Source organism: Dipodomys spectabilis, unplaced genomic scaffold, assembly GCF_019054845.1.
Source record: "Dipodomys spectabilis isolate Male_0828 unplaced genomic scaffold, ASM1905484v1 ptg000464l, whole genome shotgun sequence".
Taxonomy (NCBI): Eukaryota; Metazoa; Chordata; class Mammalia; order Rodentia; family Heteromyidae; genus Dipodomys; species Dipodomys spectabilis.
The window spans coordinates 611,415-683,503 of NW_024871141.1; the positions used below are offsets into that span (position 1 = coordinate 611,415).

Consider the following 72,089-nt stretch of genomic DNA (forward strand, 5'->3'; position numbering starts at 1 on the left):
CAGAGCACGGGCCTTGAAGTCAAGCCCTACTACTAAGATGCACTCATGCACACATTGGCATGCACGTGTGTGTGCATGCACACACACACACACACATACACACACACACACACACACACACACACACACAAACACTGAGGAAGGTAGTAATGATAAGCTGAGCTAGAACTAGGGGCAGTCCTGAGGCATAATCAAAGTAAACTCTCAAGCTACATCAGTAGTTTCTCCTTAAGTCCTTCTTGGGCTGAGGAGTCTGGCCTATGGCAGGAAGTTCCATGGAACCTGCCCCTCCATTCCAGCACGGGGCCATAGAACCAAGGGAAGAACACTATAGATGCTCCTTTGTAGTTATCCCATGATAGCAGACCTTCATCTGCCAATGAGCAATGTTGAGTTAAGCAGGGCTCTGAACCCTGGGACTCCTGGGATATAGTGACTGCTACAAGCAGCAGCCAGCCTGCTTTGGATTCCTCAGCCTACAAGTCTCTCATGAGCCCAACTCAAAACCTGTCCAAGGTGTGCCTGACACATTCATATTCTTGTGATTCCCTTGTGAGTCGGCATTAACTGGTCTACCCCATCTGACGCAGAACCGTGGTCTGAGACATCGATTTAGTGCTCAGATCCACACTGCACTCATGACAGATGCCCTTCTGATGACCCGGCCGATGACCTCCATGCCACAAGACTTGATCCTTATCTTGTATTGTGTCCCGCTCTTTAGGCAAAAGCTTTCAAGGAGGCTGCTTTCAAGACTTGTACGACACATAGGCATTGGAAGACCATCAGGAGCCCAGTGGAAAGTAGTCTGCCTAGAGCCACAGCATGAGGTCAAAGTAGGCCAGGTTTTCGTCATGGGGCTCTAAGTCTGAGCCTGGGCACCATCTCTCAGCTCTTCAGCTTAGCACTTCAGCTACATCACCACTTCTGGTTTTCTGGTGGATCACTGGAGATCAGAGTCTCCCTGACATTCCTGCCAAGGCTGGATTTGCACGGCAATCCTCACATGTCCGCCTGAGGAGCTAGGAGGACCAGCATAAGCCACCCTTGCCTGGCTGATGTGGCCTATCACCACAGTGGACTAGGAGCTCCTGAAAGCTTTTCTTTATTTTTTAGGTGCCAATTCTGGGGGCCTGAACTCAGGTTCTGACCTGTAGTCTCTTAACGTTTTTTCTCAATGTGGACATTCTACCACTTGAGCCACAGCTCCATTTCTGGCTTTTGTTAGTTCATGGGCAAGAAAGTTTCACTAACTTTCCTCCTCTGAGATGGCTTTGACCCACGATCTCTGATCTCAGTCTCCTGAGGAGCTAGGGTTTACAGGGGCTGAGCCACTGGTGTGATTGAGCTAGAAACTTTTCTTAAGCAAGAGTTCTTCCCTGCATTTGCCCTGACTCCTCCATGCAAAGATTGCCTGAGGGTCAGGAGCTGTGAAAAATAGGCTTCCAGCCACAGAAATTGTCTGGGGTCTTTGGTGAAGAGTCAAGCTAATCTTTCTCTGGGCCTCAATCTGGGACTCCACCCTCTGCCCTACCTGTGACTCAAGTACAAAACTTGACCCAACCTTCAGTGTTCGGCCAGACTTGTCTGAAGCCACAGAACCTTCATTCCATCCACACCACATGCTCTATCCCACAAATCAATACCTTTGCCCATGCTGTACCTTGTGCCTGAGGCTATCTGTCCTGTTCCACATCTTAGAACTCCTGTGGAATTTTGGCACTGATTATATCACCTCCTAGAGCAAGATTTTCCTCCCTTCTCCCTCTTTTTTTTTTAAATATTGAGTTTCTGAGGTTGAAATAGTGCAGGCTGACTGTCAAATTCTCTATCTTGGTGTGTATGTGTGTGTGTGCGTGTGTGTGTGTGTGTGTGTGTGCCAGTCCTGGGGTTTGAATTCAGGGCCTGGACGCTATCCCTGATCTTTTGTGCTCACGACTAGCACTCTACTACTTCAACCACAGCTGTACTTCTGGCTTTTTGGGAGTTTAATTGGAGAAAAGAGTATCATATAGACTTTCCGGCTTGTATTTGGGATCCTCAAATCTCAGCCTCATGAGTACCTAAGGTTAATGGGGTGAGACAACAGCACCTGCCCTCTACCTGTTACCCATAACCTCGGCCCTCTTCTAAGTCCCAGTGGAAAAATGTCTCACCATGCTCACCTTTGTTTTGTTTTTTTGTTTTTGTTTTTGTTTTTGGCCAGTCTTGGAGCTTGACCTCAGGGTCTGGGCATGTTCCTTAGCTTCTTTTGCTCAAGGTTAGCACTTTTATTGCTTAAGCCACAGTGTCACTTTTGGCTTTTTCTATTTCCGTGTTAGGGAGGAATCAAACTCATGGCTTCATGTGTGCTAGGTAAGCACTCTATCAGTAAGCCACATTTGAAGCCGAAAGGTTACTTCTAACAGGAGTTATGACGGTGAGATTTATTGGATTACCCCTTTTGGCACAGAAATTGCTGCCTATTTTCTATCTTCCCAGGATTTGGGACCAGCCTGAGACTCGGCAATGAGGAATGATGAATGAGTGATGGCCAGCAGGCCCCAGAGACCTAGGCTCACATCCTACAGAGGGATAGAGGATATGGAGCCACAACTTTCGACAATTCCTACAGCCTAAGTATTGTGGTTTCACTTGATAAGTGCCAGGACATAATTCACCTGTTGTACACTCCAGTTGTACACAACAGCCCAGGCAAATGTTTCCTGGCTTCAGTTCTTAAACTGCACTGAAGGATGTTTGTTCAAGCTGCCTGCTCAGACTTAGTACTCTCTGAGGGCTTGTTCCAGTTTGCCAAGGTTGAGGGACTGGGCATGGCAACCTGCTGAATGCCCATCATCCAGGCCATGTCCCTGAGCCCTTTTGCTCAAGGGTAGTGCTATGCAACTTGAGCCACAGGGCCACTCAGGGTTTTATTTGTTGTTATTTTGTTTTCATTTCCTGTGATCTCTTAAGAACTATGAATATCGCAGTCTTTCCTACCCAGCTGAATTCAAATTGTCATTTCAGCCCCCTGAGGGGCTAGGATTACAGGCAAGAGCCACTGACACCTGGCTTCCTTTTCTTCTTGTTGTTCTTTTTTTTGTGACAATCTAAATTCTTCACGGTATCATACCAATGGTTTGTATTCGAAGTAAACTTCCCAGGCCTGGAATTCGAATGCTAGGATGGCCACATACAAATAATGGGAGATCCTGACTAACTCATTCCTATTCATGTGAATGCTAATGGAATGTTATAAAAGTAATAATTAAATTTGCAGTTAATTCATGACTTTATTTTTGAATGCCACACAAAAATTATTGAATTTATATCTTCCATTCTAGCACCATGGTATGATTAAGGATATTGACTGATTTTTTATTAATATTTTATAAGTATTAGATGATGATACTTCATTAAATGGATGCATAATTTAATAACACATAATTTGTAAAAATATATAAATTTAATAGTATCTTCACATTCCCTCTGTCAGTATACTATATATATATATATATATATATATATATATATATACACATATATATACACATACACACACACACACACACACACACACACACACACACACACATATATATATATGGCACTACTGTGGCTTGATCACAAGTACTCAGAACTTCCGGGCTAAGACTGTGACCCCATTTGTGGACTGGGCATTGTAGGCTGTGAATTGAAATCACAGCATGGCCAATAATGTATTCATGGAGTAAGAAGCCAATTTTCACACATTTTTTTCCTTCTCTGTGAAAGTCCTGGATCTCAGTATATGTGATATGATGTAATAAATTAAATGTTTTATGTGTAATTATAATAAATAAATAAGGGTAATAAATGTCATGTGGAATAAACCCATGTATGTAAATAGATCTCATATATGAGTATTATTTTTTCCAGTACTCGGATTTCAATTCAGGCCCTTGGAACTTTTCTGAAGTTCTTGTCTTCAAGGACGGTGATCTTCTCCTTCACCCACAGTGCCACAGAGTTACCCAAACCCTGATTTTAAATGCCAGGCCTGCCAGTAAAATGGTGCAAATTCCAAGCCAGGGCCTTATCATCATCATCATCATTATTATTATTGTTATTGTCATCATTATAATTATTATTTGTTTTTAGTCCAAGCACCAGGCTTGAACTCAAATCTTGGCATTTCTTCCAAAGTTGATCCTGGAATCCTAGGTCCTGAGTTCAAATCTCAGGGCTGGCAAAAAAAGTAAAAAGGAAAAGGATAAAACTGAGAAGTTCACTCAGATGGTTTTACTTTTTTTCCTTTGTATAGTACCATCCTGGGTCTAAATAACAATGCCTAGACAATGTACATGACCTTACATTGCTGATGTTTGGCGGGCTATTAGGGAAGCCAAGCCGAAATCAGCAACTTAAGCCTGAAGGTTGAATCCGGGGATTCCCCCTAATGAATGTCTGGCGGGAGATTCTAAGAAACGCTTTCCAGGGTTGGGAAGGTGGCTCAGTGGTAGAGCACTTGCCTTGAATGCTAGAGGCCCTGGGTTTCAATTCCTCAGCACCACATAAGCAAAAAGAAAAAAGCCACAAGTGGCGCTGTGGCTCATGTGATAGAGTGCTAGCCTTGAGCTGAAGAGCTGAGAGACAGCGACAAGGCCCAGAGTTCAGGCCCCACAACCGAACCCAAAAAAAAACAAATTAAAAAAATTAAAATTAAAATTAAAGAAGAAACACTTTCCAATAGATATCTGTAAAAATAGAACGTTGTAAAAGTAACAATTACATTAGTAGTTAGTGTACGATTATATTATAAAATTATACACAACAATTATACTACATTGACTAATTTTCAATTAATACATTATTATGCATTCAATCATGATATTTAAAAAGGAAGGAATAATTTAATTGTCAATATTTATATCCAATTTCATAATTTACAGACATCTCTCGTTAAATATATCTACATCTATCTATCTATCTATCTGTCTGTTTATCTACCAATCTACACATTTATCTGTTTATACACTTGTCACTACTGAGGCTCAGTGGTAGAGTGCTCGCCTAGTAAATACGAAGCCCTTGGTTCGATTCCTCACTACCATTTGCATAGAAAAATCCACAAGCTGTGCTGTAGTTCAAACATTCGAGCACTAGCTTTGAGCATAAAGGCTTAGGGACTGTGTCTAGATCCTTACTCAAGACCCAGGACTGGCACCAAACCACAAAAAAGGAAAAGATAGAATGAACTGACAGCAGCTATATAAGGATAGGGCTGCAAATACCTCATCAGAGAGCAAGCTGGGAGTCTAGTGCTGACATTTACCATCTAACATGAATTAGCCAGAGGTAAACCGCTGGAACCCAGTTCCAGGGACTAGATGCTGCTGGCTTGCTCACCCTGTCATCCAAGATACTCAGGAGCTGATATCTGACACTGGTGGGTTTAAAACCCAGCCCTAACAGGAAGTGTGCGAAACTCTGAGCTGTGGCTTAAAGTGGTAGAGTTCTAGTCTGATCAAAAGACCTTAGTACAGTACCCCCAACATTTCAGTGCAATCCCCGTGGCTGACTCCCCCCCCCCCAAAAACCTCACCACTCTAAAATCTAAATTTGGATTGTATGTGACGTGTTTCTGAAAGAATGGTGATACTGATGAAAGCACCCTAATTCTAATGACATTATGTGGGTTACAGCTATGTGATGAGTCTTTCATGAGTTGTTGTGTGCTGAGTCCTTCATGGGGTGCATTTTTTCATTTTTTCATCTGGTTCTTCTAAGAGCTTCACAAGTAAGATGATTGTGCAGATGAGAAACTTGTGGCTCAGATATGTCCTCATGTCAGGGCCAAAATTATGTATGTACCTAACTCTAGTGAGTTGTGTCCTGCAGACAATTGTTTTGGTTTTTGTTTCTTGATCATGAACCTTGAACTCAGGACCTAGCTACTGACACTTACCAGTGGGGATCATGGGTAGCGCTCTACCACATGGAGCCAAGGACCCCCTTTCAACAGACTTTTACAGTCTAGGCGTGTAGTAGCTGAGGTCTGTCATCCTGCCTACTCACGAAACTGAGATCTGACGATCTAGGTTCAAAAATATCCCAGACAGAAAAGGTCCCATGAGACTACGATCTCCTATTCACCACATAGAAACTTGAAGTGGAAGCTAGTCGCTGCTGACTTGTGCCTGTCATCCTAGGTACTCAGGACACTGAGAGATGAGGATCACGGTCCAAGGTCCAAAGCCAGCCTGGGCAGGAAATTGCTTGAGACGCTTCTCTCCAGTGACCCACCAAGAATCTCAAGGGGTGCTGTTGCTCAAGTGGTTGGCTTTAGCTAAAGAACTCAAGGACAACACCTAGGCCTAGACTTAAATTCCTCCAACTTCCAACAAATGAAAGAAAGAAACCTAAAGTAGAGTGCTGGGAATGTGTCTTAGAAGTACAGTGCTTTGCATGTATGAATCCCTGGGTTGGATTCCTTAGTACTACATAACTAGAAAAAAGCCTGGAGTGGCTGTGTGCCTCAAGTGGTAGATTGCTATCCTTGTACAGGAGAAACTCAGGTATAGTGTTCAGGTCCTGAGTTGAAGCTCCAGGACAAGTATATGAACACACATACATGCACAAACACATACACACACAGATACCAGAAGTGAAGCTGTGACACCAAATGATAAAGAACTGAACTTCTGCTCTCAGCTCATGGTCAGTACCCAGGTCCTGTGTTCAACCCTGAAACACAGCTACCCAGGGCCCAACTAGGAGAGGTCAAAATTTCAAAATCTGTTGAGTCTCACCAGCCCTAGATGACAGGAAGCATAGTGATATTACACATGTGCTTTGATTTAGCAAGCTTTTGGAGACCCAGGGAGGCATCATTGCCAATAATGAATCATTTCATTAGGTTCAGCTCCCTAGTTGTCTGCCACAACGACCCTTGAATTAATTGTAGCAGGTTATTTCAACACTGGAACATAGTCTAACAAAGACAGGATAAGTGCAGGGAACTTGGCCACGGGAGCTGCACAAATGAAGTCTTCCTGGCACAACAGAGCTCTTGGCAGAGAGATAGCTTGAGGTACATAGAGGCCTTTTTCTCCTGGCCTTCAGAGCCTACCCAAACTCCTCACTAATTGGCCTAGAAGGAAGTTTTTTTTATCACTCAGCTGTACAGGAGTAAGGCCTGTTCCAACAATGAGGAAGACTTCTTCCAGCAGTCCCGATGTGGAGAAAACCTCATGCTACAATGGGAACAGTGAGAGGAGCCCCGGAACATGCACTGTCTTGAAAACTCTCTCTGTTCTATGAAATCATTCTATTCAAAGCAAATTTCCTAGCTGGATACCTTTCATCATAGGAACTCTAGACCTTCATCAGTAGAAATACATGCATACATACATGGGGAGACTTGTTACTGGCTTTTTTTTTTGGCAGGTCCAGGGATTTTACTATGAGACTAGGCAATGTTCCTGAGCTACTTTTGCTCAAGGGTAGCGCTCTGCCCTTGAGTCAGAGCTCTGTTCATGCGAATTTTTTATTCCTGTATACCTCAGAAATAAAAGTGTGGTGGAATTTCCTGTTCTGGCTGAATTCAAACTGGCATTCTCTACCTCTCAGCCTCCTGAAGAGCTAGGATTACAGGTAGGATCCACAGACACTTGGCTTTCTTTTCTTCTCATTCTTTTCTTTCATCCTGACAATCTGAAATCTTCACAGTGCAATTCCAATGGTTTGCATTTCGAAGTAATATACCTAGGCCTGGAGTTGAAGTGCCAGTACCGCCATCTACAAATGGAGGGAGATCTTGAGAAAATCATTCCTATCCATGGGAATGCCTAATGGAATGTTATAAAAGTAACAATTAAATTTGCAGTTAGTTCATGATTCTCTTATAGAATGCCACCCAAAATGTATTGGATGTCTTCCATTCTAGCACCATGGCATGAGTCTCCCAATTAAGGAATACTGACTACTTTTACATTAATGCTTTAGTAAGTATTCAACCATGATACATCATTTCATTAAAAGGAGGCATAATTTAATAACTAATAATTCATAATATATATAATTTAATACCCTCACATTCTCTCTACATACATAACAAACTACACATCTATCTATCTATCTATCTATCTATCTATCTATCTATCTATCTATCTATCTATCTATCTATCTATCTATCTATCTATCTATCTATCTATCTATCTGTCTGTCTGTCTGTCTGTCTGTCTGTCTGTCTGTCTGTCTGTCTGTCTGTCTGTCTGTCTGTCTGTCTATCAATCTATCTGTCTATCTATCCGCCACTACTATTGCTTGATCACAGGTCCTCAGAAATGGCTTGCAGTTCAGTTTGCCAAAGGCTTTTTTTTTACAACTGACCCATTCATGATTTGTGCATTGTGGGCTGTGATTTCAAACCCCAGCATGGTCAAAAGTTATATGTGGAGTCAGAAGCCAATTTTGACCCATTTTTTTCCTTCTCTGTGAAAGTGCTGGGTCTCTGTGTGATGTATAATCTATATGGAAATAAGTCCATGTCGTAAGATGTAATAAATGAAATAAATGTTATATATGTAATAATACTAAATAAAATAAATAAAAAATAAATAAGGGTAATAAATGTCATATGGAGTAAACACATGTATGTAAATAGATCTCATGTATGAATATTATGTTTTCCAGTACTGGGGCTTGAATTGAGGCCCTGTAATCTGCTCTGAAATTCTTGTCTTCAACGATGGTGGTTTTCCCCTCCCCCACAGTGCCAGAGAGTTAATCAGACCCTGAGTTGAAATCCCAGGCCTGTCAGAAAAATGGTTCAAATTCCAAGCCACGGTCTTAAATTTTTTTTGACCAGGAACATGCACTGTCTTGAAAGCACTCTCTGTGCTATGACATCATTCAATTCAAAGCAAATTTACTGGGTGCTATTCTTCATAACGCCTATGATGTTCACTGATAGAAATACATGCATATATACACAGACACGTGCAGTTACTGGCTCTTTTTTTTTTAGTGCAGATCCTGAGGCTTGAACTATGAGCCTAGAAATTGTCTGTGAGCTCCATTTACCCAAGGAAGCACTTTATTGTGCCTTAATCCATGATACTTCATTAAATAGAGGCATAATTAAATACCTAATAATTAGTAATATATTACATGTAATTTAATAATATATAGACATCTCACATTCTATAATATATTTATGTTTAAATGTACACTGGAATATACATATATATCTCTCTCTTTCTCTCACTATATATATTTATATACATATATTTGCAGCAATTTGCACATCTATCTATTTATATACTGGCCAATCCTGGGGCTAGAACTCAGGTCCTGGGAACTGCCTGGCATTGAATTTGTTTGAGGATGCTGTGCTTAAACTACCCCTTGATGAATTAGACATTCCAGGACATGAGTTCAAATCCCAGGAGTGCCGAAGTCAATAGGGGAGTAAGAAGCCAATGTTGACCTGATTTCCTTTCTGTGGAAATATTGTGCCCTAGATACAATATATAATATCTATGCAAATACATGTGTATGATATATATTATACATGTATATATATATATATTATTTTTTGCCATTTCTAGGGCTGGAATTCACACACTGGGAAATGCTCCAGATTTTTCTTTCCTCTAGGAGGTTAGTTTTCACTTCACCCAGAGCACAATAGTGTTACCCAGTCGCTGAGTTCAAATTCCAGGTATGGCAGATAAAATGGCCCAAACTCCTAGCCAGGACCTTAACTTTTTTGGGAGGGCAGGCACGGGGCTTGAACTCAGGTTGCCACAACTCTGCCTTAGCCTTTATTACCCTAGGCTGGGGTGCAGCTTTTAAACCCACAGATGATCCAGGGATCCTACAACCCGAGTTCAACTCCCAGCTCTGGCAAAAAAATAAACCAACCAAGATGGAGGAGGATAAACCAGGAAGTTTTAGACAACAGTTTTACCTTTGTTTCCTTTGCACTGTGACCATCCTGGCTCTCAATGACTCGGCTTGAAAATTGCACATGTCCTTGCATGGCCGAAGGCTGGTGGGCTGTCAGTGAAGCCTGAGCCCAACCAAGACACCTAGGCCCTGAGTTTGATCCTGGGACTTTCACCTACTCGTTCCTATTTATAGGAACAATAATAGAATCTTTGTAATGTACCAATTGAACTACTAATTAGCTAGTGATTGTAGTATAAGATTGTACGCAATAAATATAGGTCATTGATTAATTTAATTAATAGTTTATTAAGTCTCCCACCGTGATTAATTAATGGAGGCATAATTTTAGACCAAATAATTCATAGTAATAGAATATATAAAAATAAGATATAGGTCATCATGCTTTATATAGAGTTATACACTAGAATCTACATAAATGTCTATTTGTCTCTCTATATAACTTTATTTATAGATTCATATACATATGTAAATACACACACACACTGCAATCTACACATCTATCTGTTTATATATTGGCCACTCCTAGGACTTCATCTCAGGTCCTCAAATTTGCCCGACAACTTCACTTGCGTCAGAGTGGTGTGCTAACATTGACCCTTTCATGAAGTGGGCCTTCTAGGCCCAGAATTCAAATCACAGAAATGTCAAAAACTTAATCCTGGTGGAAGAAGACAATTGTCCCACTAGTTTTCCTTATCAGTGAATGTCCTGGGTCTCAGGAATGATGTATAATATATAGGCAAATCTATGTTCTGTGTAATAGGATGTAAAAAATATCATACATGTAATCATACTCTCTAAAATATATAATGAATAAATAAAAAACAAAATGAAATGAATAACTACACTAACTGCATTATGCAGTAAACATGTGTATTTAAATATAAATATTGTATGTAAAATGTATACAAATATTATTTTTACGAATGCTAGGAACAAGCCTGTCTTTCTTGTCTTCCAGCACTGTGAGCTTTCCCTTCCCCCACAGTAATGCAGATTTACCCAGACCCTAAGTTCAAATCCTAGGCCTGGCAGAAAAAAATGGCATGAATACAATGCCAAGTAGCCTAATAATTGTTTAAATATATGTACGTATGCATGTATGTATTTTTATTTTGTCAAGCACAGGGCTTGAACACAGGGCATAGCAACTCTGCCTCAGCTTTCATCACTCTAGGCTGGGTTGCAGCAACTGGAACCACAGGCGAACCTAGGTTCCTGGGCCTCAAAGGCTGACAGGAAAAATAAATAAATAAAACGACACAGGAAAAAAAAAAAACAGTAACTTGCAGATGGCTGCCGGTTTTACATTTGTTTTCTGTTCAAGGTGACCATCTTGGGTCTAAATGACAGGGCTGAAAAGTGTTGGTAACCTGGCATTGATGAAGGCTGTCATTCTTCCAGAGAAGCCATGGGCCAACACGACAACATAGGCCCTGCATTCGAAGCCAGATCCTGACCCCTACCAATGGAGGGAGATCCTAAGTGTCTCGTTCCTATTCATAGGAATACTGATGGAAAGTTACGAATGTCAAGGTTGAATTACTTGTTCCTGAATGATACTAGCATAAAATTAGAGAGTGATTTTAGGAGGCCGATGGATTTTAATGAATATTTTTGACACATTAAAAGAATACTATTAATTACATGGACACAATAGCTTCAGGACAGTGGTTGATATAATGAATAATTCATTAAGGATGAAAACAGTAATATTAATTACACGGAGGCATAATAAATACCCAAGAATTGGTAGGAATGTAGTCTATATAACTAAACAATGTATAGACATCTCTGGCACTCTATAAAGATCTATATTTATTTGTGTACTACCATCTGCATGTCCATCTGTTCTGGTTTTGTCAACCCCTGGGGCTAAATCTCAGGTGCTGGGAACTGCTTGTCGGCTCCATATACCACAGGCTGGCATGTTGACAGTCTCCCATTCATGAATTGGGCCTTGTAGGCTGTGAGTTCAGATGCCAACACTAACAAAAATTGAATCATGCAATAAGACACAGGGTGACACATGTTTTCTTTTTCTGTGGAAGTCCTGGGTGTCAGGTGTGAAGGTTCATACATAGGCAATTCTATATCCTATGTAATAAATGTAGTAAATATTCCATGTGTTATAGCAGTCAATAAAACAAATGGTAAATGAATAAAAAATAAAATGAATAACTACAGTAAGCACAATTTGGAGTCAACATACGGGGCTCAATCTCAGGGCCTGGGCACTACCTGGCAGCTGAATTGGCTAGTGGCTGCTGTGCTGGCAGTCCCCCATTCACAAACTGAGCCTTCTTTGCCCTGAGTTTAGATCCCAGCACTCCCAAAAATATAATCTTGGAGTGAGAAACCGAGCATGACACATGTTTTCCTTTTCTGTGAAAATGCTCGGTGTCAGGTAGGATGTATAATTTGGATGCAAATCTATATGCTATGTAATAGGATGTAATAAAGGTAAAAAACATCATAGGTAGAAGAATTACCACTACAGTAAATGATAAACAGATTGAATTAGTAATGAATCATTCTAGGATAAAATTAGATGCAATAAGTGTAGGATGTGCACTAAGTTTAATGAATATTTTATTAAGATTAACAGAATAAAAATTACATGGAGACATAACTAATAATTGGGAGTAACACATGATGCATAATTTAAAAATATATAGACATTGGTCTCATTCTACGAAATATCTAATTATATGTAGAGCTATATGTACATACATTATAAACAATTATGGGATATTGAGTCATTATTAATTAATGCTTTATTAATTGTTAACTGGGAAACATCATTAAATGGAGACAAATTTAATACATAAGAATTGGTAGCAATATTATCTATACTTTAATAATATGCAGTAATATATTTTGTGTATATAATATTTATATACAGCAATCTCTATCTATTTATACCTCATTCATTCCTGAGGCTCGGTGGTTGAGTGCTCTCATAGTAAGCACGAAGCCCTGGGTTCGATTCCTCAGTACCACAAAACAGAAAACTCAGAAGTTCTGCTATGTTTCAATCAATTAAGTGCTAGCGTTGAGCACAAACGTTTAGGGACAGTGTCTAAGCTCTTACTCAAGCCCTAGGTCTGATGCCAAAAAAGGTAGGACATTCTAACTGCACTTATAGAAGGACAGAACTTCAAATACCTCATTACATAGCAAGCTAGGAGTCTGGTGCTGACAGCTGCCACCTTACCTGACTTAGCCATATGTAAACCACTGCAACCCAGCTCCACCGGTTATCCATGTCATTCTGGCTTATGCCCGTCATCCTAGCTGCTCAGGGGCTTTAAAACCCAGTCCTGGCAGGAAGTCTGAGAGACACCTCAAAACATGGCTCCAAGTGGTAGAGCTTTGAATTCAAGCCCCATGGCTAACACCCCTTCCCCAGAAAAACACCCCACTAAACCATTAGATTTGAACTTGTATGGTTTGTAAATTTTCCTCAAAGAATGGTGATACTGATGAAAGCACTCTAATTCTAATGACAGCTTGTGGAATGGAGCTATGTGCTGAGTCCTCCTTAGGGTGCTCAGTTCTGAGTCCTGCACAGGGTGCTATGTGCTGAGAGTTTTCAGGATGCAGTGTGCTGAGTCCTGCATTGGGTGCTGGGTGCTGAATCTTTCATAGGATATTGTGTGCTGAGTGGTGCAAAGAGTGCCATGTGCTATGTCCTTAACTGGGTGCATTCTTACATCTTGTCTATGTAAGAGCTCCACAACTTAGATGATTATACAAACAAGAATATTGAGGCTCAGATAGGTCCCCATGTCAGGGACAAAATTATGTATTACTGAAGACTCGTGAGTTGTCTACAGCAGACAATGGTTTGGTTTGGTTTTTTCTTAGTCATGAACCTTGAACTCGGGGCTGAGGCACTGACCCTTACCTCTTGGGCTCATGGCTAGCACTCCACCACGTGGAGCCAAGGACCCCCTTGCAGCAGAGACCATGGCCAAGGGGCCAATAGCTGAAATCTGTCATCCTGCCTTCTCGGGAAGCTAAGTTCTAAAAATCTGGACTCAAAACTATCTCAGTCACAAAATGTACCATGAGACTATTATCTCTAATTCACTACTAAGAATCTGAAGGCGAAGCTGGGTGCTTGAGCTTATTTCAGTTATCCTACCTACTCAGCAGGATGAGATCTGAGGATCATGGGTCAAAGCTAGCCTGGGCAGGAAAGTCCATGAGAAACTTAGCTCCAATGAACCACCAGAAAACTGGAAGTAGCTTTGTGGCTCAAGTGGTAGAGCACAAGACTTGAGCTGAAGAGGTCAGGGACAGCACCCATGCCAAGATGTAAACTCCTGCAACTGACAACAACAACAATAAAAAAAGACAGAAATAAACTAACAAAGCTGAAGTAGAGGGCTGGGAATGTGCCTTAGTGGTAGAATGCTTTGCATATATGAAATCGTGGGCTTCACTTCTCAGGACCACATCACTAGGACAAAGCCTAAAGTAGCTCTGTGGCTCAAGTGGGAGAGGGATATCATTCTACAAGAGAAAGTAGGTACAGTGCTCAGGTCTTGAGGTCAAGCTTGAGGACTCATGTATATGTGTGCATGCACACACACACCCATGCACACACACACACGTGGTGTGCACAAACAAACACACACACACATACACTCACAGAGCAGAAGTGATATTGTTACACAAAATGGTAAAGCACTGGGCTTCTGCACTGAGCTCATGGTCAGCACCCAGGCCCTGTGTTCAACCCCAAAACCTAGCCACCCAGGGCCCAACTAGGAGAAGTCAAAGGTTTCAAAACCTGATGAGTTTCACCAGTCCTAGATGACAGGAAGCTTTGTGATATCCAATATGTGCTTGGATTTCCCAAGCTTCTGGAAACATAGGAGAGGCACCATAGGCCCAACATTGCCTGCAATGAATCATTTCATTATGTTCAATGCCCTAGTTGTCTGCCTGAAGGACTCCTGAATTATATTGAGCTCTGTAACTGAACACCAGGATATAGTCTCACAAAGACAGGATAAGTACACAGAACTTGGCCTGCCATGGAAGGTGGCACAAATGAAGATCTCCTGTTAAAACAGAGCATTGGGGAGAGAGATAGCTAAGGGTACAAAGTGGCCTTTTTCTCCTGGCCTTCAGAGCCCGCCCACACATCCTCACTAACTGGCCCAGATGGAGTTGTTTGTTACCCAGCTCTACAGGAGTGAGGGCTTTTGTGTGCCTGTCCAGGCAATGGGAGAGACTTCCTCCAGCAGGCCTGTGATGCAGAGAATCCCTGAGGTTACACTGTGAACAGTGAGGGGAGTCGCGGGACACGCACTATCTTGAAAGAAGTCTCTGTTATGAACTCATTGTACTGAATACAAATTTCCTACGTTGGTGCCATTCATCATAGCTACTCAGGAATTTCACCTATAAGAAGACAATACATAGACAAAGACATGGAAATACAGGCTCTTTTTGAGGGGGCAGGTCCTGGGGTGGAAATAAGAGCCTATGCATGGACCCTGAGCTCCTTTTGCTCAAAGGTACTGCATTAAGCTTGAATCACAGCACCACTTCTGGGTATTTCTGTGATGTCTTAGAAATAACTGTGTCATGGACTTTCCTACAATGGCTGGATTCAAACTAAGTTTCTGTACATCTCAGCCTCCTGAGGACCTGGGATTACAGACAGCAGCCATGGGCACCTTATTTCTTCGCTTCTTCATTTTTTAATCTGGACAATCTGACTTCTTAACAGGGACATTCCCAAGGATTTAATTTATAAGTAAACTACCCAATGTTCTTTATAGCTCCTTTCCTTGAAAAGGATTTTCTCTCCTCATCTTCCCCTCTGGTCACAGGTTTAGGCCAAAAGTGAGAAATGAGTGTCACAGGATTTGGGAGCAAATATCCACAGTACATGCCAGTTCTGTCACTTAGCATTGAGCTGCTGTGAATTTACTGTCTCAGGATAAGAGGACCGAAAGCTGGAGCGATCCTCATATAGTCTGCATTGTTCCTTTTGCTATAAAATGATCTAATAATTATGAGTGTTTTGTGTCTCCAACGTTAAGTGTCTAGAACACACTAATCGCATCTTCATGTGTAGGGTTAAAGTTTTGAGGCAGTGACCGCTTGTTGCTTGTTTCTAGCAGAGCAATACATGGTTGTAATCCAAACACCTGGTTGGTTGTGTGCCTTTATAAAGCCTGAAAACTTTAGCTCTGGGTTCTCCTCCTAGGCTCCGCTGTGTTGGAGTGTAGGATGAGATCTGAGCTGCAGCCCGTTTAAATAAAACCTTAAAACAGCTGTAAAGTCTGACTCTCGATTGTCTTCTTGGTGGGGATCCTGCGACCTGGGTATAACATATTAGTGGGGGCTTGTCCAGGATCCCCCCAAAGACCCCCGAGATCTCGGACTCCAAAGGTAGAACAGAGCTGTCATTGTTAATTTGTCTTGTCCTGTCATTTGTCTGTTTTGCTTTCGTTTTCCTTTGTGAGGATGGCCACTCTGATTCATAAATGTTTGTTGAAGCAGATACGCCTGCACCATAACCCTGTAGGAACTGGGAGACGTCCAAGATCCTCTTGTGGGGTGGGGGTTCTTGGAACCCCGCCATTTGAATTGGGGGGTGGGGATTGATTCAGTGTTGGGCCGGAACTGACCAAGAGTGCCTCCTAACAGAGGCCCAACTCGCCCACTGTGGCTCTGCTCCTTCTGATGTGTGGCCTGGTTGTGGAACCACACCGTGTCTGTAGTCAGTGGACCAATTTGGGAGAGCTCCACTTTGTAAGGTTTTTTTGTAACTGTAAGTTGTGTTTTGTTTGCGATTCCTCATCTATCGCCAGGCTCTTTTGGCATGTCTCAAGACCGTGGCTTGCCAAACTACTAATATGGCCAAAGTTTTTGATGATAGACAGGGAGGAAGTGAAAGTCCGGCAGCATATCTTGAGCGGCTCATAAAAGCTTTTAGTCAATATACCTGTATGATCTTGAAACCCAGGTGTTGGCTCAGATGATTATGTTTGCCTATATAAATCAAGCTGCACCAGACATAAAGTGAAAGTTGCAGGCCCTAGACAGACTTGGTAAAAAGTCTATTAGGGATATAGTAGCTGCAGTGGAAAAGGTTTACAATAAGAGAGATACAGCAGCAAAGATAGGAAAGGAAGGACAGAGAACATGAAATTGCGTGTGAAAGGAGCGACCAGGCCAAAGAAAAGAGGCCTGACTGGTTGTTCTCGCCACTATTGCATGCCAAGCATACCTGGTTCACAGAAGGCAGCAGTTTCATTTGAGATGGAAAAAGGTACGCTGGTGCAGCAGTCACCACAGACACTGAGATACTGTGGGCACAAGCACTCCCCCAGGGAATGTCTGCACAAAAAGTAGAACTAGAGGCACTAACAAAATCCCTACAGATGGGAAAAGGGAAGAGACTAAACATTTACATGGACAGTCAGTATGTTTTTGCCAGTGTGTATGTCCATGGAGCCATTTACCAAGAGAGGGGGCTGTTGACAGCTGAGGGAAAGGCTATTATAAACGAACAAGAAATTTTAAGCCTCATCCGGGCCTTATGGGAACCAGTAAATATTGCCATTATGCACTGTCCTGGCCATCAAAGGTAACTGATTCAATAACCAAAGGAAATACCTTGGCCGATCAGGCAGCTAAGGAGGTGGACCTCAGCCCAGAGCGGAAGTAGACCCAGGGCCACAAGCTTTGCCTCCTGAGTCTCAGTACTCCCAAGAAGACTTGGAGTGGATAAAGAAAATTTCCATGGCCTATAAACCCCCAAACAGAGAAAGAAATAAAGACTGGTGGAAAACTGGTGGGGGAAACTTATCTTGCCACAAAGATTGGGCAAGGGAATTCTTATGAGAATCCATCTGGTCTCTCACATGGGAACCTGAAGAATGAAGGACTTGCTGACACTCAGAAATAAAAATCAGGCAAGGAAATCAACTCATTGAGGACATTGTTAAAAATTTTAAAGCCTGTCAGCTCACCAATGCCCCTATTCAACTGGTTACAAAAGGAGCTCACCTCCATGGAGATAGGCCAGGTTTGTATTGGGAAGTAGACTTCACAGAAATTAAAACTGGAAAATTTGCATATAAATATTTGCTTGTTTTTGTAGACACCTTTTCAGGATAGGTTAAAGCCTACCCAACAAAGCATGAGACTGTGAATGTCATATTGAAGAAGATCCTGGAAGAAATCCTACCCAGGTATGGCTTCCCATCCACCATCGGGTAGGACAATGGACCAGCCTTGATCTCAAAAGTGTCAGGGAATAGCCCTGGCACTGGGGATGGATTGGAAATTGCACTGTGCTTATCGACCCCAGAGTTCAGGGCAGGTAGAAAGAATGAATCGGACTGTAAAAGAGACCTTAACTAAATTGGCCTTGGAGACTGGTGCAGACTGGGTATCGCTGTTTCTTTTTGCCCTGTTTAGAGTAAGAAATTCACCCAATCAGCTTGGCTTTACTCCTTTTGAAATAATGTATGGACACCCTCTACCCATTATCCCTAGCCTTCAGACAGAATTGCTTGCTGATTTGGATGATATTGAATTTCTGTGTAAGCTTGACTATTTACAGCTGGTGCATAAGAGGATGTGTCCCCAGCTTAGAGCATTATATGATTCTGCTTCTATTCCTACCCCCCATTTGTTTAAACCAGGTGACTGGGTGTTTGTTCGAAGGCACAACCTGATATCTCTGGAACCACGGTGGAAGGGACTTTACATGGTGCTACTGGCTACACCTACTGCCCTTAAGGTGGACAGAATTGCTGCTTGGATCCTCTACTCCCACGCCAGACCGGCGGACCTCCTTTGCCCTGGACAACCTTGGGGAAACATGGGAAGTCTCCAAGCATCCTACCAAACCACTCTGAGTTAACCTCAAGCAAAGAAAAATGAACTGATTTTTATTGGTATTGTTGTTTAATAGTATGGCTAATGTAAGTTAGGGACCATACTCTTTCAAGATCAAGAGCTGTTGGAGTTTAGTTTGAGGCTGGAGCCACAAGATTGTGTCTCAGGACCATAAGTCAAGGGGGGAGAATGAAGGGTTAAAGTTTTGAGGCAGTGATCACTTGTTGCTTATTTCTAGCAACCTGGTTGGTTGTGTGCCTTTATAAACCCTGCAAATCTTTACCTTGAGGCTCTTCTCCTAGGTGCTGCTGTGTCGGAGTGTATAACAAGGCCCGAGCTGCAGCCCGTTTAAATAAAACCTTAAAACAGCTGTAAAGTCTGACTCTCGGTGGTCTTTTTGGTGGGGGTCCTGCGAATGGGGTATAACAATGTTTCCATTTTTCTCTAGTACTCCTAGAGATTTAGACTAAGGGTTTGTGTGGAACGGCTCCTCGGTGAATCCCTGAGGAAACCACTTGAAGCCTCCTCAGGAGAACGCTATTCAAGCCAGCAGAGCAGGAGAGTCTCTGAGACTATTTTCTCTAATAAACCAACAGAGAACCAGAAGTAGAGCAGTGGCCCAGAGGGTAGAGCTCCAGCTTTGAGAGAGAAAACTGAGCAGGAGATACAATCCAGACCAGGCAGGAAAGCCTCAGAATTGCTTATGTCCATTTAACTACCAGCTGGCGGGAAGTGGAGCTGTGATGGTGGTAGAGCCTCAGCCTTGAGCAAAAGCAGCTCAGGGACACATCGGGCCCTGAGTTTAAGCCCTGGGATGGCCACAGAAAAATTCAAAAAGAGAAGGCCAAGTTTATGTATCAGTGCCCTACCTACTTATGTGTGTATGGATATTATTTCCCATAGTGCAAACTCTGCTTTTATTTACTGGTTTATTTTTCAGATATGCTAGTTGTGAATACTGCATCATTCTCTTCATTTCAGGCCCATTGCTTTTGTCTTCCAGGGTTCTAGGCCTGTGCCTTTATATGATGCACATTGAAGCTCTCAGCAGCCTTCATTTACATTTTATTATGAGGGCAATGCAGGAACAATCACAAATCAGACAGGGAAGTGAAGTAACCAGTATTCAGAAAATTCAACTTGAGAACATAAAATGGTAGCATACTTATGTAAAAACTACCATTAAGAAAAAAAATGAAGGGGCTGGGAATATGGATTAATGAGGGAGTGCTTGCCTAGCATGCAAGAAGCCCTGGGTTCGATTCCTCAGGCACCCGTTCACAGACTAAGCCAGAATATGTGCTGTGGCTCAAGTAGCAGAGTGCTAGAGACAGTGCCCAGGCCTTGAGTTCAATCCAACAACTGGCAAAGAGATAGCTACCTAGGTAGGAAGGTAGGTAGATAGCTAGAAAGAAAGAAATAGAAAGATATATATATATATATATATATAGAGAGAGAGAGAGAGAGAGAGAGAGAGAGAGAAAGAAGGAAAGAAAGAAAGAAAGAAAGAAAGAAAGAAAGAAAGAAAGAAAGAAAGAAAGAAAGAAAGAAAGAAAGAAAGAAAGAAAGAAGGAAGGAAGGAAGGAAGGAAAGAAAGAAAGAAGGAAGGAAGGAAAGAAAGAAAGAAAGAAAGAAAGAAAGAAAGTTGATAGAAGAATCTGTTTTTGATATCAGAAGGAAAGAAGGGAACATTCCCAGTCATGAATCTTTCTGCAGTGTGCCAGGACACCAGCATCGCCTTCACACAAATGCAGAGCAGGATGACTGTCTCTGTCCCACTTCTCAGGCAGCCAAGAGCCCCAGAGTCAAGAGGGCAGAGCCAGGTTCTAAGTCAGGTGTTGGAGACAGAAGAAAAATGGCCCTGCCCCTCCTTGGACTGGGGATTAGCATTAATGATGTGGAGAATGAAGGAAGGAGAAAAGACTGGCAGAGATAGAAGGGCTTTCAAACCTGACAAATGGAGAGTCAATAACCCACTCCCTGAGACCAGAGAGCAGGGTTTTTCTACTCTGTTCCTCCCCTCCTCCCACTAAACTGGCTCTCTATTGGTAACCTAAAGATAGCCTGAGGCTCCCTTAACCTGAGGGAGGAAGGTTAATTAGTCATTGTTTGAGGAAGCTGAGAAAAGCCTGACCCTGCTGTAACTCTAACAAATGTTTCAGGTTTCCCCCATTGCTGGCTGTGCCTGGAATGAATGAAGTGGTTTGCAGCTCACTTCCCTGTTGAGTGTGTACATTCTGCCTCCTAATCCTGCAGGCCTAGATCTCTGTACCTAGCCTGGCTTTTGAAACTGTTTCCTGTCCTTCAAATACAGTGTTACACTGGAGTTCTTCCTGCTAACAGACCTAGGGCTTGGATCCTGAGAACTTCATTTGAACCCCGATTGGGTCAATAATATTTCTTTCCTTCTTCTGTAACTGAAGAACTCCAAGAACATTTAGAGTGCAAGTAACTTCTCATCCCCAAGGGAAACACAGGAATTTCTTAAGCATCTGACCTTTCAGAACAGGAAGTCAGAATGTCCCAGACTTCCCTGCCTTGGCTGGTTTCACCCTGTGATAGAGACCTCAGCCTCCTGAGCTAGGATGATGGGCGTGAGCTATTGGTTCTCTGCTAGGGTCAGAACTGTAATGACATTGATAATACAAGTCAACTGCTTATCACAAAAGGCTTGGGGAGCATATTAAGCCTTTCAAAAATGTGCCTTTCAGAACCCTGTAGGACACACTTTTATAATGCTAGAATCTGAGAGGCTGGGCTTATGGATATGCTACACATGAACCTTGAGGTCTGACTCCAATTCTGGTGTACATCAGCATTCATGTTCCAAAAAATATTCTCATAAATAGCAAATAGGAAAATTACTTTGATTAACCCTCACTCTTTTTCCAGTTTTGTGTCTCAAACTGAAGCCTGGGCGCTGTCCCTGAGCCCTTTAGCTCAAGGCAAATACTCTACCACTTGACCCACATGGGGTTTTTTGATGGTTCATTGGAGGTAAGAGTCTAACAGGCTTTCCTTCCCTAGGCTGTCTTCAAACTACACTCTTAAGATCCCAGTCTCCTGAGAAAGTAGGTTTCCAGAGCCACTGGAATCTGGTATATTTTTTTGCCAGACCTGGGGCTTGAACTTAGGGCCTGGGTACTGTCTTTGAGTTTCTTTTTTTCAAGGCTAGCGCTTTATCACTTGAGCCACACCACAGCTGCTGGCTTTTTATGAGTATTTTGCACTGAGGATTCAAACCCTGGCATTCATGCATGCTGAGCAAGCTCTCTACCACTAAGCCACATTCCCAACCTCAAACTTACGATTTTATCCCTCAACTTGCCTAGTCACAAGAAAAGGCTTCTGAGTATAAATCATCAAAACAAATCCCTATAGGAAGTTGTCCAAAGATAAATAAGACAACGCTCATACTGGGGACAGACTCTAACCATGTGATGACTTGACAAATGCCTCCATTTAATTATGTATCATGTTTCAACACTTAATAAGGTATTAATGAAAATGAGTCAATGTACTGAATTATTGTGTATAATTTATAATATATGTACACAACATAATAACTATTATGTGTATAATAATACTAAATACAATAAACAATAAAATGTACAACATAAAAATTAAATACAAAATCAATAATAATAATCATAATATGAAAAAACATGCATATGTACCTATATATATATATATATATATATATATATATACATATTACACATGTATACAAATATTTTTTCTATTGCAGGGCCTTAATTCAGGCCCTGGGAACTCTAGCTTGAAAATTATTTCCTCAAGGACAGGGAGCTTAGCCTTCACCCAAGATGCAAAAGAGTTACTTGGACAGTGAGCTCCAATCCCAGCAATGGCAGAAATACTGGCCCCAGTTCCAAGACAGTGACTTAATATTTGTAACAGAAACAGTTATGTTTATTCAGTTCCATACTGAACACTGAAAAAAAATCAGTGTAGAATTTTGTACAGCTATGCAGACATCCATCTCTTAACCCCAAAGTGCTTCTTGAGCACTACATAATTTTTTGTACCTTTTTAATTTTTAAACTGTTGTGCAGAGGGGTCACAATTACATGACCAAAGTAGTGAGTACATTTCGTATTGAGCATTGTTGCCTCCTTGTTTGTTTTTCCCCTACCATCCCTTCCCTACCATCTTCACAACTAACTTTCCTGCTGGTGTCAGTGACGTATTTATTTTGGGCTTGGCATGGGGTTTGAACTCAAGTAATGGCAACTCTGCACCTTTCGTCACATTGTTACAGATTCATCAAGACTCTGAGTTCAACTCCCAAGCTAGGAAAGAAAACGCAAAAATTGCAAACCAAGGAGCTTTATTATTACAATTTAGTTATGAGTATTTTGCCATATTCAGGTCATGGCAACTTTGACTCAGCTTCACTCTCCTTAGGCTGGAGTGCACCCTTGGGACCCAAAGCTGATCCTGGAACCCTAGGTCCAGAGGGCTTGCAGGAAGAAAAAAAAAAGCAGAAAAGCACAAAAAGTGGGGAGCTGTAGAGGGCTCATGGTTTTAAAATTTTTTATTTGCACAGTGACCATCCTCTGTCTGAATGACATGGTTTCAAAGTGGACCCGGCCTGCCATTGCTGATGGCTGGCAGGCTATCAGGGAAGCCACAAGCCAACATGTCAGCATAGGCCCAGGGTTCAAATCCTAATCCTTACACTTACCAATGGCAGGAGATCACAAGAGACTCGTTCCTATGCATAAGAATACAGATTTAAAGAGTAATTCATACATTTGTCTAGTCTAAAATTGGATGCAATAATCCTAGGATGCTAATTGACCTTAATTAATAGTTTATTAAGCATGAAAAGAATAATATTGTTTCAATGGAGATAAAATAAATACCTAAGAGTTGGTAGGAACATAATAGATGTCATTTAGTCATAGACAGACAGCTCTGGAACTCTTTAACAATATATATTTATTTGTATGCCACCCTCTGCCTATCCATGTATTGCTGTTTTGGCAAAACTTGGGGCTTGTTCTCAGTGCCTGGGACCACCTGACAGCTTAATTGGCTAGAGGCTTCTGTGCTCACACTCACCCAATCATGAATTGGGCCTGCTAGGCCCTGAGTTCAGATACCAGCACTGCCAAATATTTAATCTTTGAGTAAATAGCCGAGTGTGACACATGTTTTCCTTTTCTGGGAGAGTCCAGGGTGGAAGGCATGATAGAGAACACATCTACAAATTTAGATGGTATGTGATAGGATGTAAACAATGTAATAAATGGTATAGGTGTCATCAAAGTCAATAAAATAAATCATAAATAAATGAATAAAAACAGAAATAAAATGAATAACCACACTGAACATGATATGGACTGAACATCTGTATATAAGTATAAATCCTGTCTTTAAAATGTATACAAGGAGTATGTTTTCCATGACTGAGGCTTGAGTTCAGCCCACCCCAATGAGAAAGCAATAGTGGGAAATCCTGAGATACTGGTTTCTGGACCAGGAAAAGTCATGGAATGTGATCGATCTCATCGAATCTGTAGTTCATGCATGATGTGGTTAGGAAGTTATAGGCAAGACTCATGGGGTATAGCTTATTTGTAAAGTAGTGTTGATTAAGCGTGACAAGAATCATAATAGTCATGAAGTGAAGGCATCTGGAAAGATCCAAGAATCAGTAGACAGATGGTAGATTGGATTCCATCACAGGTTATCGTCTCCAACTCTATACAAATGTGTACTTATTTGCATACTACCTTCAACTTATGAATGGATGAATGCTGTGTGTCCCCCCAACCCCACCTGGGGGTCCATCTCAGGTCCTGGGAACAGCCTTACTCCTTAGAAGCTCACAGGCTGGTGTGCTCACATGGACCCATTCGTCAATTTGGTCTGCTGGTCCCCAAGTTCAGATCCCAGCAGTGCCAAAAGATTCATCCTGATGTCAGAAGCCAATTGTTGCACCTGTGTTCCTTTCCTGTGCAAGTCCTGGGTCTCAACTAGGATGAAGAATGCATGAGCCACTCTGTGTCCATGAGAATTGGTTGTTATCATGTGAGCCCAGTTATACCTGTCATCATATACTGTAGAAAATACACAATACATCCATGAATAGCATACAAAATAGAATAACTACACTAAATGCACAATGCAGTCCACACACGGATTTGAATATACATCCCATGTTTAAATGATTCATTCAGAACAATTGTGGCCTCCCTGGTGCTCAATCTTTGTTCCTAGGTACTGACCAGATCCTTAGTGGCTCACAGTCTGGTGTGATCACGTGGACCCATTGGGCAGTTGGGCCTCCTAGGTCCAAAGTTAAAATACCAGCACTGCCAAAATTCACCCTGATGTGAGAAGCCAGCCATTGCACCAGTTTTCCTGTGCTGTGCAAGTCCTGAGTCTCAGCTAGGATGGAGAATGCATAGGCAACTCTATGCTCATGGGAATAGGTTGTCATGCAGGTCACCACAGTTATATCTGTCATCCTATAATAAAGAAAATACACAATACATCAATGAAGAAGACACAAAATAAAGAGAATGACTACACTGAATGCAAGATGCTGCCCATCCATGTATGGAAATATAGATCCTCTGTTTAAATGATGAATTTATGACTATATTGGCGCCACAAGGGCTTCATCTCAGGTCATGGGAATGGCCTACCTCGTTAGTGCCTCATAGGCTGGTGTGTTCACCATGACCCATTCACCAATTGGGCCTACTAGGGCTTGAGTTCAAATCCCAGCACTGCCAAAAGATTCACCATAGATTTGAGAAGCTAATCGATCCACCTGTCCTGTGAAAGTCCTGGGTCTTAGCAAGCATGGAGAATTCTATATAGACAACTCTGTAGCCATTCGAATAGGTTGTTATCCATGTCAGCATAGTTACATCTATCACCATACTCAATAAAATTCACAATACATCCATGAATAAGACACAAAATAAAAAGAATAACTACACTGAATGCAAGATGCATACCAAACTTGTAGGTAAGAGAGATCCTATGTTTAAAAAAGGCGGGCTTGTTATTTTGTCCAGTGCTGGGGCTTCATATCAGGCTCTGCACCAGGCCTGACATTCTATTCTTCAAGGATGGTGAGATTTCCCTTCCCCCAAAGTTCAACAGAGCTACCCAGACCTCAGTTCAAATCTCAGCACTGACAAAAGATTCATTCTGTTGTCAGAAGCCAGTCGTTGAACATGTTTTCCTCTCCTGTGTAAGTCCCAGTCTTCCACTAGGATGTAGAATGCATAGGCAACCCTATACCTATAGGAACAGATTGTCATCCATGTCAGCACAGTTATACCTGTCACCATACTCAGTAAAATACACAATAACTCCATGAATTAGACACAAATTAAGGAGAAGTGCACCAAATGCAAGATACTGTCTACACATGTATGTAAATATAGATCCCATATTTAAATTATGTATTTATGACTATCTGGACCTACCTGGGACTCGATGTCAGTTCCTGGGAATGGCCTATCTCCTTCGTTGCTCACAGGCTGGTGTCCTCACCTTGACCCTTTCCCCAATTGGGCCTGATAGACTCTGAGTTCAAATCCCAACACTGCCAAAAGATGAATCCTGATGTGAGAAGCCCATCGATTCACCTGTTTTCCTGTCCTGTGAAAGTCCTGGGTCTCAGCTTGGATGGAAAATGCATAGGAAACCCTATAGCCAGGGCATTAGGTTGTCTTCCATGTAAGCATTGTTATATCTGTTACCTTACTCAGTAAAATACACAATACTTACAGAAGACAGAAAGTAAGGAGAAAAAGTATTCCAAACGTAAGATGCTGTCTACACATATATGTAAATATAGATCCTATGTTTAAATTATTAATTTATGACTATCGTGGCCCACCCTGGGGATCAATGTCAGCTCCTGGGAATGGCCTCACTCCTTTGTTGCTCAGAGGCTGGTGTGGTCACCTTAAACTATTCACCAATTGGTCCTGCTAGGCCCTGAGTTCAGATCCCAGCACTACCAACAATTGGATCATGCAGTAAGAAGCCAAGTGTGAAAATTTTTTCCTTTTCTCTGAGAGTCTTGGGTGTCAGGCATGATGGAGAACACGTCTACAAATTTAGATTAGATTCCATATGATAGGATATCATCAATATAATAAAGGGAATGGGTTTCATCATAATAAAATCAATGGTAAATAAATGAATAAAACAAAAAGTACAAGGAACAACCACACCTAACATGTATGGACTGAATATCCATAGGTAAGTACAAATCCTGTATTTACAATGTATATAAATAGTATGTTTTCCAAGGCTGGGGCTTGAATTTTGGCTTAGAGTACAGGCCTGACTTTCTTATCTTCAAGTACGGTGAGCTTCCCCTTCTTCCACAGTGCTGCAGATTTACCCAGACTCTGAGTTCAAATCCAAACACTGGCAGAATAAACTGGGTGAATTGCAAGCCAGGAAGCTAATCTCTTTTAATTATTTTTTGCTCAGCAGGGGGCTTGAACTCAGGTTGTGGTAATTCTGCCTCAGCTTCGATCACCCTATGCTGGGGTGCAGCCACTGGACCCAGAGTAGATACTGGGATCCTAAACCCCCAGGCCTTGTGTGGCAAAAATGTACAGAAAAAATGCAGCAAGATGGCCTTTTTATGTTTTCTTCCCTTGCACGGTAACCCTCCTAGGTCTGAATGACACTGTTGCAAAGGGTACTTCATCTTGGATTGGTGAAGGTTGTCAGACTATTGAGGAAGTCATAGGTCCACATTGTAATGTAGGCCCTGATTTCGAATCCCAGTCCTGACACCAATCAATGGCAGGAGATACTAAGAGACTCGTTCCCATCCATGGGAATAACAAGGTAATATTATCAATGAGTTGATGGTGAATGACACTCCTATAAAATTAGACAGCATCATTTCAGGAGACTGATTTTATTTAATATTTATGAAGCATTAAAAGAATACTATTACTTACAGAATGCAATATTTTCAGAATATTGATTGATTTACTTAATAGTTTGTTAAGCATGAAAGCAATAACATTAATTACACGGAGGCATTATAAATTCCCAAGAATTGGTAGGAATGTAGTCTGTATAACTGAATAATGTATAGACATCTCTGGCACTCTATAAAGATATATATTTATTAGTGTACTACCATCTGCACGTCAATCTGTTCTTATTTTGTCAACCGCTGTGGCTTGATCTCAGGTACACGGAACTGCCTGTCAGGCCAATTTGCCACAGGATGGCAGGCTGACACTCACCCATTCATGAATTGGGCCTTGTAGGATGTGAGTTCAGATGCCAGCACTCCCAAAAAATGAATCGTGTAGTAAGAAACTGATGGTGACATGTTTTCCTTTTCTGTGAAAGTCCTGGGTGTCAGGAAGGATGTGCAATACATATGCAAACCTATATCCTATGTAACCAATGGAATCACTGTTCTATGTGTCATAATAGTCAATAAAATGAGTAGCCAATACATGAGTAAATCAAAAAATAAAGTAAGTAACTACACTGAATGCAATATGGAATCAACATATGTATATAAATATAAATCATGTATTTAAAATGTACACAAATAGGATGTTTTCTAGTGCTGGGCATTTATTTCAGGCCCAAGGAACAGACTTGAATTTCTTGAATTCAAGGAGGCAAGCTTCCCCTTCCCACACAGTGGAACGGCAGGGTTACCTAGACCATGAGTCCAAATCCCAGTCTAGGCAGAAAAAAAAAAGGCATTTCTATGCTATGTGATGCCCAATTCGTAGGTATTTCATTTGCACTCTATTTAATGAAGGTGAATGTTTAAATTCTTCATAAAGTATTAATATTGACCAGTGTCCTATAATGTAATTGTGTATAATTTTATCCTCGAATCACTCAAGTACTGCCCATTTAACCACGACATACATCACATTCCTTTGGTAATCATATGAATAGGAATGAGTTTCATAGGATCTCCTGCCATTTGTTGGTGGCAGGGCCACTATTCAAACTGTGGGCTCTAGCTCCTCCCAATTAAACCTGAGGATAGGGAACTCACAGGCCTGTCCAAGAACATCAGCAAAACCAATGATTAGCCAGGCATCAGTGGCTTTCATCAGTCCTCCTTAAAACTTACAAGGCTGTGAAAGGAGGATCATGGTCAAAGTCACCCTAGGCAGGAAAGCCCTTGAAACTCCTGTCCAACTTGTGCCAACAAAGCCAGAAGTAAAGCCATGTGGCTCCAGTGGTAGAGAGCTAGCCTTAATCTAAAGCAACTCACAGATTGTGCCCAGATCCTGGGTTCAAGGTTTGGGAACAAACAGACACACACAACAATCTTTGCAGCCATCCGGCTAAAGCAGGTAACCCTCTTGTCCCCAAATGGATTGGACAGAGTTCTCTGGGAAAGGGGCTGCCGTCATTTTGACTCCACCCATTCTGCCTGCATCCCAGGATTGCAGCCACACCCCCATTGTTTTATGGTCCTTTCTGACCAATGGGATACAAGAATGGTGGCCAGGCCCACATTCCGTGCTGCCCAGTAGCACCATGATTCCCTTTGTTTGTTGACACCACTACCAGCAGTTAAGGAAGGTAGAGGTGGCTGAGTGGTGAGCAAGAGACTCTAGGCCTACAAGGAGAGGCCTTCCTCAGGACCACCATGTGCCTGCCTGAGTCCCGGCCCCCTCCCCACCTTCCCCATGGAGCAGCATTTCAAACCTGGTGCTGCGGGCTCAGACCCATGGTTTCCTCAGGCAATGGTGCAATGGTGTGCCACGAGCCAGCTTGCGGCCCTAACCTGGTCCTGGCTCCTCTGTCCTCTGCTCAGGGCCTGAGTGTCTGTCATGCCTCTGCCATTGCTTCTTGCCCCACCTAGAGTAGCTGCCAACAGCTTCTGCCAGCAACACATGTGAGTGGCTGCCACACATCCCCGCACCCTAGGACCCCATATCTCCTCCATCCGACCCCGACCCGCACCTCCCCAGTGCCCCACAGTCTGGCCCACGCCCTGCCACAAATGTGCCCGAGGGGAGGGGGTAGGTGTTGACAAGAAGATCCTACCCCCATCCCCAGAGGCTAGTGTCCCAGGAAACGGGGAGATGCAGGGTTGGGTGAGGAGTGGGTGCCACAGAGCCCCTGGCCTGTAGCAGTGGGAGCCACACAGCCGCACATCTGCGCCCTTCTTCTCCATTGTGAGAACCCTGTGGCTTTAATCAGAGGTGTAGAGCAGCATATATACACCTGCCTTCTGGGGTCTTTTCCTTTTTTTCTGGGGATAGGAGGTGTTGGATGCAGATTATTGACACCTTGCTGTGTGAGCCCTTGTCTTCTGTGCTCAGTCAAACTTTCACCTGAAAACAGAGAGACAGGGACATAGAGAGACAGAGAGAGAGAGAGATCATCTTTTTCCTTGTACAGCCTGACTGTGCTCAGGTTTGTGATCAGTTGGCAAATTGCAGGTGTTGAATGGATGTAACTTCTGTCACTGGTCTGAATGTGTGTGTGTGTGTGTGTGTGTGTGTGTGTGTGTAGAAGTGGGTTGTAACAAGGAGGCCAAATGCTTTGGTAACTTCTACCTGCTATCTTTGGGGCATGTATGGGATTCACAGCTGAGGTCGGGGGCCTGGAAAGGTGAGAGGCTTGAAGGGGACACAGCACAGTTAAATTACAAGAACAAGGGATCTGTGTGCAATGGAGCTGTGTACTATTTTGGGCCTGGTTGGTGGCAATGGGAGCTTTGGAGGACCTGGGAGTGCGGCCTGCAGGAGATGGTTTCCCAGGGGGACATAGAGCATGACCAACACTTAGTAAGGATATGAGTTCTGCTAGTATGGAGCGCAACAGCATAGGTCAGACTCTGGGTCTTCTCATCATGACGTCTGATGGGTGAGGTCAACCCTATTTTAAATGTTGAGCTGTGATCTTCAGATCTCAGCCCCCCTGAGTACTTAGGATTATAGGCATGAGCCTCTGGCACTGGGACTCTGGTTCTTTTTGGTATATTAGGGTTTGACCTCAAGGCCTTAGGCTTGCCAGTTAGGTCTTCTACCATGCGAGTCAAGCTTTTCTGTCTTGGGCATTTCTGAGATGGAGAATTAATATATGCTCAGTCAAGGCTGGATCATGGTCCTCCTATCTGTGACAGGCATTAGCCACCAGGCCCATTCTTCTGTAGTTGGAATGGTAGACATGTAGCACCACACTCAGTCTTTGGTTTAGATGGATTGTCCCAAACTCAGTCCACGGCAGCAGATTCTTGACCAGAGGTGAAGCTCTGGGTTGGGCCTCAACCATTGGACTTCAATCTCCTCATGGCACAGTTGTGAGGAAACAAGAGATTAATACAGATGGATCTCTGGAGCAGGGACAGGCACAGAGGAAGAGGTCATCTGATACTGTTCTTGGCAATTCTGTGAGCATATGATAGGAAGATACCCGGAAAGATCTCAGATGGTGTGTGTTATTAATGGTGCAACAGGTATGGGATTATGAAACAAAACATAGCTCTCTTTATTTATTATCCTATCCCCATGAGTAACGGGATCCTTCACTTTGTTCAGTTTTAAAGCTTGGGATACTGAGGCACAGATAAGCCGGGTGACCTACTAATGACTCCCAGCTGACAGGAAGCTCGGCCTGACTTCTCTGCCATGCTCCCTAGGACAATGGGTGCTATTCAGTCCACATTTTGTGGTGGGAAGTCCACTTCTTTTCAGTCATGGGGCTTGAACTTTGGGCCTGGGGCAGCTCCGCGAGCTCCTCAGCTCAAAGCTAGCACTCTAACACTTGAGTCACAGCACTACTTCCAGTTTTCTGGTGGTTCTTTGGAGATAAGAGTCTCAGAGGTGTTCCTGCCCGGGATGGCTATAAACCATGATCTTCATATCTCAGCCTTTATTGTACTTAGGATTATAGGCCTGAGCCACAGGCACCTGGTTTAAGTGTAATTCTGACATTCTTTCTTTCTCTTTCTCAGCATCACCATGTGGTTAGAACCAAGGTGGCCCTCTCATTCTGGAGGTAGGCTGTGGGTAAGGAGCTGTCTCACTCAGTCTGTTGTACTAGCACCATGAGGTAAGTCCCTCTGTGCCCTGGCTACACTGTGACAGTTATGCATTGTCCATCTAGCCTTACTGGACTCCGTACTGTGTTCAATGCACTTTTCTAGCAAAAATTACTGGTTAAAATTATGATACATAGTTACAGAATGAAAATGTAATGCCATCTTAAAAAAGTCATTTAGGGTTTTGGGAATGTGGTTTCATGGTATGGTGATTGCCTAGCATGCATGAAACCTTGGGTTCAATTCCTCAGTACCCACATAAATTGAAAAGGAAACACTGGAAGTGGTCCTGTGCCTCAAGTGGTGGAGGGTTAGCCTTGAGGGAAAAAAAAGCTGAGGAATAATTGCCAAGCTCTGAGTTCAGTCCCAGGACTGCCAAAACAACAACAGCAACAACAACAACAATTTAGTTAGTAAATGCAAAATAAAGAACCCATATTTGGAATATATAATTGCTTCTTCCATACTAATACCTGACAATAGTCCCTAATTCATGTACTTTGCCTATGTTAGGATACTGTGTTGAAAGGATGTTTTGTTCATTATTCACGGCAATTAATGCCGGGAATGTGCTTAGATGTCAGGTGAAGATTAATACTGGAAAATTAAAAGATTCCAGGCTTTTGAGTGGGGTCACTGCTAATCACAATGAGAAGGATAGTCTAAGTGAGATTTGGGAACTATTTTGGCTAGTCATCACACCAAAAAGGCAAAGGCTAATTAACAGTTGTGTCAGAAGAGAAGGAATAACTCCAGATGGAAAGAAAAAATGATAGTAACTAAGGTATAGGAGAAACCGTTCTAGGGAACCATGTTTGGTTATTGAAGAACTAGTTATCAGCTAGGCTTATTCCTCATTGCCTTTAGCATTCAAAATCTCCTAGGCTAGTTCTTAATCTCTGTGTGATAAATGTATCTTCTTCTATGCTGTTCTTTCATACCTGATCTCCTTTCCTTTCTAAAAATCTGTCTTTCTATACTTCTCTATGAACATTTCCTGATACTAAATACACCTACAAAGATGAAAGTGGATGCTAGTGTAAAAGTCCCATAACTCATGAGTCATTAATGTAACAAAATGGAAAAGGAGGACATATTTATTGCTACTTCAATTTTTCTGAAAAGCTGCAATGCCACATCATTTGGTTCAGATTTCCATTCTTTGTCTACATAGTGACATTAAGTGCACATAAATGCAAATATGAGCCGGGTGCTGGTAGCTCATGCCTGTAATCCTAGCTACTCAGGAGGTTGAGACCAGAGGATTGTGGTTCAAAGCCAGCCTGGTCAGGAAACACTGGTCCATGAAATACTTATCTTCAATTAACACCAGAAACCCGGAAGTGGTGCTGAAGCTAAAGTGGTAGAGTGCTCAAGTTGTGGTGAAGAGCTGTGAGACAGTGCCCAGGATCAATGTTCAATCCCCACAACCAACAAAAAAGTGCAAATATGGCTTTAAGTTTCCCCCAAAGGAATGATGAAGTCAATTGTAATCTTCCCAAATGATTTAGTAGTGCACCTACTTTCGCTGAGTTATTTGTTATGGCTTCTTTGCTAAACATATTCTCTCCTTTAAAAATTGTCAAATATTAGCTTTATAATAAACTTCATCTAATATTTCTTGGTTCAAAAGAGAAGTCTATACAGTTGATGTCACTTAGCTTTCTTATTGTCTTATTTTAAAGCCAACCCAGGCAAGAGAGTCTGTCAAACACTTATCTGTAATTAAACACCAAAAAAGCCAGAAGTGGAGTTTTGGCTCAAGCAGTGGAGTACTAACTTTGGGCCAGGTGTGAAAGAAAGACAACTGTTCAGGGACAGGGGCCAGTCTCTGAGTTCAAGCCCCAAAACCAGCACAAACTAAACAAACAAGCAAACAAAACAAACCCTGGGTATTTCTTTGGGACTCTCCTTATAATAGTGGTGGTCCGAGAAGAGACTCCTTTTGCTGATCATACTCACTGGATCATGCTTTTTTGGAATCCTTATTGCTATGGAAAACTCATGACCAGAATAAAGGAATTGATAACTGATTGCTGCACCAAGAGAATCATCTCAGGTGTGAAACATCCATCCATAAGACACTTTAAAACTCCATATCTTTGCTTCTTTGCAGTAGAACACTTTTAAAAAAAGTTCCTTCCTTTTGTTCTACGCTGGCCTTCAAATGGCATATTGTTTCCTGTTGTAATACTCTCAACCAGAAGTTTACAGACAAATTTTATATGAGTAAAGGACACACTCAAAAAAAGTCAGGGACAGAGTTTCCTTCCAGCCTTGGATTCTTTTCTTGTACAGTAAAAAGTAAAGCAATAGTTAACTTGAACTTTATCATTTCTCCATGTTCAATTCCTTTCCTGGGATCAGTTTCCACATCCAATAACAGTTACTTCCACTTATTTCCAGTAACAATCTATGCTGCTGCTACAGAAAATAATGACTGTTTTCTGGCTTCATTGAAATAGCACAAGGACACTTTTGGACATGAGGTAACACGTGTTTCAGAGACAACTTAGAAAAGAGAAATGCAATTTAAATTGCTTATTAATACATTATCCATGAGAACATTTTGTTCAAACTTCTTATGTGCTCTGTAAATTAAGGTGAATTTTAAATGGGAAGAAGGTTCTCAGATCATTTTTTGTGAGTCTATGTGCTGTGCATTAATTTCCCAAGGGTACATGAGAAACAGTAAGAGAAACAATAGCAATTATAGGAGAAAAAGAAGTTCTGTGTTTATGTATTAGTGTTCAATACAATATAGAAGACTCTACAAAAAAAAATATTGAAACAATAATGCCAAGTCCAGTATGTAGATTTATGCGAGTGATATGGAGAAAGCATTACTCCTAAGTGGAACATGAAGCATGAGGCCACTCCCTTTCTAAATCACGCTTGATAATCACGAAAATGTGCAAAAAGGAGGATGGAAGAATGATTCTGTTTCCAATGTAAGTCAGATATGGAAGAATAGACTTAACTGGAAAAAAAGAGTCCATCTGAAAGAACAGGAATTATACTAGCAATGAACCTGGTGGCTAAGATCACATTTCTTTTTCTTTCCTTTTCTTAAATTCTTTTTTGTTGTTGTTGTTGTTGTCCGTGGAAAATGAAATATAGGACAGGGCCCTGTCCCTCTGAAATGCAGCTCAAGGCTAGTGCTTTTCCACTTGAGCCACAGTGCCACTTCCAGTTTTCTGGTAATTATTGGAGAAAAGAGTCTCCAGGACTTTCCTACCCAGGCTGGCTTTAAACCCCAATCCTCAGATCTCACAACAACTTGGTTTATGATCACATTTCTAACAGTGTACACTCAGGATATGTAATGTAAATGTTCATCTATCTTTATATGAATTCTTGAGTTAAAAATCTGGGCTACAGATTAGACTTTACACTCACAAAAGTGTTTGAAGTTTAAAAGTTGATACTCCGGGAAAAATAAAACCTAAGAATGTAAAGGAGTCTGGGAAGTTCAATTTGCATCTGGCTTGGACAGTATAGGCTTTAAGACACTACCTATAATTAACCAGCCAAAAGCTGGAATACCAGTCACGAGCAAGATTGCTGAATAACACCTTTAGGTTTTTGCATACATACATACAAACATACACATACACACAGAGGCACTTATATGTGCACACAAAAATACACAAATGAAACAACTCTCAGAATATGTAGAAAAGTTAGAAAAAATAGAAAATAGGTCCTGAGTAAGACTAGAATCAAGTGATAATTTTTAATATTAGAAAGCCCTCAAGTGAACTTTCCCCCAGAAGTTGAGAATATTACAGAGGTAGGGACCAAAGATAGTAAGAGAGTCAAGCAATCATTATTAACGGGATAGGATCCATGGAGGAATGAGTCAGGGAACCCTGCAGGTGCATCTGAAAATGTTTATATCCTGTGTCAAATGTTAAAACATCTTTGAAAATAGTACATAAACAGTCAGAGCAGTCAGTCTAGTGGATAAGATCATAGGAGAAGTTCAGAATTGCTAGTCTGTTTCTAGATTAAATAAAAAAAATATGGCAGGGCAATGTGATACAAGCCTGGAATTCTAGCACTCAGACAGGAGATTAGAGAGTGGAATTACATAACGATACCTTCCCTGAACCAGGTAGAATAATTTTGTCTCAGTAAAACAAACCAAACAACAAGAAAGGAATACACAGTTGTAAGTTTGGCCTAATTTTGTCATTATGTTTTGAGAAGTCAAGTTTCCTATTGAATGCAACTCATATATATCCTCACTTGTGTTTTAAATGCTCTCATCATTACAGAACATCACTAGATGCAAGATAGCTCATGATTCCCATCCAAAAATTTGCAAAAGTAATTAAGTCTCATTCTGTTGGATTCCAAATAAATGTTGAAGGATTACAAAAGCTTAAGTCTGGAGAAATAGCAAAGTTCGTCTATTGAAGGACTTTGTAGACCTTGTTAAATTAGAATTTAGATTTAAAATATATTTTTTGGTTTTGTTTGTAATTTCATATGCTATAGGATACTACAAAATTCTTTTTAAGTAGAGGGATTAATTGAAAAATTCACAAATGGTTCTGGCATTCTATTTGCGTAGATATTCTTTCAAGAGAGTTATAATTAGAACATAGTTAATAGATAATTCGCACAGTTCATGTATACCATGTTAATGTGAATAATCTAGAGAGAGTTGCCAACAAATGGATGACATTAATTTATACATTTAGAAAAACCAATTTTTTTTTTAATTTAATTTAATTTTATTTGTGAACATACTGTACAGAGGAGTTACAGTTACATGGGCAGGATAATGTGTACATTTCTTACCAAGCATTGCAGCCTCCTCCTTTGTTTATCCTTCACATCCCTTCCCAGCCTCCCCCCTCCCCCCCTAATCCCAATCCTTCTCCTTCCTCCCTCCCCCCAGCCCCCCCCCCCCCACCAACATTGTAAAGTTCGTTTTGGACATGACAACTTGTACTTCTCATTGTTGCAACAGGTCCACCTGTATCCTTAAACAACTGGTTTTTCCCCATCTCCTCCACAAGTTATACTGACATCAAATATAGTGAAAGCAAGGGTTATACTGTGGGGGAGGGACATACAAAGCAACAAAGAGATAATCTTATAAATGTGTTAGAAACACATGCATGAAAGAAAAAAACATTAAAATACACATCTAAGGGTTCATTTTCCTGACATCACATTATCTGACCTTTTCCACTTGACTCATACATATACTAGATATTACAAATAAGGGAAACCATGGGACCTACGTTTCTTTGGGCCTGGCTTACTTCACTTAATATAATTTTTTCCAAGTTTTTCCATTTCCTAACAAATGGGGCAATGTCATTCTTTCTGATGGAGGCATAGAATTCCATTGTGTATATATACCACATTTTCTTGATCCATTCATCTACTGAGGGGCATCTGGGTTGGTTCCATATCTTAGCTATGGTAAATAATGCTGCAATAAACATAGTTGTGCTGGTAGCTTTAGTGTGGTCTTGTTTGTAAACATTAGGGTAAATGCCCAAAAGTGGGATTGCTGGGTCATAGGGGAGCTCTATGTGGAGTCTTTTGAGGAACCTCCATACTGCTTTCCAAAGTGGTTGAACAAGTTTACATTCCCACCAACAATGAATTAAGGTTCCTTTCTGTCCACATCCCCTCCAGCATCTGTTGTTGTTAGAGTTCTTGATTTTTGCCGTTCTCACTGGAGTGAGGTGATATCTCAATGTTGTTTTGATTTGCATTTCTTTTATGGCTAGGGATGTTGAACATTTCTTCATGTGTCTATTGGCCATCCTTCTTTCTTCTTCAGAGAAGTTTCTCTTTAAGTCTTTCGCCCACTTATTTATTGGGCAGTTGTTTCTTTGAGGATTTGTTGTTGGGGGGTTTAATTTTTTGAGTTCCAAGTATATTTTAGATATGAGACCCTTGTCCGTTGTATGGCTTGTAAAGATCTTCTCCCAATCCGTGGGCTTTCTATTGATCTTGCTAGCTATGTCATTTGCCCTGCAGAAGCTCTGCAACTTTATGCAATCCCATTTGTCCAACCTTTCTTTGATTTCTTGTGTTTCCGGGTCTCTATTCAGAAAATTTCGGCCTGAGCCAAGGAGACCCAGGGTTTCTCCTATTCCATCCTGTAATGTTTTCAGAGTGTCTGCTTTGAGTTCAAGGTCTTTGATCCATTTGGAGTTGATTCTGGTGCAGGGTGATATATAAGGATCTAGCTTAAGTTTTCTACATGTAGTTAACCAATTTTGCCAGCACCATTTACTGAAGAGGTTGTCTTTCTTCCATTCTATTGTTTTAGCTCCCTTATCGAAGATTAGATGGCTATAGGTCTGTGGGTTCATTTCTGGGTTTTCAATTCTATTCCATTGGTCCTGAGGTCTGTTCTTATGCCAATACCAAGCTGTTTTGATTACTATGGCTTTATAGTAGAGTTTGAAGTTTGGTATTGATATTCCTCCAGCAGTGATCTTTCCATTCAGGAGCGTTTTTGCTATTCGGGGTCTTTTATTGTTCCATATGAATTTTTGGATTGCCTCTTCTATTTCCTTGAAGAATGAGGGTGGAATTTTGATAGGTATTGCGTTGAATTTGTAGATAGCCTTGGGAAGTATTGCCATTTTCACGATGTTAATCTTTCCAATCCAGGAGCATGGGAGGTTTTGCCATTTTTTAAGTTCTGTGTTGATTTCCTTTTTCAAGATTTTAAAGTTTTCATCATAGAGGTCCTTCACTTCTTTAGTTAAGTTAATTCCTAGGTATTTTATTTTTTGTGGGGCTATTACAAATGGAGTTGCTTTCCTAATTTCAGCCACACTTTTCTCATTGTTGGCATACAGAAAAGCCATTGATTTTTGGGGGTTAATTTTATAACCTGCTACTTTGCCGAAGTTTTGAATCAGCTTGAGTAATTTGGGAGTGGAGTCTATGGGATTCTTTAAATACAAGATCATGTCATCTGCAAAGAGGGAGAGTTTTATTTCTTCTTTCCCTATTTGGATCCCCTTTATGTCTGCATCTTGTCTTATTGCTGTAGCTAGGCATTCTAATACTAGATTGAAGAGAAGTGGAGAGAGTGGGCATCCTTGTCTTGTTCCTGAGTTAAGAGGAAATGGCTTTAGTTTTTCACCATTGAGTATAATGCTGGCTGTAGGTAGAAAAACCAATTTTTTAAGGGTTTGGTTTAATATGGTATGAAGATAGTAATCGTGTGACATCTTCTTCCTTCTTCCTATATGTAACACAGGAAGCCATTTCCTTATTTATGTGCCTCTGTATACATGGAGAAAAATGCTGGCTTTGGGGTTTGTTTTCAATTTTGTTTTTGTTTTATTGGTTCGTCCTAGAGCTTGAACTCTGGGCCTGGACAGTGTCTCTGAGCCTGTTTATGCTCAAGGCTCATGCCCTACCACTTCAATCTCAGGGCCACTTGAGTCTGGCTTTTGTGGAGAAGATTTTTGGAGGTAAGATTCTAAGAAACCTTCCTGCCTGGGTGGGCTTTGGATCATAATTTTCCTATCTTAGCATAGTGAATATCTATGATAATTAAAAAAGTATAAATATAAATAATATTTGCAAGTGTTCTGATCTCAGGAATACCAGTGGAGGAAAAATGATGCAGCTCAGTTTATTGTGTTCTTTTCAGAACAAGGAGGGTGTCACATTAGCAGAGGTGTAGTATTTTTCAAAATAGAGATAAGGTATTCATGATGTGAATTAAGGAATTTTAAGGTGTCCCTTACAAGTTGGAAACTGTTGGGCTAGGATGACTTTATGGCATAAATCTTGGGATTGATGGTCATAGAAATAATAGCTTACTCATAAACAATTGCTTACTCTTGAAGAATTAATTATTACACATGCTTCACAGTTTTATCCTCTACCAGAATGTGGCTATTGTTCTGTTTAGTTCTCAATCTGTAATACCCTATTGGAAACTGCATCTATTGCAGAATTATATAGCATGCAAACAGATACTGTTTTGAATCTCTTAGGAATGTTGAGAATTTAAAAATGAGTAGCTATTAATCATAGGAATCTTGAAGAATACATATATTCTGTCCTCTTAACAACTTACTTACTTTTAAAAGTTATGGGTTTCCATAGCATTAAACTGTTTTCTGTTTTAGAATGAGAAAGTACTAAATTTATTCTTTTTTGAAAAATTAGGCAAGTATATTGTGAAAATATTGTTTACTTGGATAACATTCAAGTTGATGACCCTCTGATAAAGAAGGGGTAGTTAATTCAAATTAGATGCCAAATATTATTGATTTTTAAAATGTTACTGCATAAAGAATATTATTTACGGTGCCATTACAGTGAAATTATATTTTATGCAGCTTATTTTTTCAATTTTATTATAAAAATGATGTACATTGGGGTTACAGTAATTGTAAGGTATTAAATCATAACTTTTCAAACTTGATAACCCTCACTCATTTTTCTCACAGTTTTCCTTCACCCTTTCACCCCTCACAATTGTAATGTACAGTTTCAACATATTGTCTTGTGAGTATTGTTATTACATTGGTTTGCCTTTGGTCCTTTGTCTCACCATTATGTTTTTTCTTTTCCCTTCGCTAATCAAGGTAAATGTATACGCAATACAAAATGAAATACAGCAGGGATAAACCATAGGGGAAAACCCAAAGAAAACAGAATTCACATAGTTCATCAAAAACAACAACCACAAATGAAAAAAAAATCTGGTTCCATATCTTGGAATTCATTTTGCTTAGCATCAGCTAATATGGTTATATATACGCATAACAAAGCCACTGGAAAATAATAGTTGCATTGATAACATGCTGAAAAGAGCATGTTAACATTTTGATTGTAAAGGTGGAATTAGGATTGGTGAATTCGCGGTTCTAATAAAGGATTTTCAAGGGTTTTAAAGTTATGACAGGTAAAATATAATTGTTCAAAATTTTTAACAACTTAGCCTATTAAGAAAATTTTAAATTGCCTGGAAGAATAGGCTTTCATGCAAAGAAATCCAAGGAGACTTAGTAGAGAGGGAGCAATGTGGATGAAGATGGCTCTTTTTCACACTAAACAATCAGACCTTAGAAGCCTTGCTCTAAATCCTGTAGGTTCCCTTGAGAATTGTCCTTACCCAGGAACTATATTCTCACTTTTTGAAACAAGGTTGTATTGGAATTTAAATTAAAAGTTCTTAAAAAAATGAGGCATCAAAATTTGTGAATTTACCTTTAATTATCAAACATTAATTCTCTGAAAGAGATAATTTGAGTCAAAATATTTAGGGAGAAAGTGACCTCCACAATGAAAGAAGGTGTTGGGATTACACCTTTCTGTTTGTAACACTTTCCACAATGTCTTTGGATGTGAAGCAGTGAAACACAGAAAAAAATCTGATTGGATACTTCAAACCAATGATTTCACATTTCCAAGTGGCTCACAAAAATAATACTCTTATTAATATGAGATAGTGAAGACATCTTTTATTACATGTGCCTAAAAGTTCAGAAAAGAATTGAGCAAATGGAAAAGTTAATAAAAAAAAGTTTTCTTAGAAGCCTTAGCTAAGTGTATTGTTTTCTGCAGTGAAGGGAGGCCAAAACTTTTTAATATAAATTGTGTTAGTATTTTTACTCCATAAAGTGATTTTACAGAGCCCATTTGTCTCACTATAATGCAGAACTGATTGAATGAAGACATGAAAATAAATTCCACATCCAAATGAGGCAACTTAAAGAGTTTTAAAAGAGAAATAATGAAGATGTAGCAGTGGTGGAGCCTGTATGGCTCTTCAGCTTCACTAAACTTGAAGCCAAGAAGCTGTGATTAATTGGAACTCGGCAAGAGCTAAGAGAAGGACATAGAAGTAGGACATAGAAGCATTGTCTTTTTGTAACAGACACTTTCTACCAAGGTATGGGTGATTTAACTCTATTCTCCTCCATACATCTTGGTCAACAAATGCAAGACCAAGAGAAAAATAATCTATTGAAATAATTCTGCATAGAATAACTTCACTGTTCCTGATATGGTATCTAAGGTGAATCTTAAGAGAGAAGATAAAAATGCAGTATTTTTTTGTTTCCTCTAAGCATCTTGTTAGCAAAATATATTTTTGAGGTTAGACAATTCTGATTGAACCAACAAGTGATGTAGTACTTTTTATTGTGGGCACTTTAGACAGAAGAAGTCTTTCAAGGTAAAAGAAAAAAAAAATACAGGCAAATATTTGTGATCACAGCCTCTTGGACGGTTTTCTGGAGACAAAGTTTAGCATTAGATTTCTCCTCATTAACATAGATGTTGTTTCATGGCAACCAAATGCAAGAGGGAAGTTCAATGGACTCACTTGGCCAATTAAACAGCATGAAAGAAGAAAATGATAAATAATATTTAATGAAATAATTTTGACCAATTCCTTTGTCAGAAGAAAAAGGAAAAATATAATTCAAAATCAATTGACTTAAAAGTATGAAGAAAGAGTAGTGAAGAGAGATTAGAGAAAATATAGAGGACTGTTTTCTCTCCAGTGGAGTAATGGGTTCTTATCTTGTTTCTTCCATCCTACCTCACAAGCTACCAAGTGTGTCTTAGGACTGGATTATCCAGTTCAGACCGAAAACTCATAGAAGAAAGATACTGTTTAGAGCAGATGTAGGTGATTTATAACCTTAGACAATCTATTTAATTCTGTTCAAAATTCTCCCCTATCCCAAACTTCCCTCTTTGAACAGCTTTGTTTGCTTTTCCGAAGACTGCCCTTCATTAACTGATTCAAATTTTGAGAGGTCATATTCATACTCTCTAGAGATTGCTGTTTGGTTGTGATTTTTGTGTGTTTTTGTTTCTTGTGTTTTTTAACTGAGTTTTAAAAGGTTGTGCAATTGTGTTACAATTAAATATATCCATCTAATTGTTCAATGATCCTAGATCAGAGTCACTCCTTCCATCATTCTCAACCAACCCTTTCTCCAAGATTTATTTCTAATTTACCACTTCCTTCATCATATGTGTACATTAAGTATTCTAACTGTACTTGCCCCTTGTTCATTTTGCATTCATTCTATGTCTTTTCTATAATTCCTCTCTGGTTTCAACTTCCTGATAGTCATTCTGTTAAACTATCTGTTAATACTTTGAAAGGTTTATATACATTCCATGGAGTCTCAATCTTGCATATTCTTGAACTGATGTCAGCTTATATTTCCATAATTCATTCATCTGCAGCAACAATTTGCAAGACTGGAGACGTGAAGCACCTAAACATGATTTTATTCTCACCCATTTGGAAGATTAATCTTTAGTCAAAAAGAAAGTTAAAAAATAGTTTAGAATGTATTCCTAACTATGAATTTTTATAAATGCCTTTGTACAATGGTGTGATTCTTTTATTTTACATGGAATAATATTTTCTACTACCCATAAGTTTTGGAAAAAGAAGAAAATTGAATTTATTCCTAGAGAGGAATATGATAGAAATAGAAGACAGATATTATGTTTGTCATATCTCTGATGAGTACCCATATACAAGACTTAAAGTCATATTTCTTACTATGTTAGACAGAGGGAAAACATAAAATAACATATGATAAGGCAACTATTTGTGATTTTTAAAAAATGTACCTTAATAAATGATGAAATTTATTAGGTAACGTTTGGGTTTGAAATTTAGGAGGCTGATCCATTTAACACACTTCTGGAAGGCTCTTACTGAAAAACACAAATTGTGGGTGGTACTATTTCTACACTTTAATGAATGGTTGAACATGTTTGGCATTAGTGCTGTGTAAATAATTCAACTCTATTGTAACTTGCTCCCTATACTTGTAAAACTTATAATGTCGCTAAGTAGCACCAACTTGTCAAATGTTATTTTGGCGAATGTGATTTCAAAAAGTTTATTTGAAAAGGAATACACTTTCAGGAGATTAAATGTAGATTATCATTGGTTTGAGAGCGACATTTTTATACCACAGAAACATGTTTTACTGAAGTCCCAGTGTTTGAAGCACTCTTTAGTGCTTCCAATGTTTTTCTGAATTACATTTGAGCTCTAAGTCAAGATTTCAGGGCTTTGGTAGACCAATTATTGATCTATCCTCCCAGGAACTATTTTTTGGCCCACTTATGTTGGAATAAAATCTTTCGTTAATAATAGGTGAGGGGTATTAAAAATAAATTATGACACTTTGTGAACTTGTTCACTCATATGGGCTGGTCATCTGTAAGTTGAATGTTTAAATTACAGTACTTTCTCTCAAATTTTGCGATCTCATCCTTCATTTTAAGTAGCCTTGTATTTCACAATTGCTTACTGCTAATTCCTGCATCTCAAGGAATTGGGGCCCTGAAATATAGGAAATGCGAAATTGAGATGGGTCTTTGTGTTGATTACTTTGTGTTGATATGTTGCATGGGCTTTGGTGAGAAGTTTTGCCCCTGTTATCTGATGATGCAGGTAACTGGGACCTGGGTTCCTAGGATGCATGGGTATTGCAGAAGAATAATATTTTTTAGACATCTTACCAAAATTTGGGCATAATCAGTAGGAATGCTTCAGAAATATGGAGTAAAACAGTTTAGGACAAGCGAGTTAAAAGAATAAACAGCAGCAGAGTAAAATCCATTATTGATTAGAGGAAAACATTGTTTTTTTTACCATGTGGATTCAGAAGACAAAGAACAGTTAGAATGTATCACAAGTTTATACTAAAAACATTGCATTGATACTTTTTATAGTCTAATATATATTTTAAACCTAATTATTTATATTCCAATCCTATTTATTGGAATAAATAAATATCAATTTATTTGTCAAATTATCAACTAATTCTAGTAAGTTTCATTGTGTGAAATATAAAATCAGCAGATATAAATAAAAAATATATAACTATATATAATATAATTAAAAGGCACACGTTTTGTATTGTTCTGTTGTAGTTACTGAACTAAAGGCAACTCTGTTTTAAAGTATTATTCCATTATCTCTACTTCAGTGTTTGATAGAGTTAGACCTAAAGATTTACCATTTGTAGATTTACAGCATGGAGGAAAGAGGAAACACTGTGATTAAAACATTATCAATTTAATGCCTAATAATGAGGAGAAACATATGCACTTCTCCTGCAACTATGAAAATATTGGGTGATAAAAAGGCAGTAGTGTAAGTTCCTGCCTGGTTGGATGGTAGACAGGCCAGGACATTAAGTAATCATGCATACGAACAATTTTTTCACCTTCTTGGCGTTAGCTACTTTTGAAATGGAAGCTATAATAAACAATTATATTTTGATAAAATACCTTCTAGTCTGAACAGTTCTGTTTGAACTGTTCATCAGTCTATGATCCCTTGTAACCAAGATTAGTTTTCTTCTAGTAAGACAATGTATGCTGTCAGAGTAAGATATTCTGGTTGGGCTGTTCCCACATGGAAGAAGTGTAAAGGCTCAGGTAGACATTTGTTCCTGTAACACCTCATTTGGGAAAATGTCAGCTTAAGAAGTTTAGAAGTAGCTCTTAAGCAATGCTTACTTTGAATCCATTAGGTCCGCAAAGCAAATTCAGTTGAAAAAATAAGTATTTGAAAAAGCCATCACCTTTGGACCTATCTATAAATAATTGAGAGTATGATCAAATTCCAAATAAAAAGACTTAAGATAGTCATTGACAAAAAAATTTTGCAAATGTGAGCAATCGACTGATAAATATAAATTTTCCACTATTCACAGAATTTTAGGGAAATAAGATCGATAGCTTTGTTAGGAACAATAAAGTTTCCTTGTTACAAGTATGCACCCATAGATATAAACCTGTATAAATATTGCATGATTAACTACTTAAATTTAGAGGATACTACACGCTTCAGCAGCACGTATACTCAAATTACAATACAGAGATTAACATGGCACTTGCACAAGGATAACATGAAAATTTGAGAAGTATTCCATATTTTTCATTCTTCAGATACAAGAAATGAAAAACAGTTATTAAAAAGTTGATTACAAAATTACAAGTGTAACAACACACGTAATTCATATAATTTACTTCGACATCAGTGTATTAAATCTTCACCTCAGAAAGGCGTTTTCATAGCATAAACTTTACAAATATTTTCAAATTAGACAACATTGTCATTTTATCCCAAATAAAAATAATATTAAGTCCTAGAAAAAAAGGAAGCAAACTGTTTCTATATGGAATGCAATCGGAAAGGACACATTAATGAACCTATATATTATAAAATAATATAGAATTCAAAGTATATCAAGGAGAAAATAAAATAAGTCATGAACATTTTGCAAACATAGAATATAGAATATTTTAAAATATATTTTTCAGACAAGCACAAGAAATATTTTAGTTTCTGTACTACTCATTTCAACAGATAAATTAAAATTATTTCTGATTAAAAAAATCACAAACTCTGAAGAAATTAGTATACATGTATACAAAAACTATTGAATACATTTTGACATCCAAGGCAGGCAATTCACTTGGAAGAATTCCGCGGAATCCATGAATTTTTACAGTAAAATACTGGTGCTGCCAGGCATTGGTGGCTCATGCCTATAATCCTAGCTACACAGGAGGCTGAGATCTGAAGATCATGGTTCAAAGCCAGCCTGGGAAGGAAAGTCTGTGGTACACTTATCTCAAATAAACCACTAGAAAACTGGAAGTGGAGCTGTGTCTCAAGTGGTAGAGCACTAACCTTGAGCTGAAGAGCACAGGGATAGCTCCCAGGCCCAGAGTTCAAGCCCCATGACCGACCAAAAAATATATATATTGCTCTTATTTGGATTGTGAAAATATTTTGTAGGGACACAAACGATGGACTTGCATTTTTGAAATTGAAGAGACTTAACCCGACCATTAGGACTTCAGTGAACAATTTGTATAGCCTATCACAACTTCATAGAGGTAGTGATACATAGTTATCCTTTTGGCAATATCAAATACAGTTTCTTCTATGTTGTTCTTCAGGCCTGGTTTTATATAATGGTTCAACAGAAGGTGATCCAGCGTATCTTTGTTATCTCAATTCTCAGCAGCAAGATGTAAAAGTGTCAAAAAATTCTTTAGTTTGGGGAAGTGGCGCTGTGGCTCAAGCAGTAGAGCTCTCGCCTTGAGCTGAAGAGCACAGCGACAGCACCCAAGCCCAGAGCTCAAGCCCCACAACCGAAAATAAATCACAACAACAACAAAAAACAAACAAACAAAAATATTTGGGCTGGGAATATGGCTCAGTGGTAGAGCGTTTGACTTGCATGCATGAGGCCCTAGGTTCAATTCCTCAGCACCACATAAGCAGGAAAAAAAAGCCAGAAGTGGTGCTGTGGCTCAAGTGGTAGAGTGCTAGCCTTGAGCTGAAGAGCTGAGGGACAGCGTCCAGGCCCAGAGTTCAGGCCCCACTACCAGACCAAAAAGAATTTTTTTTTAAAAATGAGTCCTTTAGTTTGGGCATTGGTATCTGTATCATGATGAAGTAAGAAAGAAGCCACTCTGGTATTCCACGTATATGCACTGTGCAGGGGTGTCCAGTTACATACAGTTATTGCATGTGCCGCTTGAGACATCAACTCACTGATAATGTCTAAGTGTCCACTGTAGGCTTCTTGAAGAGGGGTATACTCATCATCATCCCTACTATTCACATGAGTGGCCTTTTGAGAAAGAAGTCTCCACACTGCAGTAAGCCGAGTATTTTTGGCAGCCCAATGAAGAAATTTGCTTGGATCCTTCTCCAATTTTTTTTCTTGCAATTGATACCATTCCTTACTTTTTTATCTTGTTCCCCATATTTTAAGAATTGCTTAACCAGAAATTTTGAGTGCCAGTGGGAGTGAGGCGTCCATGTATTTCCCTAATAGTTCACATTGGTTGAACTGGTCAGAAATATCTGGTGAATTTTCTGCAACTGTTTATTCATCATGATTTATTTTCTCTTTTTCCAATTTTACTATTCGAAATTATTCTAACTGGAGAGTAGGGAATTGATGGAGAGCAGCGGAAAGATGTTCCTGCATATTCAAATGTACACACTGAAAATGAGGACCTGTGATTTCTTCATGTGCAGCTTATTCTAGGAATGAGAAAATAGGAAATAATGCCTTTTATATAAATGATATGGGAAATGGCAGGGCAAAAAGTGAAATGATGCAACAAAAATATAAAAGCAAAATAAATTAGGATAATTATGGAGCAATCATATTATCTATGAGAACCAAGAAAGGGAGAGAGAAAGAGAAAGACAGATGTGTAATGACCTAGCTAGCCACAAAATCCATGCCTCTGATCAATTTATAGAGCAAACAAAAATTTATTTTTAAAAGAGATGGAAATAGAATTTATGTATTTACTTGAAATTAGTAAATACATTTTTAGTAGCCTACGTAGAGAGATATAACTTTGACAAAATTACAGACAATAAACTAAGTCCTTGATAATTCTAATAACAGATCTGACTGAAATCAGTTGAATCATACTTTTCCTGTACAATGAAGGAATAAGAAGGTAGTAAAGCTGCTAGAGAAGGCAGGGAGATTGTATCTGTGACAAAACTTTGTGGAAATTGGTATTGAGGATTTCTTACTGGTGATCCACTTGCACTGAAAGCATGATTCTGAAGTATTGCTTGCTGATTCTGAACTATTGATTTGATCATTATATTCTCCAAGAAGAAAATGAGAATTGGTAGTTAAGGACTACTATACGTTTTGACCTTCTCACTAAGCACTTTCAATCATCAAAATCACATGAAGACAATAGACAGGCCTACTTTTTAGATGAAAGCAAGTGTCTTTAAAAAAACAAGGAATGTATGTAGTCATGCAAAGGACTTCTATTATACCAATGCCTCATACATTTTTCTAATGTTGGGTACCAATAAATAATGGATCTATTAGAAAACTCCTAAGGCTCATATGTTCAATAGTGAGTTCTCTTACACTATACCATCGTATTTTTTGTGTATGGTTTTAATAATAAATTTACATTATTAACTTGAATTTCTGACAGGACAGTATCATCTTGCTTCTATACTCTCATTTTAAAATTACTATCTAAGTATGGGCATTAGATAACTATAGAGGAAAAAGTAGAAGCCACACTGATGGCTTATGTCTTTAGTACTAGTTAATAAGAAAGATGAAATCTGAGGATTGTGGTTTGAAAGCAGACCAAGAAAAAAAACGTCCATTAGATTCTGATTTGAAAGTAACCAGCAAAAGCTAGAAATGGAGCTGTGGTACAGGCAGTAAAATGCTAGCCTTGAGAAAACTGAAACAAAAAATAAATTCTGGGACAAATCCAGGCCCTGAGTTCAAGCACTAGGATTAGCACCCAACAAATGAATTAATTAATAGGGTAATTAATTAAAGAAAAATAAATTAAGTGGTCACATGTGGAGAGGCAGGTAAAATGTAACATGCGTGGTAATGGTTTATGTATTATTTGGTAATAAGGCATATTATCATTTGTCCTAATCACTAATATTATATTTGGATTTTTTGTACAATAAACCCTGAATATAGCATGCATGCATATGTGTGTGTACATGTGCGAACATGTGTGTACGTGTATATGTGTGCATGTGCTGTTGCAATGTTGCTTGCCAGTGTGGACAGGGTGAGGCTGAAAAAAGCTAACTGTGTTGCAATGTTTTTATTTATCAGAGTCTGTCATGTCATTTCAGTAGAACCACCCTTCTGTACATATTATTTGTCTAAATAACATCATCGTAATCAAAGCATTTACAATATTAATTTAGAAAAAGAGACCACTTTCAGCTCTTATTGTATGTTAGGTAAGAAGATACCGACATAATTAGTAAGTTATTTCTGTAAGACGATTGTCAGTAAAAAGTACGTATTTGACCTCTTAAATTGGTTATACTTTTTTTTTCTTTTTTTTAAATTTTATTTTATTTGTGAGCATACTGTACAGAGGGGTTACAATTACATGGGCAGGATAATGCGTACATTTTTTACCAAGCATTGCAGCCCCCTTCTTTGTTTACCCTTCTCATCCCTTCCCAGCTTCCCCCCTCCCCCACCCAATCCCAATCCTTCTCCCGCCCCTCCCACTCCGCACCGACGTTGTAAAGCTCGTTTTGGACATGACAACTTGTACTTCTCATTGTTGCAAGAGGTCCACCTGTATCCTTAAACAACTTGTTTTTCCCCATCTCCTCCACAAGTTATACTGACATCAAATATAGTGAAAGCAGGGTTATACTGTGGAGGAGGGACATACAAAGCAACAAAAAACAATCTTATAAATGCGTTAGAAACACATGCATGAAAGAAAAAAACATTAAAATACATATCTAAGGGTTCATTTTCCTAACATCACATTATCTGACCTTTTCCGCTTGGCTCATACATATACTAGATATTGCAAATAAGGGAAACCATGGGGCCTATGTTTCTTTGGGCCTGGCTTACTTCACTTAATATATTTTTTTCCAAGTTTTTCCATTTCCTAACAAATGGAGCAATGTCATTCTTTCTGATGGAGGCATAGAATTCCATTGTGTATATATACCACATTTTCTGGATCCATTCATGTACTGAGGGGCATCTGGGTTGGTTCCAGATCTTAGCTATGGTAAATAATGCTGCAATAAACATTGTTGTGCTGGTAGCTTGAATGTGGTCTTGTTTGTAACCTTTTGGGTAAATTCCCAAAAGTGGGATTGCTGGGTCAGAGGGGAGTTCTATGTGAAGTCTTTTGAGGAACCTCCATACTGCTTTCCAAAGTGGTTGAACAAGTTTACTTTCCCACCATCAGTGAAGTAAGGTTCCCTTCTGTCCACCTCCCATACAGCATCTGTTGTTGTTAGAGTTCTTGATTTTTGCCATTCTAACTGGTGTGACGTGGTATCTCAATGTTGTTTTGTTTTGCATTTCTTTTATGGCTAGGGATGTTGAGCATTTCTTCATGTGTCTATTGGCCATCCTTCTTTCTTCTTCAGAGAAGTTTCTCTTTAAGTCTTTGTCCACTTACTTATTGGGCAGTTGTTTCTTTGAGGATTTGTTGTTGGGGGATTGAATTTTTTGAGTTCCAAGTATATTTGAGATATGAGACCCTTTTCTGTTGTTTGGCTAGTCAAGATCTTCTCCCAATCCCTGGGCTTTCTATTGATCTTGCTAGCTATGTCCTTTGCCATGCAGAAGCTCTGCAACTTTATGCAATCCCATTTGTCCAACCTTTCTTTGATTTGTTGTGTTTCCGGGTCTCTATTCAGAAAATTTCGGCCTGAGCCAAGGAGACCTAGGGTTTCTCCTATTCCATCCTGTAATGTTTTCAGAGTGTCTGCTTTGACTTCGAAGTCTATTATCGATTTGGAGTTGATTCTGGTGCAGGGTGATATATAAGGATCTAGCTTTAGTTTTCTACATGTAGTTAAACAATTTTGCCAGCACCATTTACTGAAGAGGCTGTGTTTGTTCCACACTATTGTTTTAGCTCCCTTATCGAAGGTTAGATGGCTGTAGGTCTGTAGTTTCATTTCTGGGTTTTCAATTCTATTCCATTGGTCCTGAGGTCTGTTCTTATGCCAGTACCAAGCTCTTTTGATTACTATGGCTTTATAGTAGAGTTTGAAATTTGGTATTGATATTCCTCCAGCAGTGTTCATTCCGTTGAGGAGCGTTTTTGCTATTCGGGGTCTTTTATTGTTCCATATGAATTTTTGGATTGCCTCTTCCATTTCCTTGAAGAATGAGGTTGGAATTTTGATAGGTATCGCGTTGAATTTGTAGATAGCCTTGGGAAGTATTGCCATTTTCACGATGTTTATCTTTCCAATCCAGGAGCATGGGAGGTTTTGATTTTTTAAGTTCTGTGTTGATTTCCTTTTTCAAGATTTTAAAGTTTTCATCATAGAGGTCCTTCACTCCTTTGGTTAAGTTAGTTCCTAGCTATTTTATTTTTTGTGGGGCTATTACAAATGGAGTTGCTTTCCTAAATTAGGCCACACTTTTCTCATTGTTGGCATACAGAAAAGCCATTGATTTTGGGAGGTTAATTTTATACCCTGCTACTTTGCCAAAGTTTTGAATCAGCTTGAGTAATTTGGCAGTGGTGTCTTTGGGATTCTTTAAATACATGATCATGTCGTCTGGAAAGAGGGAGAGTTTTATTTCTTCTTTCCCTATTTGGATCCCCTTTATGTCTGCATCTTGTCGTATTGCTGTACCTAGGCATTCTAATACTAGATTGAAGAGAAGTGGAGAGAGTGGACATCCTTGTCCTGTTCCTGAATTAAGAGGAAATGGCTTTAGTTTTTCACCATTAAGTATAATGCTGGCTGTAGGTTTGTCATATACAGCCTTTATTGTATTGAGGAATGTTCCATGCATTCCTAATTTTTCCAAATCCTTCATCATAAAGGGGTGTTGGATCTTGTCGAATGCTTTTGCTGCATCTATTGAGATAACCATGTGGTTCTTTTCTTGCTCCTGTTGATGTGATGAATAATATTAATTGATTTGCGTATATGGAACCAGTTTGCATCCCTGAAATGAATCCTGTTTGATCATGGTGTATGATTTTTTGGGTGAATTGTTGAAGTCGGTTGGACAAAATTTGGTTGAGAAGTTTTGCATCAATATTCATCAAAGAAATGGGTCTATAGTGCTCTTTCTTTGATGATTCCCTGCCTGGTTTTGGGATGAGGGTTATGATGGCTTCATAGAATGTATTCGGTAGTGAACTTTCTCTTTCAATTTCATTGAAGAGTTGGAGGAGTATTAGTGTGAGCTCTGCTTTGAAGGTCTTGTAGAATTCCGCTGTAAAACCATCTGGTCCTGGACTTTTCTTAGCTGGAAGGTCTCTTATTGCTGTTTCTTTTTTTCTTTTTTTTTGGTTCCGGTTGTGGGACCTGAACTCAGCCTGGGTGCTGTCCCTCAGCTCTTCAGCTCAAGGCTAGCGCTCTACCACTTGAGCCACAGCACCACTTCCGGCTTTTTTCTTTTTGCTGATGTGGTGCAGAGGAATCGAACCCAGGGCCTCAGGCATGCAAGGCAAGCGCTCTACCACTGAGCCAACTTCCCAGCCCTCTTATTTCTGTTTCTATTTCAATGCTTGATATGGGCCTGTTAAGCTTGTTTAACTCATATTGGTTTGGTTTAGTTTTGGCATGTCAATATTTGCTAGGAAAAGGTCCATTTCTGTGAAGTTCTCAAACTTATTAGCATAAAGTTTTGAGAAGTATTCCCTTATAATGTTTTGAATCTTGGTTGTTTCCGTGGTGATGTTTCCATTCTCATCTCTGAGTTTATTCATTTGGGTGTGTTCTCTTCTTCTTCTGATAAGATTTGCTAAGGGTCTGTAAATTTTGTTAATTTTTTCGAAGATCCAAGTCTTTGTTTTGTTGATTCTTTCTATAGTTTTTTTGGATTCTAATTCATTTAATTCTGATTTAATTTTAATTATTTCTTTCCGTCTACTGGATTGAGGTTTATCTTGCTGTTTTTTTTCAAGGAGGTTTAGATGTGTCATTTAATTGTTGGTTTCAGATCTCTCCAATTTGTTGATGTAGGAGCTCACAGCTATAAACATGCCAATGAGTACTGCTTTTGCTGTGTCCCATGGGTGCTGGTAATTTGTGTGTTCATTTTTGTTGAATAGCATGAACATTTGAATTTCCTTTCTAGTCTCTTCCATGACCCACTCGTGATTCAGCAGTGTGTTGTTCAGCCTCTATGTGATACTAAACTTTCTTTGGTGTCTTTTGGTGTTGAGTTCTAATTTTATTCCCTTGTGGTCAGAGAGAACGCAAGGAATAAGTTCAGTGTTTCTTAATTTAGGCAAATTTGCTTTGTGGCCTAAAATGTGGTCTATTTTAGAAAATGTTCCATGTGCTCCTGAGAAAAACGTGTATTCTGAAGCTGCTGGGTGAAATGTTCGGTAGATATCTGTTAAATCTAGTTGATCTATGCTGCTGTTTAGATCTGCAGTTTCTCTGTTCAGTTTTTGCCGAGTTGATCTATCTAGTGGGGTGAGTGGTGTGTTAAAATCCACAATAATTAATGTCTTTGGATTTATATGGGATTTGAGGGAAAGTAGTGTTTCTTGGATAAATGTCGGTGCACCATTTTTTGGCAAGTAGATATTTAGAATTGTAATATCCTCCTGAAAGAGAGATCCCTTAATTTGTATGTAGTGACCTTCTTTATCTCTTCTCACAAATTTTAATTTGAACTCTATTTTGTCTGATATTAGGATTGCAACTCCTGCCAGTTTATGGAGGCCGTTTGCTTGGTAGATTTTGTTCCAACCTTTAACATTGAAAATGTGTTTGTTTTTATGGGCAAGATGTGACTCCTGAAGGCAGCAGATAGAGGGGTCTTGTTTTTTAATCCAACTAGGCAGACTATGTCGCGTAATTGGATAGTTCAGTCCATTAACGCTAAGAGAAAGGACTGAGAGGTATTTGGGAGTTCCTGCCATGTTATCCACCTTCTTGGGGGCTGCGAAAACTGGGTTCTTCCTGTGGTTCTTGGATTCTCAGTTTGGGTGCAGTTTCTTGGCCTTTATTGTGGTCTTGTTGGTTTTCTATGTGTAGGACATCTTTAAGAATCTTTTGTAGGGCTGGTTTGGTGGAGATGTACTGTTTCAATTTTTCTTTGCTATGGAAGGTTTTTATTTGGCCTTCAGTTATGAAGGAGAGTTTAGCTGGGTACAGTATTCTTGGTTGATAGTTGTTTGTTTTTAGGGCATGGCATACATCATTCCAGGCTCTTCTTGCTTTGATTGTCTCTGCTGAGGAATCTGAGGTGATTCTAATTGGTTTCCCTTTATAGTGATTAATCTTTTCTCCTTCACAATAAATTGGATTTACTTTTAAGATACACTCATGGAGTGATTTGGACTGACTTGACCAAACAGGTATTACTCTCTGGTTATTCTTGTGAAACATAAGTTGAATAAACTCTTTCCGTATTTCTGTTGAAAATCACTTTCTTTGCAATATTATATCTATTCTCATTAAGAGATAATCAAACCCATATTACGTTTGAATATCCCCTTTTATTTATTGAAAATAAGTATTGTGGATATGCTTGTTAGATATTCCTTTCAAAAATGAACAAAAAGCATGTGTCATGTCCAGATTGTCGATGCATTTGAAGGTGTTTTGTACATGCACAGGGATCTTTACTAATGGCTCTTTTGTGGAAGTAACTATGACAACTTTACCAAATAAGGCTTTTTGAATATCTTTTCCAATATACATAACATCCCAGAGCAAGTCTTGCAATTTCTGAAAACCCTTTAAATATTTTAGTAGTATTTCAGTTCATTGACTGTAGAGCTAACATTTCTGAAATAAATATTGCTAAGATTTGAAAATGTAAGTGGGTATAAAAGCTTTTTTATGCTTCATTGTTTGAAAACCCAGTTTTTATGAAAGCAAATGGAATAGAATAAAAGACTGTAAGTGAATTGGGTAAGCTAATTATTAGTATAACTTGGTTTTCTATTAACAGTCCATTGAATGTAGATGATGCAGTTAAATTATTTCCTCTGTACTTCAGTTAGTTTTAGAATCTTTATAGTTATGAGTGAACTTTTAGTATAAATAAACGTCTTTCAAAATGATTAGGTTTAACCTTGTGTTTTGTGTCCTACTCCCAAGAAAATGAGTTATTTATAAGTGTTAATAATTTATCATTATCATTATCATAGGGAATCATAATCATTATCATAGGGACTTAAAAATGCAGTAGTATTGATGTCTTTTTAAACCAATTGTATTCACAAGTTGGAGAGTCTTTAATTCATAATTAGGTCTTGATGTCTATGATTTTCAACCTCTCGTTCCTAACATCAATGATAGGTCAGATTGCATTTTTGGGTATATGAAAGGTAAAATATTTATCTGGGCTCAAAAGTGATTTTTATATATTTTTCTTTAATAACATTTTAAAATAGTACATTTCTCTCAAAATGTTGGGTATAAAAAGTAATCAAAATACTTCTAATGGTAAACAATTTAGGTGAGCTACAATGTGGAAATGATTGCTCCAAAAGACCTGCAGTCTGTTTCCATCAGGAATTGGGCAGGTCATTCTTTCAGTTAGACTGTGCTAACCAGAGATGGGTTCCCCAGGCAGTGCAGTGTTGAGTGAAGGGATAAAATATGATTTCTACTATTTTGAGCTAGAAATCAAGAATGTTATAGTTTATCAGTTCCTTTCACCAGTGAGGTATAAATTGATTATGAACTTGGAGTTTTCATATTACAGATATTTACTTTCTTTTTTTGTTGTTGTTGGTCATGGGGCTTGAACTCTTGGCTTGGGTGCTCTCCGTGCGCTCTTCCACTCAAGGCGAGCGCCCTACCACTTGGACCACAGTGCCACTTCCAGTTTACTAGTGGTTTATTAGAGATGAGTCTCACAGTCTGTCCTGCCCTAGCTGGCTTTGAACCACAATCCTCAGATCTCAGCCTCCAGAGTAGCTAGCATTATAAGCATTAGCCACCGGTGTCTGGCTTAGTTACCTATTTTCTAACAAAGATAAAGTGAAATATTATTAGAGTGTGCACAATAATTTTGGGAAAATTTCCTAGAATTAGTAGACTGAGTGCTGGTATTTAGTTATAAAATAGAATAAGGTTATTTCATATGGTGGGAATGGAACTCAGGCTAACACTTACGGTGTGTGCAATGTTGTACTAGTAATTCCAACTCTGAAGACTTAAATATCATCATCTTACAATTAAAAATAGAAGTAGTTCCATTTTATGGGATTATTGTGAGGATTAAATTAGATACCAAAGGTAAAGTGCTTGGAAAACAATCAGAGTTTGATACTTTCTTGTAGAGAGCTGAGTGCAGCCACACCTTGAAGATGGCACTGGCTTCTGCCCTCCGCCTTACCGATGGTGAGTGCTCTCTGTGGTAAACAACTCCTTATATGGCTAAGGCATAGAATCTGGCTTGCTTCCGCGCACCTGGACCTATTGATGGCTCTCACATGGCATATCAGGGTTGGCTACTCAGCAGGTACTTAAGGCTGTGTGGGATTCTCCCCGGGGTCAGTCAGAAGATTGCTCAAAGGTCCTGAATAAAGTGCGGAGAGAAGAGCTCGGTGTTCCGTTTTCCTTGCTGGTCGAGGTGGTCATGACAGGTTGGTGGCCCATACTGGGATTCAGCCATAACCTCAACGAGGACTAAGAACTCTCTGCGGTCAGGGTGGCGCACTGGTAAGTTACCAGGAAAAGGGGGAATCCGCGACAAGAGTGGGGGTTAAGTTCCCAGGTACAAGGGGGAATCCGCAACAAGAGCGGGGGGGATTTTTGCTCTTCTCTGTAGATAGAGAGTGAGAACCCAGGGCTAGTCGGTAGAATAGCCAAAAGTAAAAGTAAAAGATTGTTTACCAGGTTAAGATTTTTAAAACATGGGCGCTTCTTCTTCGCACCCAATTTTTTTGGCTCTCAATGAGCTACTGCACTCAAAGAAGTTAAAAATAAAAAAGAGTACTATAGAGAGATTTTTGGATGAATGTGACATCGTTGCCCCGTGGTTCGCTGTCTCCAGAAGCCTCACGGTGGCCTCTTGGGAGAAACTAGGGAGGGATAGATTTTGCCTCTGAGCAGGGAACACTTAAGAGCGGAGTGGGACCAATATGGAAACTGATGGGAGGCTTTCTTGAGGACCAGCGCTGAGGTGTGTCGGTGGAGAATGGTCGGGCCGCCCTGGAAATGCTGCAGGAAGGAAGATTGGAGGGGGCAGGCAGTGAAAAGGGGAAGAGCATGGGGGGCTGGGAAAGTGGCTCAGTGGGGCTGGGAAGGGGGGCTGGGAAGGTGGCTCAGTGGTAGAGCACTTGCCTTGCATGCATGAAGCCCTGGGTTCGATTCCTCAGCACCACATAAGCAGAAAAAAAAAGCCAGAAGTGGTGCTATGGCTAAGGTGGTAGAGCTCTAGCCTTGAGCTGGAGAGCTGAGGGACAGCGCTCAGGCCCAGAGCTCAGGCCCAGGAAAAAACCTATTCAAAAAATGCTGCAAATTTGTCTAAACAGTTGTCTAGTTATCTTTTAGGTAATTGAACTGGGGAGTTGGACAGCCTGATGGAACAGCTCAGGGTTGCCATCGTCACGGTGAACTCGACCCGAGTGGATGCCAGATTGGCAGAGGGGTTATCTTCATGGATCTCCGCTGCCATGAATCATCTTAAGGAGTGGGTGGGTGTGGGAGCCCTGACAGGCCTCCTGGTATTAGCCTCCTTGGTATGTGTGTGGTGCATTTGCCAAATTAGAGGTTCTCAGCGTTGCAGTGCAGCCATGATTATCCAAGCCTTTACAGCCATTGAAGCAGGACAGTCTCCCCATGTATGGCTTGCTACTAGCCCTTTTTGAGCACAGGATGCGAGGCTTGAGCACTGCACTTGAGGTCCACCGAGGTCGTGGGCCCCAAGAAGAGCATGTCTGATTGCATGTGGGTTGATGCCCTAACTCCCACCTCTGTGAAAAAGGGTATCGTACAGATCTGGTAATCATCGGGTGGATAACACCTGAGTGAGGATCAGTACAATGTCCCAAATTTCTTCTACAGAGATCAGACCTCTACTCTTGCCTGTTGCAAAATAAAAAATGGGGAACTGTAGAGAGCTGCGTGCAGCCACACCTTGAAGATGGTGTCGGCTTCCGCCCTCCGCCTTCCAGATGGCTAGTGCTCTCTGTGGTAAACAACTCCTTATATGGCTAAGGCATAGAATCTGGCTTGCTTCCGTGCACCTGGACCTATTGATGGCTCTCATGTGGCGTATCAGGGTTGGCTACCCAGCGGGTACTTAAGGCTGTGTGGGATTCTCCCCGGGGTCAGTCAGAAGATTGCTCAAAGGTCCTGAACAAACTGCAGAGAGAAGAGGTCGGTGTTGCGGCTTCCTTGCTGGTCGAGGTGGTCGTGACACTTTCTACCTGTTATTTTATCATGTGTATATTCTAATATTTTTACTGTGATTTTTATATTGTGTCTATTTAGGATATACAAAGTGATGTATTGATATTCATTGCGCTGTTCACTTTTCTGTCATTATGAGGAAAATACCTGCAAAGAAAATTTCTGAGAAGAATTATCATATTGACTGATGGTTTAAGATCAGATGTCTCCATTGTTTTTAATTATATTTTTATTAAATAGTTGAACGAATGGTTTTCCATTTAACGAATCAATTTGTAAGTACAATGGATCTTTACATAATTTTCTAACATCCTTCCAAACCTCAACCCACTTTCCTTTTTTCTAGTTTCATACTATCTGCATTGAATATTATGACTTCACTCTCTACTTCCATAAGTCTCTTTATTTCTTCCCTTTGACTTCCCCTCACATTTTCCAAGTGATAGTCTCCTGGTATTCATTTTGTTCGATTAAAATTTCAATTTTATAAGAAATTACACCTGTTAAATACTCCTTCCCAAATAGCATGCTTCGATTAATATTGTTGTTTAACTAGCATAAAATTCTGCTAAATATGGGTCCTTTTTGTGTCTGGCTGTGACTTTGTTTACTTAATATAATTTTAGATCTATCCATTTCTTTGCAAATGCTGTAACAGTCTTTATAATGGATGTGTGCAATCCAATTGTGTATATTTGCAACACTTTCTCCAACCATCCCTCTACTAAAGTGCATCTGGGCTGTTTCCATAAATTCTCTACAGTGAATAGTGCAGTAGTGAACATGATTGTGAGAGTGATTTTACTCTAACCTTTTGGAAGAATTCATCACTATTTTTCTAGGAGCAATCCTCTAGCCAATTTTCCAGAATAAGCACATCCCTTCCTTCATCTCCATCACAACGTTTTTCAAGTCCTCAAAAACACACTACCCCCTACAGGTCTCAATCAGCTAAAACCACACTGTGCCCATATTCTTTGTTGTTGTTGTTGTTGTTTCTCTCCGGTCAAGGGGCCTGAACTCTGGGCCCCTCTGGCACTGTCCCTCAGCTTTTCTGCTCAAGGCTAGCGTTCTACCACAGCGCCACTTCTGGCTTTCTTCTTTTTCTTATGTGGTGCTGAAGAATCAAACCCAGGGCCTAATGCATGCAAGGCAAAAGCTCTACCACTGAGCCACTTTCCCAGCCCCAATATGCCCATATTCTTTTAATACATTTTTTCATAATTTTATACATAATTTAGTGAGAACCTTCTATGTACTTTCCTAATGTGGGAATGAAGTATATGACAATAGATTAAAAGTAAGAGTTCTGGAATTTAATTACCTATTATCATATTTAAAATAATTTTCAGCTCTAACTCATAGCCTCACTTACTATTATTTTAATCTTTATTTGATTACTTCATCTATCCACTAAATTATAACATCTGATTTAAATACAAAGGCAAAAAAGTGTGGTTTGACTTTGACACTCATGTGTGAGGATGCACAATATGGGCAAATAAAGGGATTTGAATAAATAGCCATTATCCATTTTGTTAAATGGTTTTCTCAAACTGATTTTCACAATTCATATTTCATTCAACAACAAGAAACGTGACAATTCCTTTTGCTTTGCTCCTCATTAAACTTGTTTCCATGTTATTTTATAATGAAGGATGATTTCATAAATCTACTATAGATACAAAAATATGTTAAAATATTTATATATGTATTCATTGATATAAATATACACACATATATTATGAAGGTTATAATGATAAATTTTAACTTCTGTAACTGTACAACTTACTAAATTATTAAAAACATGGACGACTCAGGCCCTGGAATCCTGGTTACTCAGGAGGCTGAGATCTGACGATCATGGTTTGAAGCCATCCTGGGCAGGAATGTCCATGAGCCTCTTATCTCCAAACAACCAACAGAAAATCAGAATTGGAACTGTGGCTCAAAGTAGTAGAGTGATAGTCTTGAGAGAAAAGACTCAGAGATATCACCCAGGCTCTTAGTACAAGAACTAAAATCTACCCCCAAAAAGTATTTAATTTACACCTGTGTAAGTAGAGTATTTCCTTCACCCAAATGCACATCCATGCTCATTTGCAAGGTAACTCTGTTATGTCTGAAGTACCACATAATATTATCACTTAAGTAGAAAGCATTGCAACATGGGTAAACTCTATCTCTACTCAAATGGATTTTTCTCCACTCAAATATTCAAATCTTGCAATTATTCCCATTATTTAAAGTCATAGCTTTTTTTCTTTAATACCCAAATTATTAGAATTTGAATTGAGTGTCTTGTGTCTCCTAAATGGATGTTCTTACCACTTTGGCATGTCCCCAGCCCTAAATTATCCTGATTAACTTTCAGATAGAATCTTGCTTCCTACTTGTGTATGATCGTGGGCTCAGTCTACTTCATGTTATTCTTCCTGGAATTTAGAATAACAAGTGCCTGGCATTGTGTACAGATCTTTCTGTCCAGTCTGAGCTTTAACCACTATCCTCACAACAGTAGACTCCCATGTAGTCAGGATTTTCATAAGCTTATCATAGCTTTTTTTAAAAAAATCTTTGCATTTCCTGCAGGTTCTTGAACACTGGGTTAATTTGTGTTTTCTTGGGTTGTGTTGGTTCTTTTGAATGTATGTGTTGAGTTGTTCCTCATTTTTCCTTTTGTTTCTTTCACTCAAGTTCTTACCTATAGTGCTGAGAAACCAATTCTTCTTTCTCAAGATAGTCAAGGTGAACATTATTTATTCCAAAACAATTCCAGTAATATTTAAACACCTTCAGGAATTTCGAGAAGATGGCGGAGGAGAATCTGGTGACTAAACAAGCTCTCGCATAGAAAGCAGTTCTAGTGTTCCAGTGAACAGTACTAGTCACACCAAGTGTGCCATCTCAGTACAGAGAGTTTGGCCAGAGAGGGAAAATCCAGGTAAGGAGACAGATCTGAGCATTTTCCACCAGCCATGGCTGAGGCAGCTGTGGCGGCTGTGGTGGCATCCATAGCCGCCATACCTACAACCCAGAGAGTCTGGGACAAATGTGCCAGATGCAGCGGGCGAGCAGATTTTACTCAACACCAGCAAGAACTGACAAGTAGCAGATAGCTTCACCCTGCAGATAGCAGACCAGAGGCTACCCTGGAACCAACACTCCAGCTTGAGTACAAAACTGACATCCTCACTCCTTCTCAAAGGGAGCAGAGGAGGGAAGGCCACCCCTCCCCCAACATCGGAGATATCCATCTTTGATGTAGACAAAGACCTGGCTAAGCAGCTAGCTCCAACTCAGTCCTTTGATGAAAACAAAAGAGTCATTTAGCGAGTCACAAGTGCTTACTCTGACCTGCCATTCTCAATGCCATCTATGGGAAAGTCACCACAAAGAGGCAGAGAAAGCTACACCAAGGAAGGTGTGGTTTTCTTCACTGGGTAAACAGAACCAGAGGCTGACCCTACCTACAGCAGCCCTGACAATCAATTGAAACTCAGTAAACAAAAACCCTGAGAATGGCTCCAGGCTGGGCTCTGTGAATGTCTCAGAAGCTAGCCCCTCAGGGAAAAGCTATTGTTTGCTGAAAGGCCTCAACTTTATGCAGAACCCAGCATTATCACAGCAACTCCAAACTAGAGGAAACAGCCATCTCCCTCTTTTGTGATACTCAAAGCAGATCTCCCTTCCACTGAAGTAGCCTGGGAGGACTATCACAAACTTCTGGGTAAACCAACAGAATTTTTTCTGCCTGCCCAAACTAACTGACTTAAGAAACCAATCAAGCCACAGAAAACCAAACACCACAAGCAAACCAGAGACTCCATCAAGAGACTTGTTACTGACACAAGGGAGATACAGGATCTTCCCATCAACCCCCCAAAAACAAAATCAAAGAAGTCATTTTTTGTATCATTTAAAAATTTTTACTTTTGAATTATAAAAATTGTTTTTATTAATCATTTTTTCTTCTTCTTATAACTTTTATTTTAGGTGTATATGTGTGTGCGTGTGGACTTGTTTTTTTTTTTAAAAAAAAATCTCTACTGACCTGTTGGTCTTTTTTGTTCTTTCTTTCACATTAGTTTTACTTTTTCATCTTTTGTTCTTTTTTGCATGAATTATTTGTTGTTCTGTTCATCCTCATATATATCTGTCATTGATTATAACACCTTATCCCCCATTGTGTACATACTTATTCCAAAAATGTATTACTCAATTCAAAACCTCTTAGGATTCAATTCCTTAATAGCAGTATTATCTATTTATACCTATAAAATATTTGAAGTATTTTTATTTTGTAGTTTTTCAGGTCTCCTTTGTATCCCTCCCTTCCTCTCATCCTATCATTTTCTTCTCTCAATATCATCTATAAACTTACATAATTCATAAGTGTTTCACTTTTTAAATATAAATTTTTGTTTTTCCATTTTCTCTCAATATTACTTCTTTAAATTTTCATTACTTTTAAGAGTTTCACTTTTTAAATTTAAATATTTGTCTTTCTATTTTTTTCTTGCCTCTTTTTTTAAATTTTGTTTTCTTCTCTCTCTCCTATCATTCTTTCCAATCCATTTCCCTCTGCGAGATTAGGACTTGGTTAATTTCACTCTCCTTTTACTTTTCCACATCCCTCTAACAATATTTTCCCCACCTTTCTCCCTAAACATAATAATTTCTGGCTTGTCAAATTCTTCTTTGGTATTCTTAGCCCATTAATACATAGTTGTTTAATGTTGAATAGACTGTATCTGTTGAACTAGATTGTATCTGAAGACATTTGACTATGCAATTACAGGACTTTGGTTGATGCTTGCTTTAAAATGGTTTTCTAGCACAAAACTGGAATTACTTTCATCCCAAATGGGCAGAACAAGCAAGAAAAACACAAGAAAAATGGCAAGTCCGGGTATCTCAATTCCCACTCAAGATAATTAGGTGATAGAACAGATGAATAATCCAGAGGAGAGTTCCCAAAAAGTTCTACAAACACTACTGGTAAAAATGATGAATCAAAAGATTGAAACCCTGCAAAGGACTCAGTGAGAGCGTGATAGGGAGAGAGAGGAGGCAAACCAAAGATCAAAACAGGAAGCTCATGGGCTTGAGAAAACTACTCAAAGATTGATACTGGAATTGTGTGCACAGGTTGAGAACACTCAAAGAGAAATAAAGAAATTGTGTGAGCAGGCTGAGATCAGTCAAAGAGAACTACAGAAGTTGCATGAACGTGAGAAATCCAAAGAGTAATACAAGAATTGCAAGTGCGGGATGAGCATAGACAAAAATCAATAGAGGCATTCATGGAATCCATAAACAGACAACTGAAAGGAGTCAGGGAGACCACAAAGGGGATGATGAATGGAGCCCAACAGAAGGAATGGGAGTCCAAGGAAACCATAACCAATCAACAAAGTGATTTGAGAATAAACACTGAACACCAAATTAAGGAAGTAAAGAATTTCATACAAGATCTAAAACAAAGCTCCAACAAAGAATTTGAAGCCATAACAGCTGACTAATTAGAAGGAAAAGAAATGAAAAGTAAAGTAGAAAGTCTTGACAGTAGGTTAAACCACGCAGAAGATTGAATCTCTGTCATTGAAGACAGCCTAGGTATTATATAGAAAGAACATACAACTATCCAAGACAAATTCAAGAAATATGATAGATCTATTCAACACTTGGAAGACACCATCTGAAGGCCTTATTTGAGGGAAATGGGTGTAGAGGAGCACATAGAGACAGAAGTTAATGGTCTAGAAAATTTGTTCAACAGGATCCCAGCAGAGAACTTCCCAACACGCAAAAAGATAGGCATATTCAGATATAAGAAGCTTTTAGAACTCCAAAAAGACCTGGCAGGAACAGGACATCCCATCGTCCAATTATAATCAGCAAAAGATCAATTCAGAACAAGGAAAAGATCCTTAAAGCTGTCAAGGAGAAAAGTTCAGTCACCTATAAAGGAAAACCAAGTAGAATCACCTCAGATTTCTCAACAGAGACAATTAAAACAAGAACAGCCTGGAATGATGTATGCCATGCCCTAAAGACAACTATCAACCAAGAATAGTGTACCCAGCTAAACTCTCCTTCATAATTGAAGGTCAAATAAAAATCTTCCATAGCAAAGAAAAACAAACTATATATCTCCACCAAATCAGCTCTAAAAAAGATACTTAAAGATGTCCTAAATATAGAAAACCAACAAGAACACAATAAAGGCCAAGAAAACACACCCAAACAGAATCCAAGAAGCATAGGAAGAATCCAGTAAGCGTAACACCCAAGAAGGTGGATAAAATAGTTGGAACACCCAAATACCTCTCAGTCCTCTCTTTCAATATTAGGGGATGTAACTCTCCAATTAAGCGACATAGACTGTCCAGTTGGTTTTAAATGCAAGATTCTTCTATTTTCTGCCTTCAGGAATCACAACTTGCCCATAAATTTCAAACACATTTTGAAAGTGAAAGGCTGGAACAAAATCTACCAAGCAAACGGCTCCCATGAACAGGCAGGAGTTGCAATCCTAAAATCAGATAAAATAGACTTCAAATTAACATTATTGAGAAGAGATAAAGAAGGTTACTACATACTAATTAAGGGATCTCTCTTTCAGGAGGATATTAAAATTCTAAATATTTGCCAAACAATTGTGCACCCAAATTTATCCAAGAAATACTACTTTAAATCTCACATAGATCCAAAGGCATTAATTGTTGGGGACTTTAACACACCACAATCCCCAATAAATAGATCAACTCGGCAAAAACTCAACAGAGAAACCACCGATCTAAACAAGTGCATACATCAACTGATTTAGCAGACATTCACGAATATTCATCCAGCAACATCAGAGTACACTTTTTACTCAGCAGCACATAGAACATTTTCAAAAAACACCTCATTTTAGGTCACAAATCAAACTTGTCAAAATTCAGTAACATTAAATTCATATCTTGCATTCTCTCAGACCAAAAGGGAATAAAATTAGAACTCAACACAAAAAACTACCAAAGAAAGTCCAGTAACACATGGAGGCTAAAACACACACTGTTGAAACACCAGTGGGTCATGGAAGAGCTTAGAAACAACGTTCAAATGTTCATGATATTCAACAAAAACTAGCACAGAGATTGTCAGCTCCTCTGGGACAAAGCAAAGGCACGATTCAGAGGCAAGTTTATAGCTCTCAGTTCCTATATTAACAAATTGGAGAGACCTGAAACCAACAATTTAATGAGATCTGACACTCCTTGGAAAAGTGCATCAAGATAAACCCGAATCCAATTGATGGAAAGAAATAATTAAAATTAAATCAGAATTAAATGAATTAGAATCCAAAAAAACTATAGAAAGAATCAACAAAACAAAGAGTTGGTTCTTCGAAAAAATTGACAGACCCTTAGCAAATCTTATCAGAAAAAGAAGAGAACACACCCAAATTAATAAACTCAGAGATGAAAATGGAAACATCACTACAGAACCAACCAAGATTCAGAACATTATAAAGGAATACTGCTCAAATCATTATGCTAATATGTTTGAGAACTTGGCAGAAATGGACCTTTTTTTCCCCTGGCAAATATTGACATGCCGAAACTAAACCAAGATGAGTTAAACGATCTTAACAGACCCATATCAAGCATTGAAATAGAAACAGCAGTAAGAGACCTCCCATCTAAGAAAAGCCCAGGAACAGATGGTTTTACAGCAGAATTCTACAAGGCCTTCAAAGCAGAGCTCACATCAATACTCCTCCAACTCTTCAATGAAATTGAAAGAGAAAGTTCACTACTGAACACATTCTATGAAGCCATCATAACCCTCATCCCAAAACCCTCATCAACGAAAGAGCACTATAGACCCATTTCTTTGATGAACATTGATGCAAAGCCTCTCAACAAAATTTTGGCTAATCAACCTCAACAATTCATCCAAAAAATCATACACCATGAGCAAACAGGATTCATTTCAGGGATGCAAAGCTGCTTCAATATGCGAAAATCAATTAACATAATTCCTCACATCAACAAGAGCAAGGATAAGAACCACATGGTTATCTCAATAGTTGCAGAAAAAGCCTTTGACAAGATCCAACACCTCTTTATGGTGAAGGTCCTGGAAAAATTAGGAATCTATGGAACATTCCTCAATACAATAAAGGCTGTGTATGACAAAACTACAGAAAGCATTGTACTCAATGGTGAAAAACTAAAGCTATTTCCTCTAAACTCTGAAATGAGACAAGGATGCCCACTCTCTCTACTGCACTTCAGTCTAGTAGTAGAATGCCTATCTACAGCAATAAGACAAGATGCAAACATAAAGAGGAAACCAATAGGGAAAGAAGTAAAACTTTCCCTCTTTGTAGATGACATGATCTTGTATTTAAAGACTCTGCTCCCAAGCTACTCAAGGTGACTCAAAAGTTGGGCAAAATAGCAGGGTATGAAATTAAGCCTCAAAAATCAATGGCTTTTCTGTATGCCAACAATGAGAAAATTGTGGATGAAATTAGGAAAGCAACTCCATTTGTAATAGCCCCACAAAAAATAAAATACCTGGGAATGAACTTAACCAAAGGAGTGAAGGACCTCTATGATGAAAACTTTAAATACCTGAAAAATGAAATCAAAACAAACTTAGAAAGTGGCAAAAACTAACCTGTTCCTAGATTGGAAAGATCAAATCGTGATAATGGCAATATTTCCCAACACTATCTACAAATTGAATGTGATACCTATCAATATTCCAACCTCATTCTTCAAGGAAATAGGAAAGGCAAACCAAAAATTCATATGGAACAATAAAAGACCCCGAATAGCAAAAACGATCCTTAACAGAAAGAACAGTGATGGAGGGAAATCAGTACCAAATTTCAAACTCTTCTACAAAGCCATAGTAATCAAAACAGCTTGGTACTGGCAAGAGAACAGAACTCAGGACAAATGGAATTGAATTGAAAACCCAGAAATGAACCTAAAGACCTACAGCCACCTAATCTTTGATAAGGGAGCTAAAAAAAATAGAATGGAAGAAAGACAGCCTCTTCTGTAAATGGTGCTCTCAAAATTGGTTAACTACTTGTAGAAAACTAAAGCTAGATCCTTATATATCATCCTGCACCAGAATCAACTCCAAATGGATCAAAGACCTCGGGGTCATGAAGACACTCTGAAAACATTACAGGATGGAATAGGAGAAACCCTAGATCTCCTTGGTACAGGCTGAAACTTTCTTAATCAAGACCCAGAAACACAACAAATCATAAAATGGTTGACAAATGAAATTACATGAAATTGCAGAGCTTCTACATGGCAAAGGACATAGCTAGCAAGAGCCATAGAAAGTCCACAAATTGGGAGAAGATCTTCACTAGCAATACAATGGACAAGGGTCTCATGTTTAAAATATATCTGGAACTCCAAAAAATTAAATCCCCCAACAACAAATCCTAAAAGAATCAACTGCCCAATAAATAAGTGGGCTAAAGTCTCAAAGAGAAACTTCTCTGAAGAGGAAAGAAAGATTGCCAATAGACACATGAAGAAATGCTCAACTTCCCTAGCTTTAAAAAATGCAAATCAAAACAACATTGAGATACCACCTCACCCCAGTTAGAATGGCTATAATCAAGAACTCTAACAACAGATGCAGGAGGAGATGTGGGTAGGGGAACCCTACTGCATTGTTCGTGGTAGTGTAAACTTGTTCAACCACTTTGGAAAGTAGTATGGAGGTTCCAGAAAAGACTTCACATAGAGCTCCCCTATGACCCAGCAATCCCACTTATGGGCATTTACACAAATGATCACAAAGAAGACCACACTAAACCTCCCAGCACAACAATGTTTACGGCAACATTATTTATCATAGCTAAGTTTGGAACCAACCCAGATGCCCCTGAGTAGATGAATTGACCAAGAAATTGTGGTATATATACACAACTGAATTCTTTGCCTCCATCAAAAAGAATGACATTGCTCCATTGTTAGGAAAATGAAAGTCTTGGAAAAAATAGTATTAAGTGAAGTAAGCCAGGCCCAAGTACACATAGGCCCCATGGTTTCCCTTATTGATAATAAATAGTATATGTCTGAGACAAGCAGAAAAGGTAAGATTCATTGATGTTAGGTGAAATGTACCCCAAGAAAAGCACTCAAATATTTTTTCTTTCATGCGATTGTTTCTAACATATTTATAAGACGAAATTTTGTTGCTTTGTATATCCCTCCTCCACAATATAACTCCTGTTTTCATTGTATTTTATGTTGGTATAATTTGTTGAGGGGAAGGGAAAAAACAAATTGTTTAAACAGAGATAGAGTTGGACCCACTGTAACAATGAGATGTACACGACGTTATGTCGAAAAATGAACTTTAAAGTTTTCGCAAGGCCGGGCATAACGGGGGCGGGGCAGGAGGGATGAGATGGAAAGGGATAGGAAGGGGAAACAAAGGAGGAGGCAACAATGCTTGATAAGACATGTACTCATTATCTTGCCCATGTAATTGTAACTCCTCTGTATGGTATTTTCAGAATAATAAAAAAAAAACTTCACACCTATTAATGGTATATGAATTCTATGTGCTTAGAAGGGTCTTTTTATTTTCACAGCTGTTTTTGGCATACACAGACATATCATGGATTATATGAAGATAATAAATTTCCAGATGCTTGCCAGGAGGAGTAAAACTTATAGTTTATTTTTTTCCAGAGGTTTCCCATTTCATGAAAGAAATATGCTGCTTGATGCATGATTTCACAAAATTACATTGCTAGGAAGAACTTAAACAATCATCTAACATTACAGAGTTGAGGGGGATGAATTGATCTCCTGAATAATTTACTTTTGGGTCAAATAAGAGCAGGTTGCCAAAAAGAGAGTAGACTTGAGAGAAACATGATGAGTTGTATGTAAAAAGGTGCTTAGCTGATTTTGTTAATTTGTGAACTAATACTGGGAAATAAAGTACAGCAAGGTAAAAAAAATGAAGAACTCTGCATTGAAATACTCATTTGTGTGTGTGCACACACGTGCCTGTACACACACGTGTATGTTCATGTGCTCATGCATGCATTCATCATTCCTGCTCTAAGCATCTGTGCCCAAGGTAGTGGTCTACCACTTGAGCCACTGCTGCACTTCTGGTTTTTTTTGAGATAATCACATGTTTTTTCATGATTGGACTGGCTTTGAACAGTGGTCTTCTGATCTCTGCCTCCCGAGTAGCTAGCTAAACTGATTCACTCTCTGTGTAGCTAGCTAAAATTCTGTCTGTCCTCTATGCTTCACTGCTCTTTTATTCTTTTCCTGAGGTAATCACAAGCCTGTTATATAAATGTCTAATTGCTTTGAAAATACTGTTACTGTTTGGCACCAGGGGCTCCAATCTCTACTCTTAATTACTTAGGAGGCTTGAGAACAGAAACTAGGACAAATTTTAGTGGAGTTCCTTCTCAATCTATAGTTGGGTGCATTGGATCATTTCCACCATCCTGCACTATCTAGAGACTAAGGTTGGAAGGACTGCAGGAAACAGGAAGCTAGACAAGTTGGTGTGCAACTCTTGTGCCATTGATGATGGGAAAGATAAAAGGACAGATCAGGTACATATTCTTGTGGAAAGGGAACCCTTATCCTAAAATAAACCACTGACTTAATGCCAGCCTAGCAAGAACAATACCCCAATTTGAAATCCTCACAATTTTCCCAAACCAAAATAAGTGCATACATTAACATCCCAAAACTTAGTACAATCTATTCTTTGCTCTAATATCATCTTTATCTGTTTATCATATGACGTGACAGACTAGTTTCTTCATTAAACTTATGATATATTTTAAAAGACCTAGAACATTCTTTCTCACTTATTAAGTGCAAACGAATGGCATATTACCTCATTTCTTACATATTTGACTGCCACTAAAAATCCATTCAATGATTATTATAGTAATATATTCTGATTTATTACTTTATTTGTAACAGTTGTTAAACATTTTGCTTTTCTGCTGAAGTTTAAGTACTTAAATAGTATCATCAAAGTATATTCCTTGGCTACTTGGGGCAGTTTTTTTATAAAGTTTTTAACTAATGGCTTCTAAGAATTCTTAATTGCTCTATTATTTGTTTTATTTTTAATTTCAATATAATTTTATTGTAAAGGTAATGTACAAAGGGGTTACAGTTACATAAATAAGGTAATGTGTACATTTCTTTTGGAAGGAACATTGTTATCCCCTCCATCGATTTTTTTTATATACTCAAACAATTACTGATGCTTTTGCTGTTGCTATTTATCAAATGTACTTTTGTTTTCTTTGTTCATGCATTTTATTATAAAATTGATATAAAAAGGGCTTACAGTTATTTAAGTCAACTAAAGAGTACACTTCATTTTATTTTCTATATTTCAAATTTTGACCTTGATTACTTATTTTCTTGTTTCCTTAGGATAATTCTTTTTTCAGAGTTGTAGGATTAATTTAATTTTGCATGATTTTTACACATGTAAATTATTCAGACATATATATGTTGCTTTTAAAATATTTAACATGTGAATATTTAAAATTATTTTCTTAATTTTTATATGGTTGATGAATTTAAATAAATTGATTTTCTTATAGTTCTAAACATATTTTTCCAGGTAACAAATAATTACTGTATTTTCAAGAAGCACATACTATATTAAGAAAGGCTTCATTTCTTGGTCACTTTTTTGTAAATATTTGTACTTGAATTAAAAAAAAGTTTGAGCTTGTCATGGTGATTTGTGGCTTCCATTTTCTACCTATGGTAGGAAGCGAAAATAGGGTTTGTAATTCAGGAGAGCCTGAGAAACTATGAGACCTTATCATAAAAATATCCAGAGTGAAATGTTTAGAGATATAGCCACCCGTAGCGAGATGTAGAGCACCTGGTTATCATATTGTAAATCCTGAGGTTAAAACACCTGTAACATTTATCTTTTGTCAAAATTAAAGGATACATTTTTCAAAATGTTTATTATTTAAAACTTATTTGCAAAGGTTCTCATGTCTTCTATTTCTTAATTTTCACATTACTTAGACTATAAGAATCCAAGTATATTGTGACTATTTGATTTCTACTAAACGTTTAAATAGTACGAGCAATATCATGATTTCATATATTAACTTATTTTTATTATTTGTGATAATTTCCTCTAATTAATATTATGATATCAATATTACAAATGTGTGTATGTTGTGTGTGTGTATGTGTGTGTGTGTGTGTTTATGTGGTTTGTGTGTGTGTGTGCTTTGTGTGTACTTTGTAATTCTTG

General features: G+C 39.1%; 1 pseudogene; it reads left to right on the plus strand.

Moving 5' to 3' along the window:
* The first annotated feature begins 45,719 nt into the window (after positions 1-45,719).
* Positions 45,720-45,816, plus strand: LOC122098221 (annotated as a pseudogene).
* Positions 45,817-72,089: the final 26,273 nt, after the last annotated feature.